The sequence below is a fragment of the Carassius auratus genome, unplaced genomic scaffold, assembly GCF_003368295.1.
Source record: "Carassius auratus strain Wakin unplaced genomic scaffold, ASM336829v1 scaf_tig00007156, whole genome shotgun sequence".
Lineage (NCBI taxonomy): Eukaryota > Metazoa > Chordata > Actinopteri > Cypriniformes > Cyprinidae > Carassius > Carassius auratus.
Window position 1 is genome coordinate 638 of NW_020523815.1, and position 72,089 is coordinate 72,726.

Here is a 72,089-nt window from a genome sequence, read left to right on the forward strand (position 1 = left end):
TTTAAACAATGTAAAGAACATTTTACACAGTAAAAAAAAAAATATATATATATATATATTACAGAATTAAGAAACTGCTCTCATAATATAAATGTTTATTTTACAGATTCATTATTTTATCATGTTAAAATATTTTATTTATGTAATATATATATATAATATATCCCTGTCCTGTCATGCATGCACATTAAATATCTTCACACAAACTCTTGGAATATGAATAATAATAAAGAACATTTCTTTTCAATTACAGCATAGGATCCTCATTAAAGTTAATCTCTACAAGTCTCCAACCAGGACAGATGCAGTTATAAGCTGGACATTGAAGACTATTTGAGGATTAAAATGATCTAACGGCCGATGCTGCTCAAATTCATGGTCATTAGTTGTTCTTGGTCAAGATAAACCGGATGCATGACTCTTATATACTTATTTTAATAAATCTCTTTTGCATTAAATAATAAAGATATATAAAGCAGGTTAAGTAAATATTATTGCCACAAGTACATTTGTTCGTTTCTTGTTTTATTTAGGCCTAAATAATAGGAATGAAATTATACAGTGCCTCACATTTTATTAAAATAAAGGAAATAATTTATAAAACATGCAACAATTTCTTAATCAGTGTAAAGACAAATATCTAAGGACAGATGATGAATAACAAAGTAGTTAAGTGACAAAAATGCATGCTGTTTTATTAAACGAATTAAAAAATATAGATAAGAAATGTATTTGTGACAAATAAAGGCCTACTATGTGAGAATAATGAGTTCCACTTTTAATGCTCCGAAGTAAACCACCATTTCTTTAGGATAACATAACACATAATTCATATAATTTAAATAATACTGCACACCTATTAAATGTGTCAAATCTAAAATATGGTGTAACTTCATCCGTACTAAACTTTCATCCGTGGATCTTCAATATTATAACTACAGTGTTTGTCTTTCTTCTTCCCAATCTGTTTGTGTAAATGTGTCTCAGAGGACGTTAATTCTCTGCAGGCCGCAGGTCTCCTCTGATGGCGGTATAGAGTCGTAGGAGTGTGTTGGCCCACAGCTCCCTCTGGTGGCCGGGGCTGGTGTGTGGCAGCTGTTGGGCGGTGTACACCATTGGTGAGGACGGTGCGCTCGAAGTCATCCATCCGGAGCGAGCCACGCCGAAGCTCCAGCTGAGCACTGAGCCGCTGGATCTCAGAGAGGCTTCTGGGAAGCACGTCCTCACACAGGACCTCCAGAACCTCCAGCTTTCTCATGGACGCCAGCTCCTGATCGGAGATGTGGAGCGTCCCGTTCACCGCGTCCATGTACCCTCCGGACCACAACACCTGTGCAACAAACAAGACATTCACCTCAGATTCACCTCAGCTCTTTAGAGAAACATCAGTCATATTTTTATACCGTATTTTCGGAATATAAGTCGCAGTGGACTATAAGTTGCATTCATTTAGAATCAAGAACCAAGAGGTCACATTACCGTCTCCAGCCGCGAGAGGGCGCTCTATGTCTTCAGTGTAAACTACAGGAGAACTGAGCAGCATAGAGCGCCCTCTGGCGGCTGGAGACGGTAATGTTTTCTATTGGTTCATGTCAAATTAATTTTAAAAAATAAGTCGCACCTGACTATAAGTTGCAGAACCAGCCAAACTATGAAAAAAAGTCAGACTTATAGTCCGGAAAATACGGTAATTATATTTTTATTATTATTATCATTTTTGCATCCATGTTCATTTTAGTTAAGCTTTTAGCATTTTAAAAAAAATATTTGTGTGTCTGTAAATCTTTTTTTTTTATTTTTTAGTTATTTTACTACATCAGTTAAACCAAATGGAAATCAGGAATTTTCCATTGGAAACTAGCTGAAATAAAACCAATTTCTTATATATATATATTATTTTAAGAAAAAAATATTTTTATTTATTTTTGTTTTGATTTACTTAACTATAACCAGCTGAAATCAAACGTTTTCTAATATTTTATTTTATTAAGTCAACGTTTATTTTATTTTGAAGTAACACTTTTTTATGGTTAACCGTAATAACCCTGATCTCTAGAAGAAGCATGTGAGACAACGTACAAAGTCTGACAGAAACATTCAGTTTCTCTCTGGAATCAGATCATTCTACAGAAGTTGGTGTGTTATAAATGCTGTTTAATGTGTGTAAGACTCGTTTGATCTCATCTGTGTCTCTGAGAGGGTTTGTTCAGCGTGGGCCGCACCTCGTACAGAAGCCTGGCGTCCTCCGCTGATTTCTGAAACGTGGGGTTGAGCAGCGCTGGCGTCCCTCGCTTCACTCTGGAGGCTGATGGGAACAGAACTGGGAGACAGAGAGGATCATGGGTAATGTGTTACGTGACTGATCACATACATCAAATCCAGCTCTTTTGGTCAACTGGTTTCAATTCTCTTCAGTGATTCACTTCAGCAGAGCACAGTTAGATTCTCAGACTAAAGCGAACAGTGATGTTTGAGATCGACAGTTTAATGTAAAACAGCCAGAACTTTACCGTGAAAAATACAGTAAAATACAGCTTTAAAATTTTTTTGTTTTTTAAAACTTTATGATATACTGACACTAAAATAAAGCAATAAACATTAGCATGAAATGTAATATAAAATGTATATTAAGAACTAAGAAGAAATATGGTCACTGCAAGCATCAAATGTGACTTATTCTTTCCCAGCTAACAAAAATCTGTTCTCAGAACTTTTTGTTAAAAAGAAGTTTTTCACTGAATGTTCCGTGAAAGTTTTCTCTTGTTTATGCGAAGGCAACATTCCATTGAAACATTGTTGCGAACATTTTTGGAACGTTGCGTTTGAACGTTCTGTGAATGTATCGTTCAGCTAAAACGTTTCAGGAAAACGTTCCGTGAACAATGTATAGATGATGATGTTGTGCTAATGTTTTGAGAACATTGTGGATTAATTTCAGTGTTTGGCAGAAAATGACAGTTTTAATGTAAAAAAAAAAGATGCAATTAAAAAAAAAAAAATAATAATAATTTTGAGTCTATATTGTTTTCTTGCAATTCCCAGCTTATATCTCACAACTCTGGTAAAGAAAAATCAACTCGTCTATAAGATTTTCGATTTAACTGAATCGTTTACAGATATTGTGCGGCACAACTGTGTTCAAGTCATTACGTTTGTTTTCTTTGCGCACAAAAAGTATTCTCGTAGCTCCACAACATTACGCTCGCATTGACTTCTTTAACGATGTCCTTAAGAAGTTTCTGGACCTCGAATGTTTCAGTTGTGTCACTGTTTCTGTTTCAGGGTCAGAGAGCTCTCGGATTTCATCGCAAATATCTTCATTTGTGTTCTGAAGATAAACGAGGGTGTAATTAATGACCGAATTTGCTCTTTTTGGGTGAACTACTCTTTTAAAAACCCAGAAAACTTTTTAGAATTGTAATCTAATAAAGAAATAATAAAAAAAGGGTTGTTGAGAGGCATAAAGTGAATCTAAAAGGCCTTAAAGAGCCAATTAAGTATTTTAGTTGAATGTTTCTGCATCGATTTCACAGTAAAACACACTCACAGTCCGAAACATTAGCACTTTGTTTTAATTAAAGGACATTTTTTACATCTTTGTAAGAGTCTGCAGTTATAAAAAAACAGTGAAACCTCCCAAAAATACACTTGACTTTTTTTTTCTTGGCAACTCTCTAAAATAAAAATAACATTTAAGCCAAAGTTGTTCTTTTCTAAGTGCTTTGAGTGTTATTTAACCATAATAACTCTGGTTTGGAAGCCTGTATAAAACAATTACATTACAATTACTTTGTTTCTTACAATATTCTCAGAACTAGTTTAAATCTCACTATTTTAATTTAACATAAAAAGTTAAATTCTGTTGTTTTAAAATCCCACAAGTCTCACACTTTTTCCGTGCAATTGTGAGTTTATATCTAACAAGTCAAATTTTTGAGATGTGCAAAAAAAGTCAGAATTGTGAGATTAAGAAGTGGAATTGTCTTCCAAAGTCTGGAGAACACATATTCAGTTCTAATGAAATATGAGCTCGTGACGAATACAGATGTTTCTCAACTCTGTTGGCACATGCTATATGTATCCACAAAACTAATTTGAAGCGTTTAAGCAGAAGTGTGTAGATCTCTAAGTGTGTGATGAGATGTAACGTGGTGTAAGTGTCTCCTGCTGTACCTTTCCTCCAGTGCAGAGACGCAGTGATGGACATCTGACACATCAGCGCAGACACAGACACAATCCAGAGAGCTGTCATCCTGTTTCTCCTCTTCAGTCCGGCCGAGGGACTCCGCTGTCAACAAACAGAAGCTCACAGACCACAGAGAGAGAGAGAGAGAGAGAGAGAGAGAGAGAGAGAAGGGGAGAGAGAGAGAGTCTGGCCCCATTAGTCTCGTGTTTCCCTCTTCCTTTAACATAATACCTGTTTCTCCTCCCTCTATGACGGGCTGGAATGTGTGTGTGTGTGTGTGTGTTTCATCTGGAGATCATCAAAAGACAATCTGCCTGTTTTTCTCACCAAATTCATCAGAACCAGCTTTCTGTGGTATCCAGATCAGCCATGTTATATATGGGGTGTTAACATGAAATAAAATAAAATATATAAAAATAGATTTTTTTTTTAGTATAACCCAGGCCTATATTAACTTATTTTATTCCAGTTTGTTGCCAAGACCACATTTTTCATTTTTGTTCTGTTTAACTTTAAATAGCTAAAACTGAAATAAATAAATTAATAAATAAAACAAAAAAATAAATTACAATATTAAATTTAAATGTAAATACAATTCACTTACAAACTAAAATTAATGAATAAGATTTTGATTTGATCAGAAATACCAGTTATTAGTCACTTGCTAATCATGCTAGCAACATGCTTGTAACATGCTAATCGTGCTAGAAACATGCTACCAACATGCTAGTAACTAGCTAATTATGTTAACGACATGCTAGTAACATCCTAATCATGCTAGAAACATGCTAGTCATTTTATAATCATGCTAGTGACATACTAGTTACTTGCTAATCATGCTAGCAACATGCTTGTAACATGCTAATCATGCTAGAAACATGCTAGCAACTTGCTAGTAACTAGCTAATTATGTTAACGACATGCTAGTAACATCCTAATCATGCTAGAAACATGCTAGTCATTTTATAATCATGCTAGTGACATACTAGTTACTTGCTAATCATGCTAGAAACATGCTAGCAACATGCTAGTAACTAGCTAATTATGTTAACGACATGCTACTAACATGCTAATTATGCTAAAAACATGCTAGTCATTTTATAATCATGCTAGCGACATACTAGTTACTTGCTAATCATGCTAGAAACATGCTAGCAACATGCTAGTAACTAGCTAATTATGTAAATGACATGCTAGTAACATGCTAATTATGCTAAAAACATGCTAGTCATTTTATAATCATGCTAGCGACATACTAGTTACTTGCTAATCATGCTAGAAACATGCTAGTAATTAGCTAATCATGTTGATGACATGCTAGTTACTTGCTACTCATGCTATCTGCATGCTAGTAACATGCTAATCACACTAGAAACATGCTAGTAAATTGGGCAAATTTAAAATATTACTAAATAATAATAATAGTATTAAGCCTAATAGTATATCTGGGATTACAAACCCCAGCTATTATAAACCCAAAGTATTAAAGCTATTCTTTAATCCATGTAAAATAACAATAATAGTAATAATAACTCTACTCCAAAGATAATTAGTAGATAATGAAGTTTAATTTACATATAATCTTTCCCTTTGAGGTTGCCTCAAATGAAAAGTTTTTTATTTGTTACCAGGATGAATCCACACACACACTGCTTCACATAAATCATCTAGAGGGGATGCAATGTTTTTAGGATATTTAACATCAGCATCCAGTGCTGCGTGAAAACAGTCTCAGTGTTCAGGAATTCAGAGACTGTTGTTCCAGCTAACGGCTGTGTTCACTGGCGACGGACTGCAGGAGAATCTGAGGTTCACACAGAGTCCAGCAACAGATGCATCTCAAACTTCACCACATGTTCACACACTGCATCTCGGGGACACTTAGAGACGTGTAACTGTTTGTAAATAAAGGTGCAGAAACATCATTTAGATGTAGAGCTGAAGATGAAGAAAAGCAGTATTGTGTTTGTTAGTGGATGATGTTGCTGTTTAAAGTTATTCTTTACACCTGTGTGAAGCCACTAAACATCACCTTTGGCCTTCCAAAGACTTTTTTTTTAAATCTAAATAAACTTTTTCAGCTTAGAACCTTTTTGTGCAATGGAAAGTTTCAATGGATGTATTTCACTAGAAAATGAAAATGTGCTGAAATGCTCTTACTCTCAGTCTCATCCCAGAGTCGTTTCTTCGTCAGATTTGGAGAAATGCAGCATTGCATCAGTATCTCAGCAATGGATGCTCTGCAGTGGATGGGTGCCGTCAGAATGAGAGTCCTACCATTACACATGAGTCCACAGGAAAATATGAGCACTCTTTATTATCCATCTAAGATGGCCCAATTAATTAATTTCAATAAATGTCAATGTTTCTAGAATTCATCAATCACGAAACAAATTGAATTTCAGCTCTAAAAAAATTGCTCTTCGGGAGACAACTGTCTTTAATATTCAGCTCAACTATCGATTCAGTTTATTGCAGGAAGTGTCAATTATGCGAAACTAATAAATTATGTAAGAAATTTAATTTACCGGCTCTTCAGAGGACAATAGAGTCCTTATCCAGATTCAATTCTCCCCAACAACAGTGTCAATGTTTAGAAGCGAATTCAATTTCAGTTCTAAAGCATCTTTTGAGCTCAATTCAGTTCAATGTTGATTCAGTTTGGTTCAATAATACCAATGTTGCGAAATTGATCAATTATGATTTCACTTTTAAAAGCAGATCTACAGAAGATAGCTGTGTTGTTATTCAGATCAGTTCAGTTTTAATGTTGATTCAGTTCAGTTCAATAACTCTCAAACTTATTAGAATCTTAATAGAAGACAATAGAGTCATTATTCAGCTCAGTTTAGTTCAAAACAGTTGAATAAGAGTGTCAATGGTATAAAGTTCAATCATTGAGATCAACTCAATTTCAGCTGTAAACCAGCTCTATAGAAACTAACAGAGTCGTTAATTCAGTTCTGTTGATTCAGTTCAGTTCAATAACTCTCAAGGCTATAAACAAACTAAGTGCTGCAACAAATAAGTCAACTGTTTTCACACAACAGATCTTTGACTTTGTGATCTTGGTCAATCCGAGCACAGTTATGGAGGTTAGGGTTAGGGTTTAGATCTCTTCCGAAACTCGAGAGGAGACACACGAGATCTCTGGAGAATCGTCTGATCTCAGTCGAATCCACGAGCACCTGATGTGTGTTTTGAGACCCATTGGTGTCGCTACAGGAGCGTGTTTCTGTCTATTAATGCGGGACTCTCTTCTTCAGAGAATACTTTAAGTTGTTATTTGGGTTTGAATCCAGGTGGGCGCTCTTCTGAGCCTCTTGAAGTAATTGCTGCTGGGAACCTCAGATATGTAAATGTCCTGCGATTGTTGGCTTTGTGTCTCTGAATAGCTGTAATTGCTGCTCCGTGATGTTGTGTATAAAAGCACCGGTTTATCTGCTTTTAAACCCAGTAAAAGAGCGCGATGGAGAACCACGTCTAAGACACCAGCCCTGCATACGGTAAATCACCTGTCTGTCACATACAATCTGATCCACAGACACGGCTTTTCAAAGCAGGTTCTCTTAAAGTTCTGTTTTTTTTCAGTAACATTAATAGAATATTTGTTCAGAGTTTTCTGGTCTTTAATAATGTTCTCAAAACATTATTTACAAATCATTCATGGAACTATTTTCTTCCTTAAACATTTTAGTTGGACGTTCATACAGACACTGTTTACTTTACTGTACACTTTATAATGCATTCGCTTTATTTATTTGTTTTATTACTTTCTGAAAACAATGAAAGTAATGAACTGGAATCCATGAAGAAGTAAACTTAAAATTTGCTCAAAAATGTGACGTGTACAACTTCAGGTTATTTAAAAAGTATATGAAGTAATGATCACTTTAAGTACACAGCTAAAAAATATTCATAAAATATATTTTAGTGAAGTGCACATAAATATAATAAAAAATTATTTAGTAAAATATATTTTTAGAAAATGTACGAAATTAGAATTGTTTTAAAATGTGTTAAAAGTTGTATTGTAAAATAGGCATGATGCTAATATACTTTAGATATATTTAAAGATTTGCAGTGTGCTATTAAAACAGGGAATATATTACAAATATAATAAAGTATAGTTGTTTTTTTTTCACTTGGATAACGTTTTTTTAAATGTAACAATGTTAAATGTTACAACTTGTTTCAAAATGTTCAGAACTTCCAAAAGTAACATTCTCGTGACGTTTACAAAATTATAATTTAAACTTTTTCCTTAATATTCACAAAAAAACCCCAAGAAATTATGTTTTTAAAACATTTAAAAAACTGGACGTTCTAAAATAATGTTATTATATATTTATATATATATAAAACATTAGATAAACATCAAAGTCAAATGTTTCATGAAAAAAAGAAAAAACATTCCAAGATTGATGAATTTTTAAGAGCGTTATTAAAGACCAGATAACTGTGAACAAACTTACTATTAACATTACTGGAAGAACTTTTGTTCATTATTTTAGAGGACTTTGTTTTATAGTCTCTAAATTCATTTTTATGGCATACGTCTTGTACTTTATTTTATTCCTTGTTTGCTTAGTTTGTTCTTTTTACTACCATTATTGCCACCTTATTATGTTTCCGTTTTGTTTTCTGCTTTTTAAAAATTGAAAGAGTATGTCCCAATAGCATCCTATATCCTCTAAACTATGTGCACAGTGAAGCTTAAGGATGTGAACTGGGACACCGAGTGAAAAACAGTAGCTTCTAAATAGTGTTTCTCAGTGGAAGAGTCAACATCAACACACACACACACACACACACACACACACACACTCGTCCAGCACCAGCGAGGGCCCAGATGAGATAAATAAACACAAACTCGAGAATGCGAGGAGAGATTCTGGATCACCTGGGGTCACAGATACGTGATGATGATGATGATGCTGATGCTGGTGAAGGCTGGACTGCTGTTCTGTACTCTGGGTTTCTCCCACAGTCTCTGAATAACGGCTCAGGGACCGAATGGCCATGAATCACAGCAATGAAACTCTGAGACAGAACAAAGAGAGAGTGTGCAGGGAAAACAGAGCTCTCCGGAGATAAAAGTGCAGTAATCAGATGAAAAATCGTATCAAATTAAATAATTCAGTGCACTATAAAACACACTGTAATGTTCAGGACTCAAACCGTCCTCTCCGGTACAAAAATGCATTTATTGAAACTAGACTGAGAGCTGCTAAGTTGAAGAATTGAAAAGTTTGTAACATCAACAAGACTGATCATGTAAAAAATCTGGCCTTTAATAACGTTCAGATAATATTAGCACAAAAACATTATTTTCATGTCATTATCATTCATGGAATGTTTTTCCCTGAAACATTTTAGTTAGATGTTCATCAAGTGTTTTTTAAATGTTACTTTTGTTTCGGAACGTTCGGAGAACATGACATTCTGTTAAATGATCAAATGGAATGTTCCTTTATCATTCGAAAAAAAATTTGAATGTTCCGAGAAGTAACATTTAAATATAACGGCTGTGTTAGCAAAAGGGTCTTAAAACTTATATTTGTTAAGTGAGAAAGAGGATATTTACAGTATTTTTTTGATACTTTGGAAGTCTTTGGCTACCAGCAGCTGTTTGGTTACTAACTTCCTTTAAAATATCTTCTCCTTATCATTTTAAACTATAGCAACTATTAAATGTTGTGTTAGCTAACGGCTTCATCTTGCATTGTGTTAGTTTAGCAAAACTACCTGCTTAAGTCAATTAGATATTCATATAGGCAACTTGTGGACTGGTTTTGACCTTTCCAATATGGCCGCTAACAGTGCATCTACCTATACATACATGACTCTGGAGCACAGTCTTCTGAAAATCTTCTGAAATCTGAATGAATACGCTTTCCGTTGATGTATGGTTTATTAGGATCAGACAATGTGTAGCTTATAGGTTGTGCAAAAAATATTGAATATATTGCCTTTAAAGTTGTCCAAATGAATTCTTAGCAATGCATATTACTAATCAAAAAGGAAGTTTCGATATATTTACGGTAGGAAATTTACTAAATATCTTCATGGAACATGATGTTTACTGAATATCCTAATGATTTGTGGCAGAAAAGAAAAATGTATAATTTTGACTCATACATTGTATTGTTGGCTATTTCTACAAATATACTCTGGAGACGACTTAAGACTGCTATTGTGCTTCAGAGTCACGTATGATTGGAACAACTAGAGCGTGTGTAAACTATACTACTGTATAGCAGCTAAAATCAACCGATGCTTCTTGCTTCTAACAATAAAACAAAACCTTGAGAAGTGACGTTCAGGAAAGTAAACTTGACTCTGTATGTGTGGTCAAACATGAGCTCATACAGTAAACACTGAACTGACTGACAGCACATTAACTTCGCCGCATCTGCAGAGACAGACGCACGCACGTGGGATAATCGCACTAATGGAAATATGTTTTGGACAGCCACGCTTTCCCACAGACTGGAATAAATGCACCGAGTGTGATTGGAGCGAGGTGACGGTCGTCCAGAGAGAGCGCCTGACAGCTTAATTGCAGGAGCGCGCGCTCGAAGGCAATTAAACTCAGCGAGACGGAGACAGAAAGCGCGCGAAATGGGACGTGGTTAAGACTCAATTCAGCACTGCTGATGAAACATCATCAAATTCTCCGAAACATTAGAGCAAACATGAGATGAATGCTGATTATTCGTGTCAGATGAAACGTTGGATGCACGCCGGTGCTGTTTAAAGAGGTCATGTGATGTGATTACATTTTTTCTTTCTCGTTGGAGTGTGACAAGCTCTTAGTGCATGAAGAAGATTGCAAAGACTCAAACCCAAAGAGATATTCTTTATGGAAGTTAAGACCCTGCCACGCCCCCTAAAACACCTCGTTTAGACACGCCCCCACATCTCTACATCACTATGTGGAAATATTTGCATAATGCCGCCCAAATGTTCACATATATGTTCATGTATATTTAAAATTTTGGGGATTTTTACATTTTGTAAATTTTGGCACGCTCCATTAAATTCACTTTACACATTTGTTTTATTATATTATTATTTTTGATATTAACCTAAATAATATATTTCTATATTATACAATTATACATTGCTTGTATATGTTATTTTAATAATGCATTTCACTGAAATTCATTTATAACTATGAATATTATTTCAATTATATTTTATATACACAGTTGTGCTCATAAGTTTACATACCCCTTGAAGAATATGCAAAATGTTAATAATTTTAACAAAATAAGTTGGCTCATGAAAATGGCATGTTATTTATTATTTATAGTAGTATCTTGAAAAAGTGGATCATCCAGGAAATGACACACAGTATTAATATTTAAGGGTATGTAAACTTTTGAACCGGATCATGTTTATAAATCCAGCTATTATTTTGTCTTGTGGAGTATATATATGAATGTCTGTAATGTTTAAAAAAGCTTATTCAAGACAGTACTTAATAAAAAATAACATGCAATTTTCATGATTTTTCTTATTTTGTTAAAATTATTAACATTTTGCATATTCTTCAAGGGGTATGTAAACTTATGAAAATATTTTAGACAGCATGCATTGATAAATATGTGTTGTTGTTGTTTTTATTTATTTTTTTCCAATTTAAAGTCTAAAGGTAAGAGTCTCCTGCTGTTCCTACAGCAGAGAATGAAGACGCTCTCGCAGAAAACAAATTGACTGCACTCGGAGAGGGTGTTTATCTGATCAAACACGAGCCTTTATTAGCAGAGAGGCTGAAAACAGCACAAGTCAGTGGCGCATTAAACTGCTTTCCATTATTAATTCAGATGAAGAGAGCTCTAAACGCAGACAAACAGCAGAAACAGAGATGGATGAAACCGGATTCTTCATACTGTATGCTGAAGAAATCCACACAGCTCATGAATACAGGGGCACTCGAAAGTTTGGGAACCCCTTGCAGAATCTGTGAAAATGTGAATAATTTTAACAAAATAAGAGAGATCATACTAAATGCATGTTATTTTTAATTTAGTACTCTCAGTACTCACAGATTCTGCAGGGGGTTCCCAAACTTTCGAATGCCACTGTACTCAATGAGGGAGTTTCTGATTGACAGCCTGTTACTTAGCAACACGCTCAAACATTCTAAGAGTGACATCACTGCGCTGGCTCTTTCCCAGCTAACAGGAAACATTCTCACAACTCTCACTAATGATTTTTAATAGTTATATAAACGTCAGGACAAACAACTTTCTTAAAGTGAACTTATGGAACATTATGCCTTATAAATATTTGATATACATTAATTAAGACTCAAATCTGAAGGCTCTCATGTCCAGAAGCAGGTCATGTAGAGAATAAAGCTGCACATAAACAGTCTAATTAATTAACGCAAGGGTCTGAAAGCAGGTCAAAAATGATTTTACATCTGTTTTTGCTTCTATAAGTGAACTTCAGCTGGGAAAAAGTCAAATGTGACCTCTCGAAACTCACTCGTCTGTTATAAAAGTGCATGTATTTGGAATATTTAATATCTTTAATCTCTTTTCTTCTCTCGCTGGAGCTGTGAAGGTTTTCTTGAGCCTCGGGGAAACACGTGAAGCATGAACGCAAAGCGCCAGTCTGGATCTCGCACAACATTCATCAGGAGAAGCCAAGGAGCATCTCTGACCCTCACAAACTTCCCAAACCAAGCTCAGACGGCGTATTAACGGCTGATCTCTAAAGACGGATCTGAAGAAAGGCCAGACAGCTTTATGAAGCCAAGCTTGTAGTGGCTTTAGCTGCGCTCCTGTATTTCTGTGTCGCTCCTTCAATGTTTTATGAGATTTATTTGCCCCGTTTTATCAGCTGGTGAAACTCCAACGGCTTAGAAAAGCACAATAATACCTCAGAAATAATAATTCAGCTGAACTCTCACCTGAACATGAAAATATGAGGCATATAAACCAAGTGAAAACAACAACATGGAGTTGTGCCTCTGGCTCTCAAAAGATTTTCAATGGAAAAACACTGATTTAATCTGGGTTTTCCAAGAAGCTTCCAGTGAAACCAAAAGCATCCGTGGAGCTCATGACAGATTGGACCTGAAGGATGCATTTTTAGGTCCGAGGATGGTGTTTCCAGACTATTAGCACAGGAAGAGAAAGCGTGCCGGAGAGATTATTCACATTTCTGGGATCAGGTGTGAGTTTTTACATCACGTTCAAACTGTTATTCCTTCAGTCAAGCAGATCCTCCTTAAAAACACACAGATCTCGAGACGGCCGGCTGCGTTCTGTCAGATTACTGTCACGATTACAAGAGAATCCTCCAAAAAGCCCATAAAGATGTTCTTAGGAATGTCTCATATTTATAGCATTTGGAACAAACATTTTGATTTAATGAAAAAAACTCATATTACATCATATTTTTCTTTCTTATAGCTTGAATATATATATATATAATATATATATTTGATTCTAGTTCAAGGTTTAGCATCTTTAGTATTTGATTATTTTTTATAATTTTTAAAAATATATTTGAATTTATTTCATTTTAATTATTGTAGTGTTATGAATGAAACTAAATGTAGAAATGTTGTAAACAATTTTAGAGATATAATTTAAGATTTTTAAAAAATGATTTTAGATTTTAGTTAACTATATTTTTTAAACAAAAATTATTTTTATTAACATTTTTAAAAATCATTAATACATTGGGATTTTCAATTAAAAAAAATTTAAATACTAAAATATTAAATAATATAAAAATTATTAATAACTAAGTAAAAAAAAATAATTAAACTAAAATATTTTGATGGTTTGAAGCATCTTTCAACACAAACATGAGCATTGACTTCTCTCTGCTGTCATTTCCCGTTTCATAGTTTTCTTTGGAAATAAACAAAGCCTTTCACTAGATTCATTTAAACCAGTAATCTACCATAAAACCCACACTCAAATAGTATATTCTATAAGTTTTAAATATTAATAATGTTCTAAAGCAAAACCGTGTTTTCAAATGCATAAATGATTACCCCCAAATATTCAAAAATACATTGTTTAGCTTTCTAATTTTTTGTTCTTTGTTACCATCCCTGGACTTCTGGTACTAGTTGTGTATGAATGTGCACAGCAAAAGAGGGAAGTAAACAAACTAATGCAAACGACTTTTAACAGATGCAGAAAAAACAGAAGTTCAGAAGTGCTGGGAAATGTCAGATGTGACCGAGACTCATAAATATTAGTCACAGGCCAGCGCCTTTCACTTCAGAGAGAGAGAGAGAGAGAGAGAGAGAGAGAGAGAGAGAGAGAGAGAGAGAGAGAGAGACATGTAATTAATCACAAAGCCTATCTCAGCCCCCAATAACAAAACTTTACTTCTTCCATTAAACTGCTCTCACTCTGGGGTATCTTCCTGTCATATCCGCTCAGATAAGCCCATGTGTGTGTGTGTGTGTGTGTGTGTGTGTGTGTGTTTCTCTCAGGTTTACTAGCAGAGCTCCAGAGATCTCCTGTATCTGATATCGCAGTGGAACTGCACCTGCTCATGGATGTTATCGGTGACTTTGGCAAGCCGTGCGACACAAAATTCATCCACAGAGGCGAAGAAGTGAAGAAACCGCGGCCAGAGGAGGCGAGGAGCTGCAGAGATGACATTTCTCCAACAAACAGACCCAGAACAACCGCGGTCAGAGCCAGAAATGGACACTTTCATTAATATCATGTCACTCAAAACCTGAATTACTCACTTTTTCCCGAAGAACACAAAAGGAGACGTTTAGGAGAATGTTCATGCTGCTCTTTTCCTTTGCAAACATATCTAGTCTAGTCTAACATATTTGCTTATTGACAGTCAGATGATAATAATAATAATAAATAGCATTTGCAGATGATTTTACCTTCATTTGAACTGACACGCTTGGAATTGACGATCAGGTTAAGTGCATTGCATTGTGGGATACAGTATTATAGTTTTAGATTGTAAAATTAAGTTTTTATTTTGTTTTCCGTTTAGTTTTAAAGTTTCAGTAATTTTGTTAATGTTTTTAGAGTCTAAATAAATTTGAGTTTTCGTTGTTGTAGTTTCATCAGTTTTAATTTATTAATTAATTATACATTGGCGACTAGCTAAAATAAAATATTTTTTAAAAATTAATTGTGGTTTTAGGTTTATTTCCCCCATGCACGGAATAAAATAAAGGTAATTAAAGCTTTTTATCTCATAAAAGTTGCGATTACACTTTTTTTTTTTTCATCAGAAACAATTCCCACAATTAAGTGAAAAAGTTTATATCTCACATTTCTGACTTGTTTTTTTAGAATTGCATGAGAAGTCATAATCATGTGAAAAAAACTGAATTATGAAATAATACGTTGCAATTACATTTCAGAACTGCCAGTTTATATCTCGCGATTCTGATTTTAGATCTCATTTATGACCTTTATATATATATATTTTTCATTCTTTTTTTATTACGAGAAAAGTCATTATTGTCTCACTGTCTCTCTTCTCAGGCAAGAAGAGTGTGTGATCCAAACCCAGTGAGCCACAACATTTTCAGGCCTAATCACCTCTTCTTTTACACAAAGACACCTTGTTTTGCCCAAATTAGAACTGAAGCACAATTAGACCTCACAGCATCTCATAGGGTCAGAATCAGACAGGTGCAGAAGGTTCCCCGTGTGCTCCAGACACTAATCATCAGGTCTCTTCAGCGAGCCGCTCATGGAGCCAGAGGGTCTCATTAGCCGAGAGACATCCTGGCATCGTGTTATATTTTAAGGAAGCCAATTGGGGAGTGATGAAGAGCTCAGTGGCGCCTCCTCATCACAGCAATAAACAAGATGCCATAAGAAGTTGTTAGTGCACACAACAAAAGATCAGTGCATTAAAAACGTCTGGGCGAGTGAAATGCAGCTCCATCAGTATGGTAATGCAGCAGCTCCTTTATAAAAGAATCAATTCTCAGTTACTGTCCCGGTGCAGGACTGCGAGGGCCAATATTATCTCATCTGTTCATTTATCATGGGCTCTGTAACGCTGGGCTGTCAGGCATGTTTTACCCAGCAATCACAGTCTCCAGCTTCACTTCTCAGCTCTCTAACTTCAGATCAAGCCGTAAAACCCCACAATAATGCCATACTGGGATTACAGAGAGGACAACATCTGAAGCGTCCAGGGATATTCTGCACTAAATCAGGAGGAGATTAGAAGGGTAATGTGTTAGCTTTTCTACCGTCTTAGAATTAAGTTTTTTTTTTGCATTGTTGGTGTCCACAATAGTGGACAAATATGGAAGCGTTTAGGAATTGCTTTTATAAAAAAGTTATTCCATATATATAATAACGTTTCACAAAATAAAACCGAACAAATAACGTGTAATGATATTAATAAAAAAACTATTCTTCCACCAAACAATGTAACTCCTCAGAAACAGTTGTTGTTTGGAACAAACCGGTTGCCGAGCAACACACAAACATAAACAAAGGTGTATGTTACTTTGTAGTTATTTAAAACAGCTTGGAATGCGGCTCAGCCAATCAGAATCAAGGAGCGGAACTATTGCTCACTGAAAGGTTCTTCAATGGGATTGAAGGTTTTTCTATTGAACCTTTGTTTTTGAGAGTGTAATGTGATTCTACAGAACATCTAGCAGGTCTGAGAAGACTGAAATAAAGACAAGATATTGAATGCATCTCTATATCTGACAGCCGAGGGACTTTTCTGTCTGGATCCCTCGTATTAAGTATCTCAAACTCAATATATGCCCCTTCTTGAAGGTTTCCCTGAACATTTGTCGCTCTGACAGCAGAAGATTGTTGTTTCCATCTCAGATGGTTTCTGAGAACAGCATCAAGGCTAGCGATGCTCCAGCAGGCCCACTTCCTCTACAGCCGCCAAACTATTTAGAGACTCACCATTCCAGCGAAAACAAGCAAAGATCCAAGACTTCACTTCCTAGGCCTCTTCCAGGATTTGCTGCATCGCAGCTCCAAAAGTCCTCCCAATCTGTAGCTCTGCTCCAAAACCTAGTCAACTCCTGTGCTGTCTACATAGGCAGCGCCCTTCTAAGGCAGCACACCAACTGAGAGGAAACACAGAAAGTGTCTTAGAACTGGTAAATGTTCTTCCATGTTCATCTTCTGGTGATAAAAAACTATCAATCAGAAGGCATGCAATAAATGGTGTGCAATAGATGAGTTATACTATTTAGATCAGCTTTGTCGCTGTAGTGCACTTGTGCCCCCTTAAAATCCTGCCTACCTAGGCAGCCAACTAGGTTTTGGAGCAGATGCACATCTGTGTGTCAGTGAGTGAGAGGATCAGTGTGAAGCACAGCGCCGTCCGCCCCCTCAGCTCATTACCCAGAATGCAGCAGTGCTCCTCTACATACAGGCAGCAGTGATAAATCCTCTTTTATTTGCAATTAAACTCCCCTTAATAGCAGTCCAGCGAACATCGATTTCCCAGCGAATGAGGAGGACGGACTCTGATCGGGAGGAAAGAGGGAAATTTCACAGCATGTTTCCTTCGGATCTACTTAAGAAACACAGACACACACACACACACACACACACACACACACAGACACACACACACGCGCGCACACACACAGTTCTCTGTGTTAAACCCCATAAGCTTCTAATATGACTACAAACTTTATATTTGCTCGGCCTGTTTTCTTGACTTTTTCTGAATCCTTGTTAAAAAGGAACCAAAACAACACACACGTTTAATTTAAGTGAAGAAAATCACAATTTCAAGCACTACTGAAATAAAAAAAATTGGTGTAGGATTTATTTTGAAACCACTCTCACTCAAGAACAAATGAGTAAAGAAACAGCAATACTGTCTGGACGGATTCTGCATTCTGATTGGTCAGATCACCTGTCAATCAAATAATAATAACGTGAAACATTAAAGTATAAAGACAGAAATAGTATTTCATTCTAGGTACTCCAATAATAATTTAATAAACCGAAAAAATAAAAAATAAATCATTTGATTGCAATATTTTATCAAGTCATGGAGTTAAAAGATAATATGATTTTTTTTTTATCTGAAACACTATGGTATTCACATATGGTAATCATTCTGTACCATGTAATTACCGCGGTACATAACACAAGAGGAAGGTCTGTTGGTCATAATTGCGAATACAGATAACAATAATCAAGGTGATTTGGATTTGATCCTTCATTAAGCACAATTTCAGGGTTGCTGATCACGAGCCGTCGTTCTGTGTGGAGTTCTGTAAGACAACCGTAATGAGACAGACAGGAAGTGACCGTGCACGCGCTAATTAGCACAGCGGGCGATTCTAGCAGTGATGCAAAATTAATCTGAATTGGGTCTGGAACATGAGCGTATGGCACAGTATAGGCTTTTAATTCTTCAAAAGCGAGATAAGATGGGAAATAGTATGCAGGTAACAGCAGTGCAGCTCTCAGACATCTGGAGAAAAAAAGACTCAACATGGCTGAAGTCTTGAGTTCACTCGAAAGAAAAGGCAAAGTTAAGAGAGACACACAGACAGAAAGAGAGAGAGATAATTCGGTATAATTCTGACAACCACATTATCCAGGTCCCTCACCGCCCCCATCAAATAAAAGCCAGTCTGATCGTCTTCACTGAATATTAAAGTTGATTATTATTTTGTGTTCATAATCACAATACCATTCAAATGAATGAGCTCATTAGATTTTACTCAAGGATCCAATAAATCGATCAAAAAAAGAGTTTTTAATGGTGTTGGTGATTTTCAGTGCTGTTCTGCAGCTTTGGTGGGGTTGAAATTTGCCCCAAATTTAAAGAGACTTGATGAAAATCCTGTTTAGAATTATTCAATTTTACTGTGTTCTTTCATAGCTCTTTTACTGCTCTGATTTAACTGTTTTCAATTAGCTTTCAGCAAAAAATGATCATATTTATCCCTTAGTTTTAGAAAATATCGTGTTTTTTTAGAATATCTTGGATTTTGGGGGGGGGGGGGCATTGTGGAGATAGTAATTTATTTTTTATTTTTTTTTTTAAATTGATAACTATGAATCTTCTGAAAGCTGAATAAATAATATTTTGATTGATGTGTGGTTTATTAGGATCGGACAATATCTTGCTGAGATACAACTATTTGAAAATCTGGAATCTGAGGATGCGAAAAAATCGAAAATTTGACAAAATCATCTTTAAAGTTGTCCAAATTAAGTTCTTAGCAATGCACATTACTAATCAAAAATTAAGTTTTGATATATTTACAATGAGTTCATAAAATTTCCAATCGTGATTTTTATTTTTTTGTCAGTTCGGTGTGTCAGCTATAATAAGAACTCCATGTTTTTAACCCATATATTGAATAATGTTACGTATATGTAACTGAATGCATCATGGCTTGAATTATCATTATCATTATTTTCCCGAGTAAACTCTTTAGAAACTTGGCATTCAAACCAACCGCAGCCAATCAGCAAGCAAGAAGCATTTCCATACATTTCTTTCTAAACCAGAAAGCATCCAGTGTTATATTGCCCCTGTTGAGAAACACTTCTCTCTTGGATTCATTTAGTAATTCTGATGAAAAACTCCCATTGTGCTGCCAAAAACAGGCATTTTAATGACTTCCCCTGAAGTCAGGCAGAGAGGAAAGTCAAAGGTGGAGAAAGTTATTACATTCTGATAAAAGATACTGAAGACAAACACAGAGTTTCTCCAGAACACATTAAGACAGTAAACGGTCTCTCTTTAGACTTGGACTGATGTGTTTATCGTCACATCGAGCACAGACAAAACAAAACGAGCTGTTTTATATTCACAGACCGTCTGGAGAAACTGAAGGTGCCATTAAACTTTCTCAGTTGTGCAGCAGCTGAATAATTGACTGCTTTGTGTTGTGACAGAGACAAAGGTGTGAGACTCGCCGAGGTGATCAGTAATTAACAAAATCACTTAATTAAAGAAAACCCCCCCATGATCGAATCCCCAGTCGATTAGTCCAGGCTTTGATGACATCACCAAATGTAACACTTCACAATATAGCATTAGGAAACTTTAACTAACGTTATCGTTTAGGAAACGATTGGTAAAATTGTGAAGTGTTACAAGTTATTTTAATGATTAAAAAGAAACTTGAAAATTAAAGTAAATATAAAAAGTAAATTAAAAACAGCCTTGTCATAAAATAATGATTTTTAAGGGATAACACATCTATCTATCTATATATCTATCTATCTACATTAATAAAAAAATATACGAATACAATATTTGAAAAAATCTTAAATGCATACTTAATATAAATATATTAAACAGTAATAAATTACATTTTATATATATATATATATATATATATATATATATATATATATATATATATATATACATTCCTTGAACAAAATATTTTTTTTACTTACTAATATTTAATTAATGCATAAATATATAATTATATTTAATATCAATGTATTAAATATAATATATATATATATATATATATATATACACATACACAAATGTAATAAAAATAAACAAAAATAACAAATGCATACTTGTATATATATATATATATATATATATATATATATTAATTGAACAACAAAAACATGGCTACAAATTGTACACAAATATATATTTAAAATATTTAATATGAATTTATAATAATAATAATAAATAAATATACACTGATAATTATACATACATATATACAATATACAATATATAATACGTTTCGGTTGAACCTTTAGAAATTAGACAAAATCAAACAGATAATTTGAAATCGTTTTATTTGTTTTCAAAGGGACTTTTTCACAACAATAGCACATATGGATGTTTTAAATGCTTATTCGCTGACCGATGTGAATCAAGACTATTGAAAGCTAAAACACCATCATGCACAGAGAGAGAGAGAGAGAGAGAGAGAGAGAGAGAGAGATACACAGAGAGAGAGAGAGAGAGAGAGAGAGAACCTGTTTAACACTCTACAAGCGCACAGCATTTATTTCTGCCACAACAACACAAGATCAAAGGGGCACAAAAGCAAACGTGCACGTCAGCAGAACGATTCAAGCATCTGTAATATTTGTTCTTTGAGCATCTAATGCGACGGGAACGTCGTTGAGCTGAAGGAGGGATCCTCGGGCAGGAATGCAGGGAAATTCATCAGATCTATGAACTATACAAACAACTCGTTTCTAATTAACAGTACACGTTATCATACCTCATCATCACACACTCGCTCACTCACTGTAGTCTGAACTCTAAAGTCCGTGTTTAGTGGTGTTAGACAGGCGTTCCCATTGGTCCACATGGGAGGCATGAGTGACAGGTCCATCAGCCAATGGCTGACTCCGATCAACTAGAGGGGAAATTAAGCCCCTCGCCAAAATCAAATACAAAGGACATGGAGAGAAAATAAAAATAAAAAAATGAAACCTAAAGGAGCTACAGCAGCCAGCGGGCCGAGACAGAGAGGTGTGTGTGTGTGTGTGTGTGTGCGCTGGATCCAGTGGTTGTGGTCAGAACCTCTCCGCTGCCGGCAGCGTCCGACTCACTTCAGTAGAGCTTTAATAGCATCGCTCTCGGCCGCCTCGAACGCACTGAGACCATCCGGACCTTTCCTTCCCTTATCAGCACCCTAGAGGAACACACACACTGATTAAACAAGTTCTGCAGCAGAAACAAACACACACACACTTGCATTCATTTTTATAAACTAACAGGTTCACATGCAGGGTGTGTGTGTGTGTGTGTGTGTGTGTGTGTGTGTGTGTGTGTCCGAGTGTTGAGACGAGATTGAGACACACTTACACAACACTGCGGTGATTCAAGAGCAAACCATTCTTACACACACACACACACACACAGTTACACAAGGCTCTAGTACACACAACCACACTATTACACAACACTATGTTATACAACATTACATTTTATTATCTTAAAAAAAATTTTTACAAAATAATTTTCTGTGATTTTTTTGATAACAAATGTGATTGCCACAAATTAAAATACCCAAGTTTGCCGCAATTTTTTGTAAGGCTGCACAGTTTTGCCAAAAATGTTTGGGATTATTTATATGACTATATGAATATTACTTGTATTACTTCTACTAAATAAATATATAAACATGAATTCTAACAGTATAGTAGAAAATTGTGTATCTATTATACTTATTATTATTAATAATAATATTTATTTTACAGCACAACTGATAGTAAAATAAAAAAATGTTATTATACATTTTTCAGTGATTTTTCTGATTGCGGTAACCAAGGAAACACTGTATCGTTGCTGTTCATAAGCACAGCATTGATTTGTTTACAGCGGTAACCAAGGAAACACTATCACTGCTGTTCATAAGCCAGTGTTGGTTTGTTTACAGTGGTAACCAAGGAAACACTGTATCACTGCTGTTCATAAGCCAGTGTTGTTTTGTTTACAGAGGTTACCATGGAAACACTGCGTCACTGCTGTTCATAAGCTCAGTGTTGGTTTGTTTACAGTGGTAACCAAGGAAACACTGTATCACTGCTGTTCATAAGCGCAGCGCTGGTTTGTTTACAGCGGTAACCAAGGAAACACTGTATCACTGCTGTTCATAAGCGCAGAGTTGGTTTGTTTACAGTGGTAACCAAGGAAACACTATCACTGCTGTTCATAAGCGCAGAGTTGGTTTGTTTACAGTGGTAACCAAGGAAACACTATCACTGCTGTTCATAAGCGCAGAGTTGGTTTGTTTACAGTGGTAACCAAGGAAACACTATCACTGCTGTTCATAAGCGCAGAGTTGGTTTGTTTACAGTGGTAACCAAGGAAACACTATCACTGCTGTTCATAAGCCAGTGTTGGTTTGTTTACAGTGGTAACCAAGGAAACACTATCACTGCTGTTCATAAGCCAGTGTTGGTTTGTTTACAGTGGTAACCAAGGAAACACTATCACTGCTGTTCATAAGCCAGTGTTGGTTTGTTTACAGTGGTAACCAAGGAAACACCATCACTGCTGTTCATCAGCGCAGTGTTGGTTTGTTTACAGTGGTAACCAAGGAAACACTATCACTGCTGTTCATCAGCGCTGTTCTTCTCCCTTCAACAAATAAAGTAGCTTAGAGAAATGCTTCAGAAGACAGGTTCTGTGTGAATCAACCCTCTACATTGTGAGTAAATCACTCATATATGCAACTAAATCTTCACTCTGGGCGACTAAATGATGTCTAATATTAGCCAATGGCTAATAAATTGTCAGATTTTATTCGCCAGTGTGTGAGCTGGAGGCAAAGTACAAGTTCAGCACAGATATATAGTTTCACTCACCAAAAACTAACTGAGTGGTCTGTGATATTATTATTATTATTATTATGGATGCGCAGCGCACCCATGTTTGTGAATTTGGATTACGCTAAACTCTTGTGCGAAGTCAAATGACTTGCTGTTGCTTTCTCTCACACGCACAAAGTGAATGAAAGCGAGAGAGTCTTACAAAACATGCAGATTTGATGCGCTACATAAGCAAAATCATCATCCTTGTTTTGATTTCAGTAATATTCATAAATCCAGCAGCTTTAGCGTGTTTGTTTTGTTCTTATTAGTAGAATTCTTATAATAATACTATTATTAATATAATTCTATCAGTATTATTGTTAGCTTTTCCCAATTTTTTCACCAATTTGTTGTTTTTCCCCTTAAATAGCCAAAAAAGCACCACCACCAGTCCTAAGTTTAGTTTAAATGACTAATTTGCATTCATACATAGTTACCAAGCTTTAATTCTAATTACCAAACTTCTTTTATTAAATAATACTTGATTAACATATTATAATGCTTGGCTGACTGATGTTAACAGCATACTTTCAGATACTATGAAAAAATATGCTCTCTCTCTCTCTCTATATATATAGTAAAGTATGGCAAGTATTATAAAGTATTACTAGCTAATGGTGATTCGATTGCAAAGGTGTCCGTAGAGGGTTGTGAACGGCCCCTAATTCTGCGGTTTCATCAAGAGTAACCAGACTTTACACCGTTAGTGTCAAACTTCCTGCTAGATTTCACACGACACAACATTATTCAAGAAATAAAGAGCAATTCACAGCAGATTAGCCTTCCACCCGACCGAAAAGAGCTGATTACGCCGTTATTGAGTAACAGTGAATCTCATGCATAATCTACAGGAGCCGGACCTGCGGGGTCCCTCGAACACGAGGGCAATCCTTTACAGAAATATTACCCTGCGGGCGGATCGATGCGGCGTATTGATCGTCAACTGTGGATGTGGACTGAATTATTCCTCTTTACACACAGGTCAGAGTCTGCAGTCACAGCTTTACTCTGCCATCAAACATCTGAGGAGCCATCGATTTCTTCATTCACTCGCTGTGAAAACACCAGCGGGCCCCGAACACACACCACTTCATTCTGTAGTTTCACATCTCTCGCCGCATAATAAACGTCTGTTCAGCTCGCTGTTTGTTCTCTGCGCTGTGGTCAGTGCTGATGCATGCTGGGTAGAAGATCATGAGTCCAGATAGTGACCCTGTGCTGTACACATGATAACACAATGCAGCAATCATATCAGCAATAATCAAAGTTTGCTCAAAGTAGACGGTGATGATCACAATTCAAACTTTCCTCCTTAGAAAACATCTACTGAACTGCAAACACGGCTCATAAGCATATCATTTGCATATGCATTTTAATATTCACGTTGATAATACAAACGATACATTAGGACTTGCGTTTACTGAGCTAATAATCTCTTTTAGAGTCAAGCAAAATGTCACCGGGCCCACTCATCGTTTTAATCATACACTAGATTTAATTATATCTCATGGAATCGATCTTACTGCTATAGATATTGTACCTCAAAGTGATGATATTACAGACCATTTCCTTGTATCGTGCATGCTGCGTATAACTGATATTAACTATATGTCGCAGCGATACCGTCTGGGCAGAACTATTGTTCCAGCCACCAAAGACAGATTTGCAAATAACCTGCCTGATCTATCTCAACTGCTATTTGTACCCAAAAATACACATGAATTAGACGAAATTACTGACAACATGGGTACTATTTTCTCTAATACATTAGAAGCTGTTGCCCCTAACAAATTGAAAAAGGTTAGAGAAAAACGTACTGTGGCCTGGTATAACAGTAATACTCACTCTCTCAAGAAATTAACTCGTAGTCTTGAACGCAAATGGAGAAAAACTTGGAAGTTTTTAAAATTAAACTGCTAGGGCAGAGCATATACACAAACTCATTGAAAATAACCAAAACAATCCACGGTTTTTATTTAGCACAGTGGCTAAATTAACAAATTACCAGACGCCACCTGATTCAAATATTCCACCAACGTTAAATAGTAATGACTTTATGAATTTCTTCACTGATAAAATAGATAACATTAGAAATACAATAGTGAATGTAGATTCTACAGCATCTAACACTTCAGTTTCATCCATCGCACCCAAAGATAAACTGCAGTGCTTTACAACACGTTTATTAGATCCTGTACCCACTAAATTACTGAAAGAGCTGTTACCTGTAGCCGAAGAACCGCTTCTCAATATCATAAACTCGTCATTATCTTTAGGTCACGTCCCAAAACCATTCAAGCTGGCGGTTATCAAGCCTCTTATTAAGAAACCAAAACTAGATCCTAGTGTACTGGCAAATTATAGGCCTATTTCAAATCTTCCATTTATGTCTAAAATTTTGAAAAAGTTGTGTCTGCTCAATTGAGCACCTTCCTGCATAAAAATGATCTGTATGAAGAATTTCAGTCAGGTTTCAGGCCCCACCATAGCACAGAAACTGCACTTGTTAAAATTAAGGCTGCATCTCATTTCTAGTCTTACTTGATCTTAGTGCTGCGTTCGACACCATAGATCATGACATACTCATAGATCGATTACAAAACTATACAGGTATTCAAGGGCAGGCTCTAAGATGGTTTAAATCCTACCTGTCCGATCGCTACCATTTTATTTATTTAAATGGGGAGTCATCTCATTTTTCATCAGTAAAATATGGAGTGCCACAAGGATCCGTCCTAGGTCCCCTTCAATTTTCAATATACATGTTGCCCCTTGGTAATATTATTAGAAAATACGGAATTAGCTTCCACTGTTATGCTGATGATACTCAGCTATATATCTCAACGAGACCAGATGAAACTTCCCAATTATCTAAGCTAACAGAGTGTATTAAAAATGTAAAAGATTGGATGACAAATAATTTTCTCAAATTAAATCAGGATAAGACAGAGATATGAATTATTGGACCAAAAACACTACACAGAATCTAGTAGATTACAATCTGCAACTAGACGGATGTACTGTTACTTCCTCTACAGTCAGAAATCTGGGTGTTATATTAGACAGCAATTTGTCTTTTGAAAATCATATTTCCAGTGTTACAAAAACTGCATTCTTCCATCTTAGAAACATTGCCAAGCTACGAAACATGTTATCTGTTTCTGATGCAGAAAAGCTAGTTCATGCATTCATGACCTCTAGACTGGACTATTGTAATGCACTTCTAGGTGGTTGTCCTGCTTCTTCAATAAACAAGCTACAGGTCGTCCAAAATGCAGCAGCTAGAGTCCTTACCAGGTCAAGAAAATATGATCATATTACCCCAATTTTACAGTCTTTGCACTGGCTACCTATTAAGTTCCGTATCATTTACAAATTATCATTACTTACCTATAAGGCCCTAAATGGTTTAGCTCCAGCGTACCTAACTAGCCTTCTACCACGCTACAACCCATCACACTCCCTAAGGTCACAAAACACTGGACTTTTGGTAGTTCCTAGGATAGCGAAGTCCACTAAAGGAGGTAGAGCTTTCTCACATTTGGCTCCAAACTCTGGAATAGCCTTCGTTTCTATGTTTTACCACGGGATTTTACAAACTGACAGTCACCACTTATAAGCTACTAGTAAATATTATAGGAAACGTAATTTTTCTGTAAAGTTGCTTTGTAATGATTTGTATCGTAAAAAGCGCTATACAAATAAACTTGTATTGAATTGAATATCAGCACCTAGTGGATATTCAACAGCTTGGTGGGTTGTGGCTCATTTCGTATGCGAAGAGGTTAGCCAATCACAGAGCTCATTAACAGGTCGAGTTCTTAAAGATACAGCGATTTAATTTTTGGAATGATCATAAAAAACCTATTAAATTATGATTAGAATAAAATGTCATATTTAAAATAGAAATTAAATATTTAAGAAACATTCTAAACAAATTCCAAAACTAAATTTAGATAAACTTTTTAGGATTATTAACAGGATAAAGCACGTTTATATTTTTCAAAGAGGTCTATATATTCTTAGTTTCACTTTATTTTCATTTTAGAGTACATTAATTAGCATATTTTCACCTATTTGGATATTCAGCAGCTTGGTGGTTAGTGGCTCATTTCATATGCGAAGAGGTTAGCCAATCACAGAGCTCATTAACAGGTCGAGTTCTTAAAGATACAGCAGTAGAAACAGGCGGTTTAATTTTAGGGAAATCATAAAAAAACAACAATTATAAAATGCTTCAGGTGTACATCAGGGGGAAATAAAAGGAATCGAGGTAGAAGTAGAATATAAGCTCTTAAAGAATATAATGAATGAGATGATTATGCTGGAGATGATTTTGGAAGTTGTACTTCCTGTTTAGAGCGTCTGACAACTTAAAAAAGGGGAAGTGCTTTTCTATCACTCTTTCTGTCTGTTTCAGTCGTGTGACTCTTCCTCTCATCTGCTTTATTTCTCAGCATCAGTGTGGGAAAGTTTTAATTTTTAATTTCATTCAGATTTTTTTGTCATATGAAATATATAATTAAATGTACAAGTAATTGTGAAAAAATTATATAAATAAAAGGCAATAACAATAATATTACTAACATAATAATTTAAGAAAAAAAACACACAAAAAAAAAAAAAATCAAAAGGGCATGATATTCATATACCCTAAAGGATAAAATAATATAATGTTTTATGCCTTCATTTAATTATCAGAAAAAAAAATAAACAAAAATAGAATATAAATAAATTATAGGTCCCTATTATTGCAAAAAAAAAAAAATATATATAAGTTTTAATAAAAATGTTATTAATCGACATTTAATCAAACCATTAAATATTTATGATTGCAATTAATTAGACGCACTTTCTGGTTACTAAAACCATTAAAATGTCCAGAAAGCTTAAAATGGGAGGACAAAATTTAATTGGGAAAAAAAAAAGAGAAGAAGATTTCATAGGGCCCTATTACTTTAACAAGGGATTAACCCCTTCAGTAAGTTCATGCTTGGGTTCAGAAAGCCCTGCAGTCGTCTACAGATCTCATGGGGATTTCAGCTCATGCAGGAGCATCTCATTATATAACCCCGTCTGACCCTGTGGACGTCCCGTTTACAGCCGCGTTCACACGCTTTCAGCTTTAAACCCACAAACAAAAGCTCTTTCTGTGAGCAGCACTGGACGCTGTGACTGTACACACAACACAAGAGCAGAAGTGAAGCCAGAGACTGTGTGGAAATACACATTCAGTGTTTATTAGGAACAGCAGGAACATTCAACAACCTGCAGTCACTGCATGCTTTAGACCGGTTTATAGAGAAACAAATCTAGGGCACAATGTGCTATATTAACTTGAAGGAGTTTTTTTTTTTTTTACAGAAACGATTAATTATTTTTTATTTAATAATGTTATATTATTTAAATAATTTTTATTTTATATAATTTAAGAGTCTTTTTTATTATTAAATCAATTATAAACAAGTATAAAATATAATTGAACATTTTTTATATTATTATTTTATTTAATCTTATTAAACAAAATAATTACCAGTATATTTCCCTCTTCCCCCTTTCTTTTTACAGTGTAGAATTTATTAATGTTATATTGTTTTAATAATTTTAATTATATTATTGTAAAAGTATATTTTTATTTAATAATGTTATAGTATATAACTCATTTTTATTTTATATAATTTAAGAGTCTTTTTATTATTAAATCATAATTCTAAACAAGTCAAATATAATTAAATATTAATATTATTATTTTATTTAATCTTCTAAAATAATAACCAGTATATCCCCCCCCCCTTCTTTTTACTGTGTAGATTTTATTAAACAAAGTTGTATTATTTAAATAATTGTGATTATATAATTTAAGAGTCTTGGCTATTTCTTTTTTCAATTATTAAAATATATAATTAAAAATATAGTACTGGTAAGTCAAATATAATTAAATACTTTTAATATAATTTTATTTAATCATATTAAACATAAAATAAATTACCAATATATTTTTCTTCGCCCCCCCTTTCTTTTTTTATAGTGTAGAATTTATTCAATAATATTATATTATTTAAATAATTTTAAATATATAAAGAGTTTTATCTATTTTTTTAGTATTAAATTATCATTCTAAACAAGTCAAATATAATTAAATATTTTTGTAATATTATTTTATTTAATCTTATAAATATAATTACCAGTATATTTCACAGTATTTTACAGTATAGAATTTATTAAACCATTTTATATTTAAAAACAATTTAAGAGTCTTGACTACTTTTTTTTTTAATTATTAAAACAATTCTAAAAAAAGTTACATATAATTAAATATTTTTTTAAACACAAAATAATTACTTTATTTAAATAATTTTATTATATAAGTATTGTCTTATTTATTATATTAAATCATAATTCTAAACAAGTTAAATATAATTACATATTTTAAATATTATTATTTTATTTAATCTTATTAAACATAAGATAATTACCAGTATACCCCCCCACCCCTTCTTTTTACAGTGTAGAATTGATTAAATAAAGTTATATTATTTAAATAATTGTAATTATATAATTTAAGAGTCTTGTATATATGTATATTTTTAATTATTATTATTACATTCTAATTTCACACAAGTAAAATATAATTAAATGTTTTTATATTATTATTTTATTTAATCTCATAATTTTTTTAAATAATTAATTTAAATAATTTTAATTATGATTATTACGATTTAGTTAGGAGTCTTTTGCAGTATTTCAACCGGATTACACAAATATATTGATATTAAATTACATTTTAGATAATTCTAAATAAGCAAAATAAAGTTCAACATTCTTAAACACTTGTGTAACATATTAATCGTTTAATATAAATATTTTAAATATAAAAAAATGTAAAAAAACATAGAAATGCATGATTTATTTGACTTGTATAACACAGGATTATTATAATCATTTTAATTAGAACATGATGTGAATCACTAGATTATCCCACAATATGCACAGATTACTCTCTCTCTCTCTCTCTCTCTCTCACACACACACACACACACACACACACACACCCCAGTACCTTTTCTAGAAGAATCTTGACGCAGCTCACGTGACCCTCGTATGTGGCAGACAGCAGCGGAGTGATGCCGTGTTTATCTGGAGCCTGTGGAGAACAACACATTACATCACACACACACACACACACACACGCTGAGCACAAGAGTGTGTTATCTCTCACAAGTCTCTTATCTCAAGAGCATTTCCCCGATCGCAGGGAAACCGGGACAGAGATGAAGCGATAGAGCGCACAGAGAATGAAGGAAAAGAGAGCGCTTTATCTCAAATCAGAGTTATTATCATTATCACGCAACTCAAACTAAAATCAGAAAACATTTTTACACTTGAAATCAATTTTATATGTATATTTTTTAGTTTTTCTTAATTTAAATAAAACAATTTTATTTACATTTAAATTTAATTTTCTAATTTTATATAAGTTTAACTTTATGTACTAAGATAATTGAAAGTGAAATAAATATTAATGTTGAAGAACAAATATCAATATTTTTAATTACTACATTATACTCCTAAACAAGTCAAATATAATTAAATATTTGTATTTAATGCACATATTTAATAAACAGAATTTTTTTTCTAAATATAACTATAATTTATACAAATATAATTTTATAAATTAAAACATAATGTATTATTATTATTATAATCCTAAAATAAAATATATATATATATATATATATAATATATATATATATATATATATATATATATATATATATATATATATATATAATATATATATATATATATATATATATATATATATAAATATTATTTTAATAATTATAATTTTGCAGTTTTTTTTGTTTTGCCTTAAAACATTTCATTATATAAAGATGTTTTTGCAGCATTTTATTTCACTGAATTATCCCATAGTATACACAAAAGATTGGTTTATTTAACCTACAAATAATTAAAAATAAATAAATAAACTTTAAAATGAAACTGAAAAACTAATAAAAGTGTCTCAATGATGTGCAATGGTTGTGATTAATAAATTATATAATTTAGGAGTCTTCTGCTTCAAGCTCACATATTTGTAGGCAGTTTTTAATCTTACTGAATTATTCCAAAACTGGCACAAATAGATTGACATTTAATCTATGAGCCATTTATAGACCATTTTAACAATAACAAAAAATGCTAAAAATGATATGATATTAATGTGTGTGTATATATATATATAAATAAATCAGTCTCAAGTCTCCGGGGGATATTTCTAGAAATAACTAAAAAAACATTGCATGGGTCAAAATTATGTTCCAAAAATCTCCTACTGTAAATATATCAAAACTTAATTTTTGACTAGTGATATGCATTGCTAAGAGCTTGATTTGAACAACTTTAAAGATGATTTTCCTCAATATCTAGATTTTTTTGCACGCTCAGATTCCTGCACCTCGGCCAAATATTGTGCTATCATAACAAACAAATACACAACGGAAAATGTATTTATTCAGCTTTAAGATGATGCATACATCTCAAAATCTAAAAACTGAAACTTAAGACAGTCTGTTTCTGTTTGTCAAGGCTGCATTCATAAAAAAATCAGATAAAATCAGTAAGATTGTGAAATAATCTAACTCTTTAATTTGACGGGAGGAGAGCTGCTGGTTTGATGCGATCAGGTTTGTGTGAGATAGTATTGCTCCAGTGACCCCACACATTAAACATTTACACACTGTCTGGAGCCGAAAGTCATCTGAACACACACACACACACACACGCAGCCTTACGTTCACATCGGCTCCTTTAGACAGCAGGAACTCCACCATCTCGGCCTGACCGCAGTCCACAGCGTAATGAAGCGGCTTGCGTCCTCCTTCCAGAGTCCGGTTCACATCCTCCGCCTGCACAGAGTCACAGACATTAGAGAGGTGTCCCTGGAGCACACCAGCACTCACACCGCTCCGTTTGGATGCATGCATCGTCTGAAAGCTGAATGCATCAGATTCTGATCCATGCAGGGTTTGTTAGGATCTCACCATATTTAGCTGAGATGCAACCATTTAAAAAACACTGAGAAAATCATTGTTTAAATCAAGTTCCTTGCAATGCATATTACGTTTCATTATATTTGTCTTCATAACCTTAACATCCTAATGATTAATCTATAATTTTGACCCATATTATGTTTTTTGGATTTTTGCTGCAAATATACCCCGGAGACTGAATATTACATTTATTATTCTTAAAGATTATACTTTATAAAAATCATTAGTAGTTTTAGTTAACAAATTATATTATGTAACCTGGTTAGCGTTCATTATTAGGTAGTACTGATTTATAATATTTATTATTCGATAGAATTATATAATTTTTCAATATGATTTAAGATACATTAGTTATTATAAATAACATTTATAATTTAGTAATTATATTATTCTACATAATGTATTTTTTATATATATACTTTAATCATCATAAATAATATTGAATATAATAATAAAATAATATATTTTAATTTCATTAATGGGGTTAGGGTTAATTATTAAAATATAATTTAATAATATATATTATTCAATATAATTATACAGTTATATTGGCTATTGAATAATTCAATATTCAATACATTTAAAAAAATGTTTATTGTTTAAGATACTTCACTCATTATAAACAATATTGAATATTAAATAATATATAAAGAGTTTATTATTATAAATATACTGAATTATTATGTCTAATAATAATAAATTAATTATTATTCCAAATTTAATATAATTTTGATAATATAAAATGTAAGAGGGTTTTGTTTTAATCTCAAATGTATTTCATGGACTGAATCTGACATTAATAGATGATTATTAAATCGATATAATACGACATCACCTGAACATCTGAAGCCATCCGTCAGATCTTACTCAATTGTTCAGATTGTGCATATTTCTCATGCATATATATATATTTTTAACACTATTTGTGTCATTCGTATTATCATTGTGTAATACTAACTCCACTGTGTTGTATCTAGCTGTGAGCATTTAACACGAACCTCAAGGGTTTAGTCGCTTCACACTCACTCAGAAAACCATCGTGTGAACCTGCAGCGAGTGTGATCTGAGGTAAACCGCCGAGCTAAACACACACACACACACACACACACACACACACTGAATGAGCGGCTCCAGATCTGCAGCTCACTGGCATACGAAGGGTTAAAGTGATGCTGTAAAGTGATAAAAGATGAGAGATTCTGAGGCTGACAGAAACAAAACCACACCATTCTCTATTCAGAAGGTGGAGCTCAAAACACCTGCGGTTTCCTGCCCACATCCTCAAACCACACACACACACACACACACACACACACACACAATCCCATTATATCAGAAGAGGAGGAGGAACTCCAGAACACAAGCCATTATTCAGCACACACACACACACACACACACATTCTGAGCTGTAGGTCATGTGTGTGTATCCTGTGTCACAATATCACCTTGTGTAACTACACACACACACACAGACTGGCTTGTGTACCCCAGAGGAGTGTGTGTGTGTGTGTGTGTGTGTGTGTGTGTGTGTGTGTGACATTAGCCGGACATCTTTAAACCGTAAACAACCACCGCACAGAACAAACCTATTATGTTAATACCACAGTACTGCATTATTACTATATTTATATATCATGGTTAAACTTAAAAAAAAAAAAATCCACCTGTCGATTTTTAACAAGAGCAAAAATGGATGTGTAACGTCTAGAACACGTGCATTAATTTAAAATCACCATGTGATCAAATAATAAAAAATAAAAAAACGCATTCGTCTTCATAATCTAAAATAATAGAGCCATTAAAAAGTAAAATCACGCCGCACCTCTGAAACGACTTTCTGTTTCTGATGACATCATCAGTTCCTCGTTTCCTATTGGGTAACGCCGAAACAAGGCTTTAAAAGAGAAGAACTACAGAAATATATAAAACAGTCAGCTGGTTAGTAGCTGGAGTCACCGTATAAGTAGATTACGGGTTACAAAACATTTTAATAACAAGCCCGACTTTAATAACCGCTGTTGTTTTAACCGAATCAAACACTGGAGATCTTCTAGAAACATCCACCTGCTGCTTTTACCCTTAAGAAAAAAAAAAGTACAACGGATTATGTTTTTTGGGCATAAATCATAACGGGCTCGAATCATCATTGCAAAGAAACACACATTTGTCTTAAATTTTAAATAAATTTCCTTTCATGCTGACGTCACCGCTCCCTCTTTTCTGATTGGATAACGCTTCAGGAGGAAAAACGAACGCTTCGAAAGAGAAGAACAACAACAACAACAAAATATACAAAAAGAAAGAAGAGGTAGATCACAGAAAGGGTCTAGAAACCTTCACGAGCTGTCGGACCTGTTTGGACACGTTTGTGGACGTATGTGATGACATAGTGTGTGTGTGTGTGTGTGTGTGTGTGTGTTTCTCACCTTCACCAGCAGAGTCTTCACCTCATCCAGCTCTCCATTTTTCAGAGCCCACATCAACTCCTTATCCCCCATGTCACCTGAAACACACACACACACACACACACACACACACAGAGAGAGAAAGAGATGGAGAGAGTCTGTATTATAGGCCTCCGCTCGTCAATTGTCCCGCGTCTGCGCTGCGGCTGTCATTATAATCCTTCGACTGTTTAACGAGTGTGTGAAGCAGCTTCGCGGATCACTCACCGGATTCCGGATGTTTTTCGGGTTTGACAGAAAGTTTGTGATCCGACACTGACGGGATCCGCCTGAACTGCAGCTATCAGCGGCACGAACTTCCGCTATCACACCAGCGCCTACAGACACTTCAGAATAAGAGTCCCCGTCCACACCCACCGCCTCAGATCTGGCGCGATTAAACGGTGCATGTGAAATAAAATTACAACAGTGGAAATTAAATAAGCAAGCAAAAATCACATTTGAGAAAGTAATAGTGTGAAATAAAATACATACTAATAATAGTAGGAATAAATCAATAATTGCTAACAGGATTCAATCAAATGGCATAAACTTGCCCAGCGTCATTTCAAAATAAGAGTCGACTTACTTGCTGTGTAGCTATAATAAATAATATGTTACGATAAATAAGTAAAATGCAGACCACAAATTTAATCCAGCTGTTGATAATAACAGCAATATATATTAAGTTTAGAGATGGGACCTATTAATGTTCAGGAGGTCAGTTTGAATGTTCATAAATCAGAGATTACTGGATCACACCAGTTAAACTCAGTTTGAGTTCATTATGAGGAGGAGGATTTGCTATTTAGACTAATATAGTGATTAGAGGTGCTACAGGGTTAATATAATCTACTGGTAAATATATTCAATTTTATTTATTTTTTATTATAAACAATAGCCCACTGTATTATGGTAGGCTATTATTACTTGTTAGATGTATATGTGCATGTAATGTTTTATTATTATTATCTGTGATGTTTCATAAATGAATATAATAAATGAATACAGAAATACACACTTTTAAATGGTTGTGAGTGCATATGTCCGGTAACGTAAAATGTTCCAAAAACGTTTTGCTAATGATCCCATTAAGTAAAAAAAAAATCATGCCAATGTTTCCGTTCGAAACATCTAGTTTTTTAAATGTTAAAAATATAAAATACAAATGTCTTGGTGCGAACAAATAAGGGAAAGTTCCATTTCACAAACATTATGGAATTATTGCCTTTGAATGTTCTCTGAAAGTTCTAAAAGAAGTAGTAACATGAATGTAGTAACATTTAAAAAACCGAAAAAATCATATGAATGTCCAAATAAAATGTTTCAGGAAAAGGGTGCCTTGAATGATGCATACATAATGTGTTTGTGCTAAATAATTGAACGTTAAATGAACGTTCTAGTAACGTTACTGAAGAACGTTGATCATAACTTTAAGATGGCCTTCCCAGAATGAATGAGAACGATTCTGCTAAACGCTTCAGTTACTTAACATAACCTTAGTTCCATGAGATAAGGGAATGAAGGTTATGTATGGGAACGAATCTAATCAAGCCGCATTATGAACAACAATTACATGCTGCTCTGCGAGCCCAGTGTAAGAGCACTTATAAGGGCCCTCAGCTTTAGTTTAGATCGTTCCACATAGACTCTCTATATCCTCTCTATAAGTCCTAACCTCTCTTGTGCTGAGATATAGAGGATAACAGCACTGCATGACACAATTATTGCATGAAATCAGCTCTCAAAGAAAAACCCATCCAGCTGGAGGACAAGAACTGCTATAAAGGAGCGCGTGTTTGTCAGGAGGGTTATAAAGCACCACTTGAAGGAAATTCAGCACTACCTTGAGCAGCCCGAGCGCAGGTAAAGCTCAGGAGAGCAGCTGCTCGTAGCCTGTAATGATGATATACAGCGGTTTGAGCTCGTGAGGGTCTCGTGTGGCCACCTCAGGCCTCGTGCTACTGCAGCACCGCATTTACTGCAAACACACGGGGGACAAGGACAGCCACGCGCGCGTGCATGAGATCGTCCCTGCATTGTTATCAAAGCTGTGTGCTTTACTGCCTTCGACTGCTGCAGTGTCAGGATGAACAACAGCTTTTGTTATGCAAACACACAATATTCAAATGTATGCAGGGAACGTTCTCAGAACGAACTTTGGAAAGGTTCTCAAAGTTGTGCACGAGTGACGTCAATAGAATGTTCGTTCAAAGTTACCCGGTCTTTAACGTCTAACGGTTTTTCTTTTTTTTTTTAATGTTACTAATTGTTACGGAATTTTCAGAGAAAGTAACATTCCCGTAACGTTTGCACAATGTAAAAATGTAACATTCCCTTAAAATCTGTTCTTAAAAACAGTTTTGTTTGAGGATGTTTTAAACATTCAGAAAAAATGTTTACATAACTTAATTAGAACTTCGACAAAATGTTCTCAGAATATATTTTTGTTAAGGACACCATGAGTGAATAGAGAAAATAGTGACTAGTATCACTATACTGATACCATTAAAAATGCTAACATCTTTGTATTAAAAGGTTTTCTGAAATGTTAATGTTTACATATACAAATGAAGCAATATCTAATTAAATATGCACTCATTTGCATACATTCCAAGAACAAAAACCTAAACATTGGATTGAGTTCAAAATTCTTGTTTGATTTTGTTGACAAGAGTTGAGTGTTTTTATTGAGAGGATATTACACTTCTTTTTTATCACCCCATAAATCAGAAAAATACTGTCAACAGCCAAAATAAAAAATAAAAAAAAAATCATGTTTTTAGGAATCAAATGTTTAGTGAATAAGTGTGAATGATAGGAATAAAGTTTGGTGGAGCTGAAGTAGAGAGAGAGAAAAAAACACAGCCTTTGAAAAAGTTTTATTACTGAAATCTACAAATGTAAATAGTTACAGAGCAATAAAATATATACGCTTAAATGTGTACTGTGGATATAATGTTTGTAATAATGATATGATGATGTTTTGATCCGCTCTTAACCGCTCTTCATCCAGAGGGACGAACACAAGAGAAACTTCAGAGGGAATTTTAGGTGTGTCTTCCTGTAATTATGTCCAGAAAGCACCGGAACACAAGCATTTTAGACAGGATTTCTGGGAAAAAGAGAAGCAGAAATGTTTTGTGTTTGAAACAAGCAATTAAAGCATTAGCAATAAACACACGTACTGCAATGCAGAGACTGACGAACTTCTCTTGTCAGCCAAACAACTTTGACCTAAAATATTGTCTTCATATTTCAATAATTTAACAACACATTTGTATGTTCACAGTTCTGTGATGTCAGTTAATGGTCACCGGACATGCAGGTTAATAAAATATAATTTAAGGTTTGATTTTCATTGTTTTATTTTAGAAATTATTTTAATTTGAGATTTTTAAGTTATTATAGATTCTCATCACGACGGGGAACCCTGCTATGATGATTTTAAATTGTGGTGTCATGTACAAAATGACAATAAAACTCAATAAAAATAACATTTAATGAAATAATCACTGTGTCATTTAGCTAGTTTTCACAAATTTCTCTAATGTTTTTGAAAAGTTATAAAAATGTTAGGACAAAATGTTTTTAAAGTGATGTTTATGAAATGTTCTTTAAACTTTATTAATATTTGATATTCGTTCTCAAAATGCTGAGAAGAAAAATCTCTATAGAATAACATTCTCAGAACATCTTGATGTTATTTGTACTTGACGAACATTTAATAAATAATGTTATAATCACCAAAACTGTACATTATAACATTCTTAGAACATTTAAAAATAAACATTCAAATGATCTCACACCTTAAGTGAACATAAAGTTTTTTTAAAAAATCCTGTAAGAGACGTTTTTCTACGTTTTAGGACATTTCAACATTTTAGAAAGTAGAATGTTCCCACAATGTTTTTATAACCTAAATCTGTTACCCGGGAAAAAAAAAAAAAATGTCGCAAGAACGTTGTTCTAACATTCCCTTTAGGTTATGAAAACATTATTTCTGAATGTTCTCTGAACATTCCAAACGTTTAAGGAATGTTCTTTCTCAGTTAAACAAATGTTAAGAGAACATTCCATTTCAGAATTTTGAGAACACTGTAAGAATGTTACTTTCGGATGTTCTAAAACAAGTGGCAACATTTAAAAATCCAATATTTGAATGAAGTTTATACTAAGCCTTTGAGAACATTCTGAATGGATGTTGTATTAGTGTTTCTGGACGAAGGTTCATGATGTTCCCTGTTAGCCGATGGTTCTCAGTCTCGGTGTGCTTGTGATAGATTCAGTCTACTGTGGTTTAGTTCCTGTGTGTCAGATTCTAACCAATCCGCTCACCAAACCTGATCAGATGGAGTTGTCACGCAGCTCCTGGGCTCCCACAACGCCATGTTTTCTCCCATCATCCATCACTGCTGTCATGTCCAGCGCGGCGGCCGCAGGGGATTTGTAGATTGTGCGTGACAACTTCATTACGAGCCAATCAAACCCCCCTGCTTTCATCATGAGCGATGCGTGTCAGTCTTCTCCAGCATCTGATCTCAGCTTAAACTGACATACGAAGGCTCCAGTTCAAACCAATGACACAAATCTATAATGTAACTTTAAATTGAAATTTCATTCAAATGACATGCTGATTAAAGGCATCATGTGCAGCTGAACTCACACTGCAGCCGTTGATTTGTTTGCAAACTTCTGGCACTTGATTCACTAAACGAATTATGCACATCTTTTTCCAGATGTTGGAGTGCTGTGGATTATTGTAATGTTTTTATCAGCTCTCATTCTGACGGCACCCATCCACTGCAGAGCATCTATTGATGAGAAATTGATGCAATGCTACATTTCTCCAAATCTGATGGAGAATCAAACTCATCTACATCTTGGATATTTTTGGAGCTATTTTTGTCTTAACTATTCTTTTAAAAACGTAAATATGAGTTGCATTTCCTTTAAACAAAACTAAACTTCTTTTACATTTCGTGACCGAAAAGTTTCCCCATTATTTGTCAAGTCCCATTTCGTGATCTGCTTGAAAAGGTCCGACTCAAAAAAGTTCATTCACAAACTGCTACGTTTTTTCTCATCACATGAACCTGGTACCTCGCAAACACATTTTCATTTATTTAAACTTGACTACTCGAATGACTAGAAATGGTTTAAAATGACACATCTGCTGGTGATTTCCATTTTTGTGCACGATGTGCATCAGACAGCCCACCATCTAAATGTGCATTTGTGTAGACAGCACGCTGATGCTCATGTTGTTTCTCAGCAGACGGCGTCTCCCGCCCACGAGGACCTGAGGAGCACTCGGGGTTAATGAGCCTCCTACAGACGTCTGTATGTGTCTGTGTCCAGCAGGAGGCAGACATTGAGCTCTCCTGCTGCTTTCTCATCACTCTTGTTCTGACAGGAACAGAAACCGTTTCCCAGCACAGACCTCTGCCTGCCCAATGGACTAGCAGGATGAATTCAGAATACTAGCACATACAATTTAATAAACGTATGGCAGAAAGCGTAAGAGTTGAATAATAGTATGCTATTCTAAATTCAGTGCTAGTGCACGACAGAGCACAGTATACACTGAATGTGAAGCTGCTTGCATTGTATCAAGCGCTATAGAAATAAAGATGACTTGACTATAGTTTTAGCAATAAATTCAGCCCGACCTCAACACACTCATGTTTAATGCATCTGATGTCAGTAGTTTTGATTTTTATTAAAAAAAAAATTGTGTGTGTATGTGTCAAGTCAAGTCACCTTTATTTATATAGCGCTTTAAACAAAAAAAGACTGTGTCAAAGCAACTGAACAACATTAATTAGGAAAATAGTGTGTCAATAAAGCAATATGTCCAGTTTAAATAATATCATTGCAATTATTTGAGCCTAAAAATCCTTTAACGGATTTGGATATGTTATGTGTATGCCAGGTTAAAGAGATGGGTCTTTAATCTAGATTTAAACTGCAAGAGTGTGTCTGCCTCCCGAACAATGTTAGGTAGGTTATTCCAGAGTTTAGGCGCCAAATAGGAAAAGGATCTGCCGCCCGCAGTTGATTTTGATATTCTAGGTATTATCAAATTGCCTGAGTTTTGAGAACGTAGCGGACGTAGAGGAGTATAATGTAAAAGGAGCTCATTCAAATACTGAGGTGCTAAACCATTCAGGGCTTTATAAGTAATAAGCAATATTTTAAAATCTATACAATGTTTGATAGTGAGCCAGTGCAGTGTTGACAGGACCGGGCTAATATGGTCATACTTCCTGGTTCTAGTAAGAACTCTTGCTGCCGCGAAGAAATATAGAGCTGAGTATCATCAGCATAACAGTGAAAGCTAACACCATGTTTCCTGATGATATCTCCCAAGGGTAACATATAAAGCGTGAAGAGTAGTGGCCCTAGTACTGAGCCTTGAGGTACTCCATACTGCACTACATCTTCATTCACTGCTACGAACTGATGGCGGTCATATAAGTATGATTTAAACCATGCTAATGCGCTTCCATTAATGCCAAAAAAGTGTTCAAGTCTATGCAAAAGAACGTTGTGGTCAATTGTGTCAAACGCAGCACTAAGATCCAATAAAACTAATAGAGAGATACAACCATGATCAGATGATAAGAGCAGATCATTTGTAACTCTAAGGAGAGCAGTCTCAGTACTATGATGCGGTCTAAATCCTGACTGGAAATCCTCACATATACCATTTTTCTCTAAGAAGGAATATAATTGTGAGGATACCACCTTTTCTAGTATCTTGAAAAGATTCGAGATTAGTCTATAATTAACTAGTTCTTTGGGGTCAAGTTGTGTGTTTTTTGATGAGAGGTTAATAACAGCCAGTTTGAATGTGTGTGCAACTTCTCATATTAAGAATTACAGTTGAGAAACGATTGGATGGAAAGGCTATTCAATGTTTTGCTCTTTAGTTCATACAGAGAGGAGGATTATGGGACGTGAAGTGTGTTTCTGCAGAAGGGAGGGGCTTAATTCTATTCTGACTGACTGAATGCATCTATATACATACGTCTTGTTTACATCCTTTATAACAATCATCATCATAACCACATAAAGGACATTGAAATTATATACATTATATCCATTACATGTAATTATCTCAGAAGTGTCCTATGAGATTTTTGAATCTCTGCTGATTATATAATTTATAATGCTGTATAATTATGATATTACGAGTTCAGTGAACTCGTGCAAACCTAGTGTGTTAATGCAGTTATTCAGAGAGGGACAGAAACATTCAAAGAGCTTGAAACACATACAGGGAAATACATACAGACACTGAACACACACACACACACTTGCCTTGGGTATGTTCTTCTCCATCAGATTTAATGTCGGGAACAAGCTTCCAGGCTGAAGTAAAGGAGAGCATCTGCCTGTGGGACACAAACACTAACCGCTCGACCTCAGATGACCCTCATATCTCACTCGCTCACTAGACGTGGTGTGTATATTCTAGTGTGCTTAATAGACAGCAGGGTCCCTCACTGATTCTGATAAAATCATTCCGATAAATAAAGCTTTTCTTCCTGGAGCCGCAGAGATTAAAGTTACAGCAATAACACATTCAGGCAGATGTCTAGAGGTCTAATGGCTGTTTTCACGCAGGTCCTCTGGGCTCTGAGGTTCATGCTGCATATAGATGATATATAGTGTTCAGACGAGTCCTGGTTTAGCTTTAGCTGTTAACGTTCACACACAACCTTTGCTTTTCTCTCATTTTCCATTGACTTCTATGATTTCTTCCTCTAATATCAACCGTTTCACATTTTAACATCAGCATTAAGGCATTTCTTGGTTGTTTATCGAGTTGTTTTCCTCATGGAGAGCGTTAGCTTTTGGTAATTTCACATTTTACTGCCTTTGTGGGAGTATCTTGAATTTTTAAGTGTTCATTTTAGATATTTTAGGGAAGCAAAAAAGCAGGTGTTTTTGGAGAGGGAAATTAAGCTTAATAATCAAAGAATCATTTACTCAACAAATCTTTATTTTCTTCTCTGAAGACGAACATTTATGCTGCTCTTTTCAACAGATCTAATAGACCTATGACTGTCAGAACTATAGAACAACAGATAAATAGATTAGAGTAGAGAAGGTTGTGTAAAGGCTGTGCAAACACACACACACACACACACACACACACACACTCGTCTTTTAATTAAAACATGAATATCACTGCATGAGTTGATTCTTATTAAGCTAAAGCAGCAGCTCTCGTATAATGAGTGTTCAAACTCCTCTCAAATTAACTAACCAGCACAGCAATTACACAAATACAAACAGAACAAGTCATTTACACACATTCAGCTCTCTCTCTCTCTCTTTATTGTTCTCAGTGTTCTTCTACCTCATGCGGAATTATTAATGCAGACGGACACTCGCTCTGTAGGAAACTCCAGTGAGTGTGTAAATATAACCTATATATGGAGACTGTCACAGGGATGACAAGATGTGAGACGTGCGGATCCATGTGCAAGCTTTTATTGAAAAAAGATGTGGTCAAAACAGGCATGGGTCAAACAACGGCAAACAGGTATATATAGGGCACGACACAAGAATAATCCAAGGGCAGGCGTGGGTCTTCGATAGCCAACTATATCCAGACAGGGTAATCCGAAGGGTAAGTCCCAAAATAAGAATCAAAAACGAGGTAAACAATCCAAGAACAAAACACGAAGGCAAGACAAGGCAGGAAACGAGACGACATGGGCTAAACAATACTCTGCAGTTTGAAAGTGATATGGGTGAGTGTTATATAGTGAATGTGTGACTGGTTTCAGCTGTGTGTGTGTAATCAGTGCAGTGGGTGATGGTACCTGTAGTCTGGGGTGAAGTGCAACAGTGGGTGTGGTGCAGGAGTCCATGTAGTGAGCGGGTGACCTCTGGTGGTGAGTGAATGGAAGGTCCTAGACCAGATTCATGACATTTCACCCCTCCCCCCATCCCCACAAGGAGCGGCTTCCAGATGCTCCAAACACTTTACGATTCAGGAGGGTGGTGGAGCGGAGGCGCAAGGAGGAGAGGGATGGAGGGCCAAGTCCACGTGGAAGTGGAGTGGCAGGGGCCTGAGGCAGAGACAACAGAGCAGAAATCCAGGGTGGAGCAGGAACTAGGTGGAGCAGGAACTGGAGCCCACCAGGACAAAACAGGCGGAGCTGGAGCCTACCAGGACGGAGCAGACGACCACCACAGCCAAGCAGATGGGACAGAAGCCCACCAGGGCAGAGCAGGAGGAAATGGAGCCCACCAGGCCAAAGCAGAAAGAACTGAAGCCCATCAGGCCAAAGCAGACGGAGCTGGAGCCCACCAGGTTGGAGCAGATGGAACTGAAGCCCAGCAAGACAAAGCAGATGGAGCTGGAGCCCACCAGGGTGGAGCAGATGGAACTGAAGCCCAGCAAGACAAAGCAGATGGAGCTGGAGCCCACCAGGGCAGAGCAGAGGACCACCACAGTCAAGTAGATGGGACAGAAGCCCACCAGGGTGGAGCAGGAGGAACTGGAGCCCACCAAGACAAAGCAGATGGAGCTGGAGCCCACCAGGGCAGAGCAGAGGACCACCACAGTCAAGTAGATGGGACAGAAGCCCACCAGGGTGGAGCAGGAGGAACTGGAGCCCACCAAGACAAAGCAGATGGAGCTGGAGCCCACCAGGGCAGAGCAGAGGACCACCACAGTCAAGTAGATGGGACAGAAGCCCACCAGGGTGGAGCAGATGGAACTGAAGTTTACCAGGTCCGAGCAGATGGGGTCGGGACCCATGGCAGAGACTGGATCCTAGGAAAGCAAAGACAACACAGGCAGTACATTCATAGTGACCTCTGGTGGTGAGTGAATGGAAGTTCCTAGACCAGATTCATGACAGAGACTATATATATAATAGTATAATATATATATAATGTTTAATCAGGTTGAATATGAAATGCATACTCACCAAAATAACCAGAGAATATGGTATTGTTTTTGATTTTATTGATCAACTAGTTAATCAGCTCATACTGAAGGAGAAGCTATAGCATTATAACCAAGCGAGCAGCTCGTAGTGTTGACACAGACACAGACACAGACACATTCACTTCACGTGTGAAAGCCACACTGCACTATATTTCCTGTCTTAGGACTGTGTTTCAAATGTGATGTTTCTGACCATCTAAAGTTTACTAAAATGAATTGTTTCTATGTTGAAGTTGAACACAGCATCACATAACAGTAAATAATCTCATGCAACTATATCAAAAAGTACTGAATGATAATAAGGGTCATATTTATTTCTTGGTCAGGCTGTTATTAATGAGTTCTGACTAAAGGAGAAGTGAAAAACCCAGCAGTGGTTATTTTCACACACATCTCTCCCTCGGTCCAGTGTAAAAGCATTTAGAGACTGAGCTCTAAGAGGATTTCTGTCTTCTTCCCTGGTAATTATTTACACACAAAACCATAAACCTTCTGTAGTTTTCAGTTTTGCTTTATTGTCAATTCTGTATTATAATATAAGCCTAATTGTGTGTTTTTATTTGTTTATTATTTTGCTGTAAGGTGAATGTAAATGATGGAAACATTGGTGGCGTTCCTCGTCACTGGATTTCTGATACAAGGTCTCATTCTTAGATTATTCCTCTATTTAACAAGATTAATTATTATTATGAAAGCACTTTTAAGTGACCTTCATGAGATCGAAGAGCAATAAGTTCTGCAGGAGTGTGTTCTGCTTGAATTTTCTGTGATTACTTCCTTATATCTGTTTGTTTTTGTTTTAGGTGTTTTGTGTGACTTTAATACCAATCTGCCAAATAAAGTAGAAGCTCTGAAAGGATCCTGTGTTTTCATCCCCTGCACATTTGACATTGATCAACAATATGAAGCTGACCTCACTGACAGTGCAAAGAGAAAATGGTATAAAGACGGAAACCCTCCCGTTGTAGTGTTTGACTCCAGCAGCCCCAACACTGGACTGTTAAAAGGAGAAATATTTGGCAATGCTACACAGAAAAACTGCACCACACGCTTCGATAATGTTGATCAGAGTCATAGTGGGTTATATAACTTCAGACTTGAAGCCAATGGAATACTGAAACATAGCTACACAGGACCTACATACTCTGAAGTTGAAATTGTCGTCTTAGGTGAGTGTCATATTGTTCATGCTGCTTCTATAGTGTGACTGGACATAAAAATAAACCTACTACAGTACAATATATACCTCAATTTTGGATATAATGACACATAAGATCTTGTAATATTTGACTGCGTCTCTGTCTGTTTTTCAGGATCTCCACCCAAACCTACACTGAGCTTCTTTCCAGATCAGGAGAAGGTGATTGAGGGAAGTTCAGTGAGTCTGCGCTGCTCTACTAAGATCTTCTGTCCGTCTCATCCACCATCTCTCACATGGAGCTCGTCTCTCATCAAGAACGTCACAGGACGACCGTATCAGAGCCAAATTGAGCTTATCTCTGATCTGAACTTCACTGTTTCTCACCGTCATCACAGGGTCAATTTCACCTGCACTGCAACACACCAGATACAGCAGCAGAACACAACACAAGAGTCTCGTCTGCTACACGTTCAGTGTAAGACAGGAATAATATCAATCTGTGCTGAATGATCATCTATAATTAGTGCTGTAAATCATAAAGTAATCACCTGATTTTCTCCTCAACTAGATGCTCCTAAAAACACATCTGTGAGGATAAATCCAGCTGGTTTAGTTCTGGAGGGTCGTTCAGTGACTCTGATCTGCAACAGTGATGCAAACCCACCAGCAGTGAACTACACCTGGTACAGAGACACTGAGAGACCTCTGAATCCAGTTCAGACCGGACCAAACCTGACCATCAACAACACCGACCCAACACACAGCGGACGATACTACTGTACAGCTGAGAACAAACACGGCACACAGAACTCATCAGTGCTGCTGGATGTCCAGTGTGAGTGTTACAAGTCTTAAAGGGGTCATATGACATTGCTAAAAATAACATTATTTGGTGTAATGCAATGAGTTTATGCAAAAAAAAAAAAAAAAAAAAAGTTATAATGTGCAAACCCGATTCCAAAAAAGTTGGTACACTGTACAAAATTTTGAATCGCCTGACCACAGAACAGTTTTCCACTTTGCTCTTCACTCTGGATCATTTCTCCTGTCCACCCTCAGAAAGATGGGCATCTCTGGAACCATACTCCTGTGGTTTAAGTCCTACCTCTCTGATAGATCCTTCAGGGTGTCTTGGAGGGGTGAAGTTTCTAAGTCACAACGACTTGCTACTGGGGTTCCTCAAGGCTCAGTACCTGGACCGCTTCTCTTCTCTATCTACATGACGTCATTAGGATCTGTCATTCAGAAGCATGACTTTTCTTATCACTGCTACGCTGATGACACTCAACTCTACTTCTCATTCCAACCAGATGACCCGACGGTAGCTGCTCGCATTTCAGCCTGTCTGAGTGACATTTTTAGCTGGATGAATGACCATCACCTTCAGCTCAACCTTGCTGACAAAAAAGACAAAACTGCTGGTGGTTCCAGATAACCCATCGTTTCATCACAACTTCTCTCTACAGCTGGGTTACAACCATAACTCCTTCAGGACACCCAGAAACCTAGAAGTTGTGATGGATCATGAGTTAAGCTTCACAGACCATATTGCTACAACAACCCGGTCCTACAGATTTGCCTTATGCAACATTAGGAAGATTAGACCATTCCCGCCAGAGCAATCCACCCAACTTCTTGTCCAAGCTCTTGTTCTCTCCAGACTAGACTATTGTAATGCTCTCCTGGCTCTTCCTGCATGTACTGTCAAGCCTCTGCAACTGATCCAGAATGCAGCAGCGAGGGTTGTCTTCAATGAGCCAAAAAAAACTCTACTCATCAGGTTACACGGCTACCAGTAGCTGCTCGCATCAAATTCAAGGTACTGATTCTTTCCTACAAGACGACCACTGGCATGGCACCAACATATCTAAACTCACTAGTTCAATTTTATCTGCCCTCCAGAAGTTTGCGCTCTGCAAGTGAACGACGCCTTGTGGTGCCATCCCAAAGAGGTTCAAAATCACTTTCACTGACCTTTTGTTGGACTGTGCCCAACTGGTGGAATGACCTCCAAATCTTAATTTGAACAGCTGAGTCTTTACTCATTTTCAAAAAACATCTAAAGACTCATCTTTTTCGCCAGCATTTAACCAATTAATGCTAGCACTTACCTTTTCTTTTCTTGTCTATCATATTCTTAAAAAAACAACAACAACCTAGTTACGTGTTCTGTACTAGACTAACTGAGACTTGTCATGGCACTTGTATACTGTTGTTGTTCTCTTGTTGTCTGATTGCTTCTATTGTTCTAATTTGTAAGTCATTTTGGATAAAAGCGTCTGCTAAATGATTAAATGTTAAATGTAAATTATTCTATTTCTTTTTTTTAGCACAATTTGTACAGTGTCCCAATTTATTGGAATCGTGTTCTTACATTATTGTTGCTCCTCTATGCCGCCCTGGTGGGTATCTGTCTTGTCTGCTCGGCTGTGGTGGCCCTCTGCGCCGCCTTGGTTGGCCTCTGTCTCAACCACAAAGCGGTGGTGGTTCTCTGCACCGACCTGTTGGGCGTCAGTCCAATCTGCGACATCTCAGTGGGCTCCAGTTCCACCTGCTCCACCCTGAATTCCTGCCCTGTCGGCTCTGCCCTGGGCCCCTGAACTTTCCGTTCCCTCCTGGCCTCTTTGTTTTGTTGTTGTTGTTGTTGTTGTTTTTTTTTCTCAGTTTCACTCTATGGACCTGGCCCTTCATCCCTCCCCCTGGTCCTCTGCTGGTCCACCTCCCTCCTGGTCTCCTTGTTGTTGTTGTTTTTTCACTTCCAGTCTCTGTTTCCCTTTATGGCCCTGCCCCCCCCCCCTTTATCCTCCACCAGTCCACCTCCCTCCTGGTCTCTGTGTTCCTTGGATTGTTCTTGTGTTCGGTGGAGCATCTGGTAGCTGCTCCTTAGAGGAGGGGGTAATGTCACAGTGTCTGGTTGGTGTTTCCCTGGGTGTCCACTAGTGGTCTCACTTCCCCATAGTCACCCCACTGCAGGCACTACATTTCCCACAAGCCTTTGTCCCATTCATCACAGTTAATTGCACACCTGTTTATTGCACTCAGCTGTCTCCACTTTCATCGTTTGCACCTGTCCTTAAACCAGCCTGTCTCTATCTAATTCATGGAGTCCTTGTTTAATGTTACCCGGCTTTTTCGTGTTCACTGGTGTTTCGTGTTTCCTTGTGGACTTTTATGTTTCTTGTTCTGACTGCTTACCTGGATTGTGACCTTTGCTTACTGGATTGTAATTTTTGGATTTCCCAAATAAAACACTGCACTTGGATCTTCCTGTTTGTGTGTAGAAGATTACCAAATACTCACACTGGACATCTAGAAGATTACCAAGTACTCACACTGGACATCTCAAAGATTACCAAGTACTTACACTTGACATCTAGAAGTCCTAGATGTCAAGTGTGAGTACTTGGTAATCTTCTAGATGTCCAGTGCAAGTAATCTGCTGAACATCCAGTGCATGTAGGCTACTTGGTAATCTCCTAGATGTCCAATGTTAGTACTTGGTAATCTTTTAGATGTCCAATGTGAGTACTTGGTAATCTTCCAGATGTCCAATGTGAGTACTTGGTAATCTTCTAGATGTCGAGTGCTAGTAATCTGCTGAACATCCAGTGCATGTACTTGGTAATCTTCTAGATGTCCAATGTTAGTACTTGGTAATCTTCTAGATGTCCAATGTGAGTACTTGGTAATCTTCTAGATGTCAAGTGTGAGAACTTGGTAATCTTCTAGATGTACAATGTGAGTACTTGGTAATCTTCTAGATGTCAAGTGTGAGAACTTGGTAATCTTCTAGATGTACAATGTGAGTACTTGGTAATCTTCTAGATGTCAAGTGTGAGTACTTCGTAATCTTATAGATGTCCAATGTGAGTACTTTGTAATCTTCTGCAAGTAATCTGCTGAACATCCAGTGCATGTACTTGGTAATCTTCTAGATGTCAAGTGTGAGAACTTGGTAATCTTCCAGATGTCCAATGTAAGTACTTGGTAATCTTCTAGATGTCAAGTGTGAGTACTTGGTAATCTTCTAGATGTCCAGTGCAAGTAATCTGCTGAACATCCAGTGCATTTACTTGGTAATCTTAAAGATGTCCAATGTGAGTACTTGGTAATCGTCTAGATGTCCAGTGCAAGTAATCTGCTGAACATCCAGTGCATTTACTTGGTAATCTTAAAGATGTCCAATGTGAGTACTTGGTAATCGTCTAGACGTCCAGTGCAAGTAATCTGCTTAACATCCAGTGCATTTACTTGGTAATCTTCTAGATGTCCAATGTTAGTACTTGGTAATCTTCTAGATGTCCAATGTGAGTACTTGGTAATCTTCCAGATGTCTATATGTGAGTCCTTGGTAATCTTCTAGACGTCCAGTGCAAGTAATCTGCTGAACATCCAGTGCATGTACTTGGTTATCTTCCAGATGCCCAATGTAAGTACTTGGTAATCTTCTAGATGTCAAGTGTGAGTACTTGGTAATCTGCCAGATGCCCAATGTAAGTACTTGGTAATCTTCTAGATGTCAAGTGTGAGTACTTGGTAATCTTCTAGATGTCCAGTGCAAGTAATCTGCTGAACATCCAGTGCATTTACTTGGTAATCTTAAAGATGTCCAATGTGAGTACTTGGTAATCGTCTAGATGTCCAGTGCAAGTAATCTGCTGAACATCCAGTGCATTTACTTGGTAATCTTAAAGATGTCCAATGTGAGTACTTGGTAATCGTCTAGACGTCCAGTGCAAGTAATCTGCTTAACATCCAGTGCATTTACTTGGTAATCTTCTAGATGTCCAATGTTAGTACTTGGTAATCTTCTAGATGTCCAATGTGAGTACTTGGTAATCTTCCAGATGTCTATATGTGAGTACTTGGTAATCTTCTAGACGTCCAGTGCAAGTAATCTGCTGAACATCCAGTGCATGTACTTGGTTATCTTCCAGATGCCCAATGTAAGTACTTGGTAATCTTCTAGATGTCAAGTGTGAGTACTTGGTAATCTGCCAGATGCCCAATGTAAGTACTTGGTAATCTTCTAGATGTCAAGTGTGAGTACTTGGTACTCTTATAGATGTCCAATGTGAGTACTTGGTAATCTTCTGCAAGTAATCTGCTGAACATTCAGTGCATTAACTTGGTAATCTTCCAGATGTCCAGTGCCAGTACTTGGGAATCTTCTTGATGTCAAGTGTGAGTACTTGGTAATCTTCTAGTTTTCTAGTGCAAATAATCTGGTAAACATCCAGTGTGTGTACTTGGTAATCTGCTGAGAATCTAGCATGAGTTATTGTAATCTTCTGGGTCTCTACTGCAAGTACTTGGCAATCTACAAGATGTCTGGTGTAAGTACTGTGTCCAGTGTGAGTACTGGGTTATCCTTTTGTACATCCAGTGCAAATAGTTGTTATTTTACCAGGAGTCTAGTCCAAGTACTTAATAATCCTCTAGATGTCCAGTGTGGGTACTTGGTAATCTTCTAGATGTCCAGAGTGAGTAATTGGTAAATTCTAGATGGCCAGAGTGAGTACTTAGTAAACTACTAGATGTCCAGTAAGTGTGAGTACTTGTTAATCTGCAGGACATTCAGTTCAGATGGTCCAAGCATGAAAGACAGTCTCTGGCCGACTGCATGACAAACTTAGACAAGAGCATATACAACACATTCTCATCCTATATCTTACTGTGTTTGTACTGTTTTAGCACAGTAGGCTTAAATGTCTGCACACAGTTAGTGTGAAGTAAATTAGTAACGGGTATAATACAGACAAGTGGTGTTGTGACCTGCTGTCGATGTTTCAACACGTTACCTGCATCTTAAACTTGTAAAAAGAGAGCTTTAAACCTGCAGTCTTTCAAATGTTAAACTGTTAGATCACACATTCTACATTGCATATCTTTTTTTTTCCTCAGATGCCCCAAAAAACACATCGTTGTCAGTGTTTCCCTCCGGCTCAGTGATGGAGGGTCGTTCAGTGACTCTGATCTGCAGCAGTGATGCAAACCCAGCAGTGAACTACACCTGGTACAGAGACACTGAGAGACATCTGAATCCAGTTCAGACCGGACCAAACCTGACCATCAACAACACCAACCTGACACACAGCGGAAGATACTACTGTACAGCTGAGAACAAACACGGCACACAGAACTCATCAGTGCTGCTGGACGTCCAGCAGACTCATTTCTGTCTGCATCCTGCTGACAATTAACTTTTAAACGTTATGTATTCATTAGACTTTTGAAATTTCTTATAATTATTGTCCCCCCAATATACTTAACTTTACTTTTCTCTTTGTCTTTTGGTTCACTGTATATCTGGAGTGACTCATAAATGTTACTGTCAAATATGTTTGGATAGAGTGATCCAGAGGTGGGAGTAAGTTACACATGTGCAAGCAGGGACGAACTGGGAGTGAAAAACAACTCTCAAACAGGCCCACCAAAACTACAATCAGTCACTATTATCTCACAATATAATAGTAATTCTGTCAAATTTATGGCAAATAACATCACACCACCCATGGTGAAAACCTTGGCTTTATTTTCATTTTCCATTGAATTCCATATTTTCTACATTTCAAATTTTAACATCAGCATTAAGGCACTTCTTGGTTGTTTATCGAGTTGTTTTTTTCCCTCACTGACAGTGTTAGCTGTTGGTAATTTCACATTTTACTGCCTTTTTGTGGGAGTATCTGGAATTTTAAAAATATTTATTTTAGACATTTGTGGGAAGCAATTGGTCCGAACAAAAACTGCAGACTGGATTACTGAAAATGCACATTCATTCTCTGCCAGTAGGAGGTGCTTTTGGTATGTCAGAAATATAGTGGTTTCCATGGTAACGGCTGTAAACAAAGAAGCTCAGCTAATAAACAATACTTTATCAGGTAAAATGAAAATGCTAACTTTTCTGAAGACAAAGGTTACCTTCAGAGGTTCATTCAAGTAAAAACGTGAATAAGTGGGAATGAGAAAAGTGTGAAAAAATATAGCCTATATTGACGAGGAAAGTCCACTGATGAGTTAATCCTACATTTTATTTTAGTCATTTTAACTTAGGGCTGTCAATCAATTAAAATATATGATTGCGATTTATTGCATGAATTTAATCGCACATTTTTATTTGTTATAATTGTACCTTAAATTAATACTTTCCCCCAAGATTTCACAGACGAGACTTAAGCTTAGTCCCAGACTAAAATACATGTTTCAGTTGTCTCATCTGAAAATATCTTGCTCTGACATATCTTAAAATATGTCAGTGTCAATATTTCTGTGTCAAGATGCACATCTGTTACATTTTCTTCTAAGGCAATTTTGTGAAGTTGCTTAAATATCTTAATTAAACGAAGGCCTAGTCCTGGCTTAAGCTAAACCTTGTTTGTGAAACTGGGCCTTCAAGATTTTAATCTAATCAACAAGGGCATGGACAAATAATGATGCTTTATGTAATATATGTTTATTATCAGTGAAACCAATAGTAATCAGAGCATGAACGTGTTTCATAGGTCATAGATGTTTTTCAAATAACTTTTAAACACATGATAAAAACATAGAAATATTAGGTTCGTATTACTTATCTTTATTTATACTGAACAATTTACTTACACAAACCTGTTTGCATTTTCACAAGACTGAGCAGCTCACTTCTTCTGAACATGCAAAGTGTAAATTTATTATTACATTTGTTTGCCTCTCTGTGCTGTGCCACATAGTGTATTCTGATGCAGCTAAATTGTAAAAACTGTTTTCATTGATATATTTGATACACAAGATAAAGACAATAGCTGTGCTGTGATTTCAGCTATACTTGCATTTAAAATAAGAGAAGTAAAAGAAGTGTGCAAGTGTGCACACGCGATGGGAAAGAGAGACCACTTATGTATTGGTCAGGCTGCTGTTACTGAGTTCTGACTAAAGGGGAAGCGGGGAAAGAAAAAACAGTAGTTGTTATTTTCAGACACATCTCTCCCTCCGTCCAGTGTAAAACATTTAGAGCTTGAGATCTGAGAGGATTTCTGTCGTCTTCAAATCTCTTCTCCGGTAATTCATTTACACATAAAACCGTAAACTTGCTTGCTTTATTGTCAATTCTGTATTATAATATAGGTCTAATTGTGTGTTTATATTTGTTTGTTATTCTGCTGTAAGGTGAATGTAAATGATGGAAACATTGGTGACGTTCCTCCTTACTGAATCTCTGATACAAGGTCTCATTCTTAGACTATTCCTCTATTCTATTTAACAAGATGAATTATTATTATGAAAGCATTTTCACGTGACCTTGAGATTAAAGAGTAATAAGTTCTGCAGAAGTGTGTTCTGTTTGTATTCTCTGATCGTGTACTTCCTTCGATCTGTTTGTCTGTGTTTTAGGTGTTTTTTGTGGCTTTAATATGAATCTGCCGAAGAGAGTAGAAGCTCTGCAAGGATCCTGTGTTTTCATCCCCTGCACATTTGATATTGATCAAGAATATGAAGCTGACCTCACTAACAGTGCAAAGAGAATGTGGTTTAAAGTTGGAAGAAGTATAGCTGTGTTTGACTCCAGCAGCCCCAACACTGGACTGTTAAAAGGAGAAATATTTGGCAATGCTACACAGAAAAACTGCACCACACGCTTCGATAATGTTGATCAGAGTCATGATGGGTCATATTACTTCAGACTTGAAGCCAATGGAATATTGAAACATAGCTACAGAGGACCTACATACTCTCAAGTTGAAATTGTCGTCTTAGGTGAGTGTCATATTGTTCATGCTGCTTCTATAGTGTGACTGGACATAAAAATAAACCTACTACAGTACTATATATACCTCAATTTCGGATATAATGACACATAAGATCTTGTAATATTTGACTGCGTCTCTGTCTGTTTTTCAGGATCTCCACCCAAACCTACACTGAGCATCTTTCCGGATCAGGAGGAGGTGATTGAGGGAAGTTCAGTGAGTCTGCGCTGCTCTACTAAGATCTTCTGTCCGTCTCGTCCACCATCTCTCACATGGAGCTCGTCTCTCATCGAGAGCGTCACAGGACGACAGTATCAGAGCCAAACTGATCTCATCTCTGATCTGAACTTCACTGTTTCTCACCGTCATCATGGAGTCACTTTCAACTGCACTGCAACATATCAGCTACAGCAGCAGAAAAAAACACCCACGCTGAAGCAAATCACAAAAAAAGAGTCTCGTCTGCTACACGTTCAGTGTAAGACAGGAATTATTTCAATCTGTGCTGAATGATCATCTATAATTAGTGCTGTAAATCGTAAAGTAATCACCTGATTTTCTCCTCAACTAGATGCTCCCAAAAACACATCGGTGAGGATAAATACAGCTGGTTTAGTTCTGGAGGGTCGTTCAGTGACTCTGATCTGCAGCAGTGATGCAAAACCCAGCAGTGAACTACACCTGGTACAGAGACACTGAGAGACCTCTGAATCCAGTTCAGACCGGACCAAACCTGACCATCAACAACACCGACCCGACACACAGCGGACGATACTACTGTACAGCTGAGAACAAACACGGCACACAGAACTCATCAGTGGTGCTGGACGTCCAGTGTGAGTGTTACAAGTCTATGCCCCGCCTTTCTGAAATGCGTAAATTTTTACAAAGCACATCGGTCTGAAAAGCGAGGTGTGCTGTGATTGGCCAGCTATCCAGTGCATTGTGATTGGCCAAACAGCAACTGCAAGAATAAAAGTAACGCCTTCTTTCTTTATGTGAACAGTTGTGCAGCGTTATGAAAATCTTCCCACATCTTGACGTAGACATGTGGGGCCATGTTAGAATAGGTAGTTTTAGGTAGGATTGGTTGACTATTAACTGTTAGAATGAATATCCCTTTGGAGACTTTAGTCTTTGCAACTTTACTGATTTTTTTATGTACCAAAAGCTTGTAATACTGCAAAGAGAAAGAAAAAAAATTAATCACATCATATGACCCCTTTAAATAATTGGTAATATATACTTTCCACACATTAATTTGTGTTATTTTACAGTTTATGTCTTTACTGTAATCTAAAAGAAAGTGTGAGTTGTGGGTTATCACTTTTAAATCCAGTGCAAATACTTGCTTATTTACCAGGAGTTTATTGCAAATACCTGGTAATCTTCTAGAGGCCCAGTGTGTGTATTTTGTAATATTCTAGATGTCCAGTGCGAGTACTTGATATTCTTCTAGATGTCCAGTGTGAGTACTTGGTAATCTTCTAGATGTCCAGTGTGAGTACTTGATATTCTTCTAGATGTCCAGTGTGAGTACTTGGTAATCTTCTAGATATCCAGTGTGAGTACTTGGTAATCTTCTAGATGTCCAGTGAGAGTACTTGGTAATCTTCTAGATGTCCAGTGTGAGTACTTGGTAATCTTCTAGATGTCCAGTGCGAGTACTTAATATTCTTCTAGATGTCCAGTGTGAGTACTTGGTAATCTTCTAGATGTCCAGTGTGAGTACTTGGTAATCTTCTAGATATCCAGTGTGAGTACTTGGTAATCTTCTAGATGTCCAGTGTGAGTACTTGCTCATTTTCTAGATGTCCAGTGTGAGTACTTGGTCATTTTCTAGATGTCCAGTGTGAGTAATTGGTAATCTTCCAGATGTCCAGTGTGAGTACTTGATATTCTTCTAGATGTCCAGTGTGAGTACTTGGTAATCTTCTAGATGTCCACTGTGAGTACTTGGTAATCTTCTAGATGTCCAGTGCGAGTACTTGATATTCTTCTAGATGTCCAGTGTGAGTACTTGGTAATCTTCTAGATGTCCAGTGTGAGTACTTGGTAATCTTCTAGATATCCAGTGTGAGTACTTGGTAATCTTCTAGATGTCCAGTGTGGGTGCTTGGTCATTTTCTAGATGTCCAGTGTGAGTACTTGGTCATTTTCTAGATGTCCAGTGTGAGTAATTGGTAATCTTCTAGATGTCCAGTGTGAGTACTTGGTAATCTTCTAGATGTCCAGTGTGAGTACTTGGTAATCTTCTAGATATCCAGTGTGAGTATTTGGTAATCTTATAGATGTCCAGTGCGAGTATTTGGTAATCTTATAGATGTCCAGTATATGTACATTGTAATCTTCTAGATGTCCAGTGTGAGTACTTGGTATTCTTCTAGATGTCCAGTGTGAGTAATTGGTAATCTTCTGGATGTCCAGGTTGAGTACTTGGTAATCTTCTAGATGTCCAGTGTGAGTACTTGGTAATCTTCTAGATATCCAGTGTGAGTACTTGGTAATCTTCTAGATGTCCAGTGTGAGTACTTGGTCATTTTCTAGATGTCCAGTGCGAGTACTTGGTAATCTTCTTGATGTCCAGTGCGAGTATTTGGTAATCTTATAGATGTCCAGTGTGAGTACTTGATATTCTTCTAGATGTCCAGTGTGAGTACTTGGTCATTTTCTAGATGTCCAGTGTGAGTACTTGGTCATTTTCTAGATGTCCAGTGTGAGTAATTGGTAATCTTCTAGATGTCCAGTGTGAGTACTTGGTAATCTTCTAGATATCCAGTGTGAGTACTTGGTAATCTTCTAGATGTCCAGTGTGAGTACTTGGTCATTTTCTAGATGTCCAGTGCGAGTACTTGGTAATCTTTTTGATGTCCAGTGCGAGTATTTGGTAATCTTATAGATGTCCAGTGTGAGTACTTGATATTCTTCTAGATGTCCAGTATGTGTACTTTGTAATCTTCTAGATGTCCAGTGCGAGTATTTGGTAATCTTCTAGATGTCCAGTGCGAGTACTAGATATTCTTCTAGATGTCCAGTGCGAGTACTTGATATTCTTCTAGATGTCCAGTGTGAGTACGTGGTCATTTTCTAGATGTCCAGTGTGAGTAATTGGTAATCTTCTAGATGTCCAGTGCGAGTACTTGGTAATCTTCTAGATCTCCAGTGTGAGTACTTGGTAATCTTCTAGATGTCCAGTGTGTGTACTTGGTAATCTTCTAGATGTCCAGTGTGTGTACTTGGTAATCTTCTAGATGTCCAGTGTGAGTACTTGGTAATCTTCTAGATCTCCAGTGTGAGTAATTGGTAATCTTCTAGATGTCCAGTGTGAGTACTTGGTAATCTTCTAGATCTCCAGTGTGAGTATTTGGTAATCTTCTAGATGTCCAGTGTGAGTACTTGGTAATCTTCTAGATCTCCAGTGTGAGTATTTGGTAATCTTCTAGATGTCCAGTGTGAGTACTAGGTAATCTTCTAGATGTCCAGTGTGAGTACTTGGTAATCTTCTAGATCTCCAGTGTGAGTATTTGGTAATCTTCTAGATGTCCAGAGTGAGTATTTGGTAATCTTCTAGATGTCCAGAGTGAGTAATTGATAAGATACTAGATGGTCAGAGTGAGTACTTAGTAAACTACTAGATGTCCAGTTTGAGTACTTGGTAATCTTCTAGATGTCCAGTGTGAGTACTAGGTAATCTTCTAGATGTCCAGTGTGAGTACTTGATAATCTTCTAGATGACCAGTGTGAGTACTTGGTAATCTTCTAGATCTCCAGTGTGAGTAATTGGTAATCTTCTAGATGTCCAGCGTGAGTATTTGGTAATCTTCTAGATGTCCAGAGTGAGTAATTGGTAAACTTCTAGATGGTCAGAGTGAGTACTTAGTAAACTACTAGATGTCCAGTGTGAGTACTTGATAATCTTCTAGATGACCAGTGTGAGTACTTGGTAATCTTCTAGATGTCCAGTATGTGTACTTGGTAATCTTCCAGATGTCCAGAGTGAGTAATTGGTAATCTTCTAGATGTCCAGAGTGAGTAATTGGTAAACTTCTAGATGTCCAGAGTGAGTACTTAGTAAACTACTAGATGTCCAGTAAGTGTGAGTACTTGTTAATCTGCTAGACATTCAGTTCAGATGGTTCAAGCATGAAAGACAGTCTCTGTTCGACTGCATGACAAACTTAGACAAGAACATATACAACACTTTCTCATCCTATATCTTACTGTGTTTGTGTTGTCTTAGCACAGTAGACTTTAACTTCTACACACAGTTAGTGAACAAGTAATGGGTAAAATACAGACATGTGGTGTTTTGTCAGTGTTGTGGCCTGCTGCAGATGATTGAACAAATGCTTCAACACGTTACCTGCATCTGAAACTTGTAAAATAGAGAGGCTAAAACCTGCAGCCTTTCAAATGTTAAACTGTTAGATCACACATTCTACATTGCATATCTTTTTTTTTCCTCAGATGCCCCAAAAAACACATCATTGTCAGTGTTTCCCTCCGGCTCAGTGATAGAGGGCAAACCAGTGACTCTGATCTGCAGCAGTGATGCAAACCCAGCAGTGAACTACACCTGGTACAGAGACACTGAGAGACATCTGAATCCAGTTCAGACCGGACCAAACCTGACCATCAACAACCCCGACCCGACACACAGCGGACGATACTACTGTACAGCTGAGAACAAACACGGCACACAGAACTCATCAGTGCTGCTGGATGTCCATCAGACTCATTTCTGTCTGCATCCTGCTGACAATTAACATTTAAGCGTCATGTTTTCATCAGACTTTAGATATCCATCCTAAACATAGGTGAAAATCCCACAACAACCACAACAGCTTGATGTTGTCTAATGTGGCACGGTCTCCCTGCGTCACTTATAGTATAAAGACCTTTCTCTGTGTATACATATCCTTACAAGTTTTAACTGTGTTATTGTCCCCTTCAAAAATTGCTCGTCCCCTCACTGTATGACGCAATTTACCGCCTTTGTGGGAGTCTCTTGAATTATAATTAAAAAAGCAGGATTTTTTTGTAGAGGGAAATAAAGCTTAATAATCAAAGCATCATTCAGTCAACCCAATGTCGATCCAAACCTGTATTTTATTAACTTATGACTGTCAGAATTATAGAACAACAGATAAATAGATTACAGTAGAGAAGACAGACAGGAAAAAAAAAACACACACCTAGCAACCACACAGAGCACCCTAGCAACAGCATATAAGTAACAAACAAAAAAACAAAACTCGCAGAACAAGCTCACCAACCACAATCACACTGTCATCAAATTTGGGAAAAACACAGTATTTATTAATGTAGTTTTTAAACAGTCTGCCATTATGAAATATTCTTACCCACCCACCCACACACACACACACACACACACACACACACACACACACACACACACACGCACGTATACTCTTAAGTGTAATTACATCCTGTAATGCCTAGCACTCTGTGTGCATGATGGATTATTGCATGACACCATTATTTAGCTGAAAAATGATTAATGGCATACGAGCTCCATAAACACAGAGCTTTGAGCTGGAACTGAGAGACAAGCCCACGGAGAGCGTCTGTGACCCACACACACCTCTGAAATAAACACCACCACGGCCTACATGAAATATGAGCCGCGTTAAAGCACCATTGTTCTCCGAATGACAGGAGGAGCAGAATTCATTCAGCATTCGTCCAGGAGCGATAAACTCTTCATTATAACTCCAGACGGCTGTAGAAAAATGGAAAAGAGGAAAACTCCACATAAAAACATGAGATTACAGCTGTCTGCCAAGAACAAAACAATGAATGTTGCTTGAAAGAAATAACAATTTCATCATAATACTCCTGAAGAAGAACTCTAGACTACACTTACTCTTGAATGAAAGTCTACTTATTATAAATGCCTTTGCACTTGTTTTTTTTTTTTGTCTGAAAGACTAAACAGTTTTCTGGGTTTATTTTCAGGATGACGTTGAGTATTTGGGCTTGTTTTATCATTATTCAATGTGGGATGATATTTTTCTGTGTCAGTGTCATGGCAATCTCTAGTCCATTTGTTAACCAGTCTTAAATAATTACGTTCAGAAACTTTAAGCTGCTTTTGATGCAACAGTAAGACAGTATTTCTTCGCTTTAACGCTTTATTCCTCTCTTGGGGGTTTCACTGCTTATCCTCAGTCGTCAAGTAAGACAAATGCACAAAAAAAACTACATTTTGTTTCATTATTGTATCTTTTGTATTTTGAGAGGGTTTAGGATTTAACGACCACTCTAAAAATAATGTGTTTGCTCAACAACAACAACAACAACAAAAAACATACATTTTAACTTTAATTCTCCTCCAGTTATATGCGAAGCATGCTGGGAACTAGAAGTCTACCGTCAAAGTCCAAATTCAACATCATAAGTCACTACATTCTGTCAGCAGAACTCATCAAAATAATTTAATTTAAAAATATTTAATTTAATTAAATGTATTAAATGAGTAAATTTATTTTTTTAGAGTGTACTACACAATGTTCAGCTCTAAATTATGCATCACAAAAAAAAAAGACATACATATTATATCATAACATATTATATATTATATATAAAGACTGAAGACTCAGTAGTGTCTATATTATATACAGTCAAACCAAAAAGTATTCAGACACATTTTGATGCAGTTTTATTAGTGGGTGCAGGACATTATAGATCATTTGCATAAAAGAGGATAACAAACTGTGATAATTTATACCCAAAAATTCTTCATAGAGTGGACTTTTGGGAACAGACACTAACTCTGAGTTCTTGTCATCATTTTCTGAACTACAGCGAATAAACTGTGTTAAAAGTTTTAAAATGTTAAGGTGTCTGAATACATTTTGGTTTGACTGTATCTCTTAAAAAACAAATCTCAGCACTGAGATATTAAAAAAGGCTTGTGGTGCTTGTTTTAAACAAAAACACGATAAACCGGGAACGTTCTCAGAACTTTCGCCTTTAATGTTTAACGTTTCTTTGAAACATTTTAGTTTGGAAGTTTACCACATGGTTCAGTGAACACTGAAAAACACTTGCAAAATGATAAAATGAAACGTTGCTTTAATGTTGTTTTCCCTTACGTTCACATAACCAAAAAAACTAACATCTAGAGAACATTCCGAAATAATGTTTCAAATAAACAAAACGTTCTTAGAACAATTTTTCGTTAGCTGTGAACCCAGATAACATCAATGCTCTCAAAACAGCTTATATTAAAGTTATATACAAACATGCTTCCAGTAACAATAATAAAATGTTTTTAATAATGTTCACGAGATGTTAACGCAAAAACATTATTTATACACGGTTCCCGCTTTTTCTAGAAACATTCGTTCAAATGTTCGTCTGACGGTTTTTAAATGTTGCTTTTTCGGAACGTTCAGAGAACATTCAAAAGTAACATTCCACTGATGTTTGAAAATGGAATGTTTCCTCCACGTTCGCAAAACATTTAGAGAACGGATAGCTAAACGTTATTAGCAGCTGTTCACAGTGCAGTACTGCACTTTTTTAATGCTTTTTCTATAAAAACACTCTAAATAGACGTATTTGACCATTGCATTCACGTCTCGTGTCTTTTATAGTGTCTCATGCATTCTAAAAATGAGAAGTACGAGTTAAAAGGAGTTCAACTTAAAAAAAAAAACATGTCTTGAGATTTTCAAAAAATTCATACTCCACTGCATCTTGCGTTTCTGCTTTAAAAATGCCCTCTTGGCCCCTCTTGAGCTGAATAAGATGTAATATGGATATTAATAGTCAAACATCTGGCTGCATGAATGAGCAAGAATACATTAGTATTCAACAGGCGTAAAACACTGATGTGTGTCGTGAAAGTTAAACTATCGGCCCTTGATTCACCAAGCCCCCGATGCATTTCAGATTTCACAAATCTTTACCTGAAGACCCCTCGAGGAAAGTATGAACAGCGCAGACAAAGATCTCCACACAAAACACTCAAAAAGAGATTTAAATATGAGTCGAGATCTCTGAGCGCATGTCAAGAGATGAGCGATGTTTTATAGGCCACAAACCACAAGACGTCATCTCTGAAAGAAGTAAGAGTTTGAAACATGAATGTGATCTAGAGGCTCGAATGCTCACCGAACACGTCCTCAGACCTGGATCCCATTAACAATCGTCTTTAAATAAAAGCTTTAAAACACACACACACACACACACACACACACACACACACACACACACACACACACACACACACACACGAGGAAGTTTGGTAACATTTCACTTAAAGCCTTTATAAAGGTAGTGCAAGTGCAATGGAAAGATTCCATGGATTCTTCAATGAACCATCAATGCAAATAAATAACCTTTCATTTTAAGAGTTTGGATCGTTTTTTTTTAAAGCATATAACGTTGTTAAAATAGTGTTTATGAAACGTTGTTATCATGTTGTTGCAAAGGAGACATTCATGTTTTTGTAATGCTTTCAGAAGACATTGTGACAGCATTCGTGGAACATCTTAGAAAGACATTTCTTGAAATATTATACGTAACTGATGAACAAAATCTGGGGAGACATGTTTACGGAATGTTCTCAGAATGGAATGTTTCTCCAATGTTCACATAAACAAAAAGAAACATTAAAAATAAGAGAAAATGAATGGAAAAATGGCATGTTTGTTGCAGCAAGATCTGTGTTTCTGCTGTGTGTGTCTTCACCTGCTGCTCTGTTTGATTGACACTATATAAAAGTCACACTTTGCCTCATGGGTAATTAATCAGGGTGCCGGATCAATTCCAGCTCATAATTAAGTTAACCGCTGCTCTCTCAGTTCAACAACCCCTCATGATTAAACCTGAAATCTCACACAACAATTCAAGTTTTGGTGTTTGGTTGTAAAACTTAGCATCACACCGCAGTCATTATATATGCATCTCACTAGCGGCTAAAAGTTGTGTGTTTTTGAAAGTTGCTTTGTTTTTATGCAGCTGCATTTATAATCACAGTAAGAACAATGCGATATTATTGCAGTGTGTGTGTGTGTGTGTGTGTGTGTGTGTCTCATAGCTTCACTGCTGACCTTCCCTCCGTTAGCACTCATCTCTGTCTGATAAGAGCGTGTTCTGTTATCTGGAACATACGCCGATTATTTTACCCAAGAGTCTCTGAGTGTGTGTGTGTGTGTGTGTGTGTGTTTGTGTTTGATAGAGTGTGAGGTGATACAGAGGACATGCTTTAAAAGGAAACATACAGAGAGAAAGACAAGTGTCACACACACACACACAGATAAGGACACTTGCACTGCACTTAATGTAGGAAGCCAGAGACACACATGTTTGACTGAGTGTGACTTCTCTGTTCGTGTGTGTGTGTGTGTGTGTGTGTGTGTGCATCCAACGTTTCACCCTACATGCACTATTAGCAAACTGTTACAAATAAGACTTGCAGTGATACCTGTTTTTTAGCTTTAATCCACATCTCTGTAACTCCTCTGCACCTGTCACTGGACCTGATTGAAAACAGGGGTTTAAAGAGGTGTTGGTAAGGGTCTGATTCATGCACACTTCTGATCAAAGGTTTCTAAAGTGTTGAAGTCTCTTCTGCTCATCAAGGATGCGTTTATTTTAATCTAAAATACTGTAAAAATAGTGAGATATTATTGCAATTTCAAACAGCTGTTTTCTGTGTGAATCTGTGTTAAAGTGTAATTTATTTCTGTGATGCTCCGCTGTATTTTCAGCATCATTCCTCCAGTCTTCAGTGTCACATGATCTTCAGAAATCAGAATAATATGATGATTTATTATTAGAATTATTTGACAGTTGTGGGAAACTGATACTTTTTTTTCAGGATTCTTTGATGAATAAAAAGTTAAAAAGAAGAGCATTTATTTAAAATAGAAATATAATAAGAAATATTATAATATTTTTGGAAAATGGTTATTTATTCATAATTCATACGCACATTATGAAGTTGGAGTTCTCTTTTAGACTTGAACTCCAATAATCTGCTTTAATTACAACTTTAATAATAATAATATTTTTAGTTTGTTTGATTCTAAAGCATTTATGAGGACTGGTGTACCACATAAAATATGTATAACTTCATAATCAATTTAAGTGATTTTATATATTTTGGTTACAAAATGACATGCCAAAAATAATTTTAAAAATAAAAAAATATATAATATTTACAATTGTATAATAGACCATTGTGAATAAAAAAAAAAAAAAAAAAAAAAAAAAAAAAAAATATATATATATATATATATATATATATATATATATATATATATATATATATATATATATATATATATATATATATATATATATATAATTTATTTTTATATATTTATTTTATTCTAAAGAATTTATGAGAACTGGTATAAAATATCAATTTATCCATTACAGAAAATATAGGTATATATAATATGTAATAATAAAACCTTTGTGAATCACTTGAGCATGAACTGACAATGAATATTTGTATTTCTAACTCATTTTAACAAAGATTCATAAATACTATAACAAACATATTGCTCATAGTTTGTTAATGAATTACGAATGGGTTTTTATTGTAAATTCTTACACTGCAAATAATCAAACAGAAAGGAAATCACATACGAGCCTGAGATATAATAATATCAGTGTTTGCTGAAATGCACGACTTCTGCAGCGGTATCTGTGAATACTAAAGGGATGTTTGCTGAAATATATTCTGTGTTGAAGACAAAATCAGCAGCAAACACACTCTCTTTCACGGCTGATAAACCGCGTGGCACTAATCTCCGACACACAAAACTGTTCTCTTATAAAAGAAGGAATATCTCAAGTGTTTTAAATTAGGGCTCGTATACAATGATATCAACACATTTCCTTCAGAAGCTGAACAGTGCAATGCATAATGTTCTTAGGAAGAAAAACACCAACAAACAAAGGAATACTTTGTGAAACTTTTACAAGAAATGCTTACACTGTTATATGTTTTAAATGATTTTAATTATTTTTTGAAAGGTTGTGACCTTGGTTGTGTCGTTTTTTAAAATAAATTCATTAATTTAATAAATTGGTAATTAATTAAGTGATAATTTCATACAGTGTTTTGTGATACACCCAGTCTCTATAATAACATATAATAAGCTGAAAACATTCTTTATATAAATTGTTGCATTAAAATTATAATATATAAAAATTATATAAATACATAATGCATGGTTTAAATATTATGTTACTTAATAAATATTTTTCTTAATTATTAAAATAATTTTCTGCATGTTATTTTGTAAAAAAAAATATATATATATTAATTTAATTTAATTTATTTATTTAACTGACAAATGCATATTTTTTGTGATATAACCAGTCCTTTGTAATAAAAACAAGCTAAATCATTACATACATCTCTGTCTCGCTCTCTTCATTCACCTGCAGGGGACGAGCGACATTAAAACACTCCTGAATCCATGTTTCTCTCCACAGAACACATACAGAGCTGAGTACCACACACACACACACACAGATTCTGAACTATAAAACATAACGCTTGAGGTCATTTAGTTCCATCGACACAGTTTATTGTGTGTGTGTGTGTGTGTGTGTGTGTGTGAGTGTCTTATCGCGTCACTGATGCAGTGTGTGTGCGTGTGTGTGTGTGTGTGTGTGTGTGTATAATGACATGGGTATGACACAGGTATTACAAGGAGAGGGTGACTTATGAGGACATAACCCATGTCCCATTTTTCAAAACACTTATAAATCAAACAGAATGAGTTTTTTTGAGAAAGTAAAAATGCACAAAGTTTCCACAGAATATACAGTTTGTACAGTATAAAAACCATTACGCCTATGGGATGGACACACTTTACACAAAAACAAACATGTGTGTGTGTGTGTTTGTGTGTGTGTGTGAGAGAGAGAGAGTTTTCAACACACTTTATTTATATCATTGCAACGTCAGCAAAACATCACATTATCCAGAAAATAATACAAAAAAATCTAAAGAAACCTTATTGTAACATGGCGGTAAAGGTCAACATTTCTTCATTAATTGTACAAATAGCTCCATTAAAACACCATTTGGGCAAAAAAAAACTTTCTAAGTCATTCATCAGTTTATAGAACTTGAAATCAAACAAAACCCTTGCTTTTACCATATTTTTAAAAACAGTAACCACATGTTGTCCTTCTCTACCTTCTATTTAGTTTTTCCTGGTTATATAAACCGCAAGTTTGGCTTGCCCAATTAAAAAATTCAACAATTGACTTTTTACTCTTTGCGCCACACTGTATTTGGGTCCAAGAATCCAAATTTTGGAAGAAAACATCTCTCCAAAATTCATGAAAAGAACATCCAGAAAACTAAACATGTCATGCAGTCTTGAACATTCTAAAAACAATGAAAAATAGTCTCCCTCATTTCACAAAAAGGACAATCACTTGATACATTAGGATTAATTAGACTCACAAATGCATTTACAGCAACTGCGCCGTGTAACACTCTCCATTGAATATCACCTGTACGTTTTTCAATTGGTGGTTTGTATAAAACTCTCCAAATAGGTTTATCTCCATCATTTATTTTCAATTTCTCTCTCCACACTGTATCACTGCGCTCTTTTAATTTTGCTTTATTTAAAACTTTTACAAGACCTTTATACAAAACTTTACTCTGAACATCCTGCAAATTTAAACCTTCTAATCCCCTCAAGTTCAGAAAAGGTCCAGACATTCCTTTAAGATTGGGACTAAGAGAAATACTTGGAAAAGAATCTGTACTATTAGGAACCAGTTTCCCATTATAATAATCAATTATCAGATTATTTTCTATCTCTGTGAGTTTCTGTTTAAAGAAATCCAGAATTTTTCCTACATGCCGTACCGAATACACACCTAGACATGAGGCCATGGACTGAGCATTATTCAAGCCAGAACCAGCAACATCCAATAATTGATGTAGTTTTAAAGTCTTAGTGGTAATAAAACAATGAGTCAATCCAGGTGTAACTTCACAAGTAACATCGAACCGAGCTCCATGTACAAGAGGTTCCTCCAAAAGCCAGTACAACGAGGATGTCGGCTCCAACCTCCTCTTTTCAAATAAGTCCCACACTTTAAAAAGTCCCTTATAAAAAGGAGTCAATCCATTGCACTGCAACTTACTTGAGTCCATCAAAAACAAAACAGAGTTCAATCCAAGTCTGCCAGCTTGATTAAGGATAACATCAGCCACTTTTCTCCAGACTAAATCCTTAGGTCCTGTGAGGTACCTTTGAATAAAGAGAAGTCGAAAAGCTGCCCCCCTGCTGGGCAAATGGATAATTCCTTGTCCTCCTTCATCTCTGGGTAGAAAAAGTATGCTCTGTGGAATCCAGTGAAAAGTACCCCAAAAAAAGTCCACCATACTGGCTTGAATTTTACTCAAAAGTCCATTTGGAGGGTCAATGCAGGCCAAACGATGCCACAAAACTGAAGCCACCAGGTTATTAATTATGATTACCCTCCCTCTAAAAGACATTTTTGGCAAAAGCCATTTCCATTTATCCAATCGCCCCTTTATTTTTTCTAAAACGCCTTCCCAATTTTTGCTTATCATTGAGTCATTGCCAACATATACTCCTAAATACTTTAAACCATCCCTTTTCCAAAGCAAACCGCCTGGTAATTTAGGAAGACCATGAGACCATTTACCCCTCACTATGGCTTCACTTTTGGACCAATTAACTTTGGCAGAGGAAATTGTACCAAACTTGTTTAAAATGTCTTTAAGAAGATCAACATCATTTTGCCCTTTAACCAAAACAATAATGTCATCTGCATATGCAGATACCTTAAAATTGGCTCCAGAGCAAGGTATGGTCCAACCTTCAATGCTCGCTCTAATTTTAACCAATAAAGGTTCAATGGCAAGAGCATAAAGCATTCCTGAAAGTGCACAGCCTTGTCTAATGCCCCTGTTAATCTGAAAAGGAGCACTAAGACCACCATTAATTTTCAGTACACTCTCAACATTCCGGTACAAAACCTTTATCATGGCGATAAAACCAGAGCTGAACCCGAATTCCTCCAGCGTGTGCCAGAGATAACTGTGTTCAACCCGGTCAAATGCCTTTTCCTGGTCTAGAGAAATGAGACCAGTGTCTATATCCAATAGCTTAGAGACATCCAAAATATCCCGAATTAGATGAACATTATCATGAATAGACCTGTTAGGCACACAGTAAGTTTGATCACGATGAATAACATGCCCAACTACCTCCCTCAACCTAATGGCCAAAGCTTTAGAAAAGAGCTTTAAATCAGAGCACAAAAGTGAAACAGGGCGCCAGTTCTTTATTTCCTTTAAGTCACCTTTTTTGGGTAGCAGGGTGATGACCGCCCTCCTGCAGCTCAAAGGTAGCAACCCTCGGGCCAGACTATCATTGAGCACAGACAGTAAGTCACCCCCCAGCACTGACCAAAACGTTTTATAAAACTCAATTGGTAAACCATCAATTCCTGGGGATTTACCGCAATCCATGCTCCGCAGAGCAACATGCAGTTCAGATGCTGATAGCGGCCTCTCAAGCCAAGAATTCATCTCATCTGGAACTTTAGGCAGACCCATATAAAAAGAGCTGTCCAGCTCACCTTCCTCTGTATGTTCACTTTTGTAAAGCTCAGAATAAAACAAAACAGCTCTCTTTCTAATTTCCTTAGGCTCCAACATTTCTACACCCTCCAATGAGTATAAAGAGTGTATAAGTCTGCTTTGGCCATTTTTTTTTTCGAGACCGAAAAAAAATTTAGTTGGGCCATCCATCTCTACTAAACTCTGAAAACGTGAGCGGATCAAAGCTCCCTGTGCTCTAATGCCTAACAGGTTATCCAGAGTTCTTTTTTTAACTTTGAGGAGCTCAATATGTCCTCGATTTCCTGTGGACTCTACCAAATTCTGAAGTTCCACTATTTCAATCTCCAAGGCTTTCATTGATTGGGAAATGTCCTTGGATACGTTGAGAGTGTATTGACGACACAGTTGCTGTATCTCTTTTTTTCCATGATCCCACCATTGTTGTAGGGAAGAAAACTCTTTTTTCCTGGAACTAAACTGTTTCCAAAAAAAACTAAAAACATCCTTAAAAAAATTGTCTTGTAACAAAGAAGTGTTAAAGTGCCAATAGGCACTCTTAGACCTTATATTACTAATGAAAACACTGCAGATTACTAGGCTGTGATCAGAAAAACCACTAGGCAGAATCTCACATTTCTTAATAACATTAAAATGGTATTTAAAACAATAGAACCTATCCAGTCTAGCCATAGAAATATAATTTTCTCTTGTTTGCAACCATGTGTACTGCCTTTGTCCATTATTTAAAGTTCTCCATATATCACACAAATCATGCTCTTCTAGAAGCTTTCTTATAGCATGTTGAGAAGCTAGATGTGGCTCTTTATGGTTCCTATCCATTTCATCATTTGCTGTACAATTAAAGTCTCCTCCAACAAATATGAACTCATCCTCTTTACAGTTTGACAGAATATTACTTAATTTATCAAACATGACAACCCTTTCAGGACCGACAACAGGAGCATACACATTTATGAAAACTAAAACCATTTTTTCAAATTTTGCTGTTATTTTCATTAGATGTCCACCAACAACATGTTCTGTCTCATATGAAATTGGTTTAAAGTTTTTCTTAAAAAGTACAGCTAAACCACCACTACAGTGATTTTTGTGGCTTAAAATAATCGACCCACCCCATTCCATTAACCATTCATTCTCATTAAAAACATCACTATGAGTTTCCTGAACCATCATTACATCAATTTTCTTTTGTTCAATCAGTTCATAAAGCATAGCTCTTTTCTTGCTGTCCCGTGCACCATTTAAGTTAAGTGTGCCCAGTCGTATCCTACTCATAAAAAAGGAATATATGCACACCAGTAACTAGAGAAGCTAGACTGGTTCAAATTCATCGTTTAAAAAATTATGTTTTAACTTCTGGACAATTTTTCTCAACCTAAAGACTTCTTGTTCAGTGAAGGCTCCACCCTCCTTCATTAAAGCCCTTATCGAATTTATAAACAACTCACGATCTGGGAAGTAATCCTCTACATTTACCCCTTTCATGCCTTTCGTGGTCTGAAGAAACTTTTTAATTTTGTCCAAAACGTAAGCGCTGCGGCCAGTTCGCTGCTGTGAAGCTGAACTCACAGAGTCTGATGATTCACAATCACTATCCACAACAGACTCTTCAACATTACTCGACTCTGAGTCCACCTCGCTAACATCAACAACAGCTACTCCAGTTGCTTTCTTACTAGCCCTGTTTTCTTTTGCTTTAGTCTTAGTTTTCCTTTTTAATACAGGTGTTTTAAAAATACTCTGATCTTCTGTCATGTCAACATCCACAGCATACTCTAATAAAGCCTGCTTACTGGCCTCAGAAACATCACTTTCATGTACAATTTCATTTGCAGTCACACTCTCATTTTTATTACTTTCACGATCGTCACTTTTTTTTTTCAACACAAGATACTGTATCGCTTGTTTGTGCATGATTATGCATTTCGCTTGTATTGTGATCCTGATCTGCATTTTTCTCAGGGCACACGCGTATCACGTGACCTTCTTGTCCACAAAAAAAACACTTCATTGAATCTGAGGTAGCAAAAATAACATAAAGAAAATCGTCAATCTTAAACTTCATTGCCAAATTAAGCTCTTCATTCTGGGTATTCAAGATCATGTGCACCTGTCGCCGAAAAGATACAACGTGCTTCAGCTGTGGCGATTTACAACCAAGTGGGATTTTCTTCATTTTTGACACAAGCTTTCCGTGTCTGGACAATTCCCTTTCAATCATTTCATTTTTAATAAACGGCGGGACATTTGACAATACTATTCTTTTTGCCGGCTGCACCAAAGGCATGACTGGAGTGAGGGAATCATTCACAACAATCCCGGCTTCTACAACTTCATTCACTTTGTCAACGTTGTTCAAAAACATCACTATTGCACTATTCATTCTTGATGCAGAAAGAATGCAATCATGACCGACAACAGCAGCAACAGCAAGGACGCAGTCCTCGACTGAACAACGCTCTGCAGGTGCAACCTTAACCCCGTGCCGGCGCGTTAAACTTTCCAAACTCGCCTGCTGAGACGCCGCCATGGCGATCAGTACACACTGACCGACGACGCTCCTCACAAACACCTACAAACTTTCCACTATTTACCTCGCAACAGATAGATAAAAAAGATAGAAAACTCAC

The 72,089-nt window shown here is 36.2% G+C and overlaps 3 protein-coding genes across 3 annotated transcripts; 1 reads left to right on the plus strand and 2 right to left on the minus strand.

Annotated features, from left to right (window-relative positions):
• Positions 1–680: 680 nt before the first annotated feature.
• Positions 681–4,448, minus strand: LOC113071339 (protein FAM180A-like). The gene is given in 4 exon segments (XM_026244703.1): positions 681–1,116; positions 1,118–1,330; positions 2,223–2,320; positions 4,174–4,448. Coding segments are annotated over 4 exon segments (513 nt in total). The 5' UTR covers positions 4,253–4,448; the 3' UTR covers positions 681–993.
• Positions 4,449–20,929: 16,481 nt separating this feature from the next.
• Positions 20,930–35,345, minus strand: LOC113071341 (myotrophin-like). Its single transcript, XM_026244704.1, has 5 exons — positions 35,207–35,345; positions 34,961–35,037; positions 32,277–32,390; positions 30,542–30,625; positions 20,930–21,797 (listed from the first exon to the last, which is right to left on the minus strand). The coding sequence occupies exons 2-5, from the start codon at positions 35,030–35,032 to the stop codon at positions 21,711–21,713; spliced, it is 357 nt and encodes a 118-aa protein (XP_026100489.1). The 5' UTR covers positions 35,033–35,037; positions 35,207–35,345; the 3' UTR covers positions 20,930–21,710.
• Positions 35,346–45,667: 10,322 nt separating this feature from the next.
• Positions 45,668–59,798, plus strand: LOC113071345 (hemicentin-1-like). Its single transcript, XM_026244707.1, has 9 exons — positions 45,668–45,692; positions 45,758–46,123; positions 46,268–46,570; positions 46,664–46,930; positions 52,000–52,286; positions 54,504–54,831; positions 54,976–55,302; positions 55,475–55,660; positions 59,292–59,798. Exons 1-9 carry the CDS (start codon positions 45,668–45,670, stop codon positions 59,588–59,590), a joined length of 2,388 nt encoding a protein of 795 aa, XP_026100492.1. The 3' UTR covers positions 59,591–59,798.
• The last annotated feature ends 12,291 nt before the right edge of the window (positions 59,799–72,089 follow it).

Coding starts and splice junctions, on each gene's coding strand:
- LOC113071345 (XM_026244707.1), top strand. CDS start 45,668: ATGAGATCGAAGAGCAATAAGTTCT. Junction 45,693..45,757: donor ATCGAAGAGCAATAAGTTCT/GCAGGAGTGTGT, acceptor TTTTTGTTTTAG/GTGTTTTGTGTGACTTTAAT. Junction 46,571..46,663: donor TCGTCTGCTACACGTTCAGT/GTAAGACAGGAA, acceptor CTCCTCAACTAG/ATGCTCCTAAAAACACATCT.
- LOC113071341 (XM_026244704.1), bottom strand. CDS start 35,032: ATGGGGGATAAGGAGTTGATGTGGGCTCTGAAAAATGGAGAGCTGGAT. Junction 32,391..34,960: donor TGAAGACTCTGCTGGTGAAG/GTGAGAAACACA, acceptor GACTCTGTGCAG/GCGGAGGATGTGAACCGGAC. Junction 21,798..30,541: donor TCAAGATTCTTCTAGAAAAG/GTACTGGGGTGT, acceptor GTGTTCCTCTAG/GGTGCTGATAAGGGAAGGAA.